The sequence below is a fragment of the Saccopteryx leptura genome, chromosome 8, assembly GCF_036850995.1.
Source record: "Saccopteryx leptura isolate mSacLep1 chromosome 8, mSacLep1_pri_phased_curated, whole genome shotgun sequence".
Taxonomy (NCBI): domain Eukaryota; kingdom Metazoa; phylum Chordata; class Mammalia; order Chiroptera; family Emballonuridae; genus Saccopteryx; species Saccopteryx leptura.
Window position 1 is genome coordinate 6,525,361 of NC_089510.1, and position 62,243 is coordinate 6,587,603.

The following is a 62,243-nucleotide window of genomic DNA, read 5'->3' on the forward strand; positions in this document are numbered from 1 at the left end:
TTTGTTGTTGTTGTTTTGTTTTGTTTTTTACTTATGAGAAAACCAGCTTTCCTATATCCTTGCAAAAATTGAATTCTGCTGTTAGCATCTTCTTTCTTTAACATTTGCTAATTTTGTAGGTAAAATACTGGACCTTGTTTTAAATTACGATTTTATCAGAGAACAGTAGACTTTTTTTTCCCACATCTACGAGGCATTGCAGTTCTTTGGCATGCATGCCCTGTCAAATTTTTGCTCCAGGCTAATGTATAGAGTTGGATCTTTCGTATGGGATCTAGACCAGTGGTGTCCAAACTTTCTACCCTTGGGGACCGTGACCTAGCTTGCTGGAAATGGAAACACGCAACAAATAAAACTTTATCTTTCTGCACGTCACAGTGCAACACGGTACACACTGGTGCTTGATTTCCGAACTCCACAGGTGCGATGCGGTGATGACTGCGTAAGTTCGTTCAAACGCTTTCTGTCTACTGCATGGGACAGTAAACGCTCTACACAGTGCTGAAGGGTGTTCCCACAAGCCGACAAGTCCCAAAGATCCCGAAGACAACCTGAACGGTATTTTCAAAGATGATCCAGGCTGATAAGCCACAATCACCTTGAGCATAAGCGAATTCGACTAACACCATTGTATAAACATCAGGGCGCTTAATTAACTCTTTTGCAGACCGGCTGGAAATTTCTGGTGGGCCGGCACCAGTCCGCCCACCGCGGTTGAAAAACAACGATCTGGACTCCGACAGGAACCGAGCCCAAGCGAGGCACGCTGCCTCACCTCATCTAGCGTTTCAGTGCCCGCTGTCCTGTGGCTCCTGTCCCCTCTTCCGCTGCACGGCGACACCCCACTCTGACCCGGCCTTATCTGGCACAACCAGCGAGGAAAGGAAGAACGAAGACTTAACTCACATCCAAATTTCATATTTTAAATAGTGGTACCAAATGAAATAATCAGAACGATAGTAATAATTTTCTCTCTCTTTTTTAATTTACAGATTTTTAGAAAGAGAGGGAGAGAGACAGAGACAGAGAGAGAAACATCAGTCTGCAGTTCCACTTATTCGTGCCGTCATGAGTTGACATCCTGCATGTGTCCTGCCCGGGGATCGAACCCACACAACCTCGGCATGTTGGGACGACTAACCAACTGAGCTACCCTGCCAGGACTTATCCCTTTTTATTTTTAAAGCATCAAAAGCTAACCCACCCTCAACCAGCATGCTTCTCACTGAACATGACTGCCATTTATTAAAGCACTTACTATGTGCCAGACACAGTATCCGAAGCCCTTGTACACTCTTTCCCTTTAACCCTAACAAAAGTTTAGGGAACGCCACTATCTTCTATAATTGAAACGTCCACGTCTGAGGGGGAAGCTGGCGTCTGTGTGCAGGGTCACCGCGCGGCAGAGCTGGGCTTTCCCTGAAGGGGGAAGTGTTCGTTCTTCACCGTGATAATGATGCCTTTCCTTTCCTGGAAACTGCTTCTTCCCGTCTGCTGGTTTCTGATGATATCACATCCCCAGGAGCCAACCCCGCCCTGTCGAGAGCTTTCACCCAAAGCAGCTCATTCTCAAAGAAACTCCCAGTCCTCAAAAGTATGCTCATCCCTTCAACTAAGTTAGAATTTAGTCCAGGCATGACACGATTCGGGATTTACACCCCTCGATCTTCAACAATAATCCAAAAATGGAGCGTTTCCGAAGTTTGCTCACAGGTGCTGGAATCTGGTTGTCACCTACTTTTGACTTTTCCTCGAAGGCCATCCTCTCTCTCTCTCTCTCTCTCTCTCTCTCTCTCTATCTCTCTGTGTGTGTGTGTGTGTGTGTGTGTGTGTGTGTGTCATTGTTGCCAGTGGGACATCTGTGCAGAGTCCTGCGATAAATAACCCTGGTCCGCCGCCTGTCCTAACGAGCTCAGGACATCTTCCCCCGCCCCTCAGCCCCGCCCCCACCCACTTATTTTTGTCAGTCTTCTCTGTTCTGCCTTGGCATGGCTCCTAGTCTTTTTTTTTTTTTTTCTTAAGTGAGAAGCAAGGAGGCCTAGAGACAGACTCCCCAACGAGCCCAACAGGGATCCACTCAGCAAGACTCCTACCAGGAGATGATGCTCTGCCTATCTGGGGCCATTGCTCTGTTGCTTGGCAACCCAGCTTTTTTTTTTTTTTTTTTTTTTTTTTTTTTTTTTAGTGCCTCAGGCAAGGCCATGGAACTCTCTTCAATACTCCTGGACCAATTTGCTCCAACTGAGCCATGGCTTCTGGAAGGGAAGAAAGAGATAGAGAGAGAGAAGGAAGAGGGGGAAGGGTAGAGAAGCAGATGGGCGCTTCTCCTGTGTGCCCTAACTGGGAATCAAACCAGGGGCATCCACACGCCGCCGGGCTGACACTCTACCACGAACCCAACCGGCCAAGGGCAGTTCCTAGTCTTCATGTAGTGCGGGGCCTTGTCACTGCTCCGCTGGCCACCATTATCTTCGCTTCCTCTGTCTGTATGAGCTGACCCATCCTTCACGGCGCATTCCTTCTCAAACACTGCAGTCATCCTGCAGCCGCCTGATTACACTCAACCCCTCTATAGTCTCCAAACCCCACATTCGGGGTTCTTCCCACTACTGCTCCCTCCGAGCACTGTGGACGCATACGCTCCTATGCCAGAGACCCTGGGATCTTGGCTCGGTCCCTTCCTTACAAGTCACTTGACCGTCTGCAACTTGTTTAACTTCTCTGTACCTACTGCAGGCTTCTCAACCGTAAATGGGTATATAGCAATGTACCTATCAAGGGGTTTTCTGTGCTCATTAATTAGGATAATAGACCTGAAGAGCCTAACAGGTGTCCGATGTACAGTAAGTATCCAGTACGTGATAGCTGTTGCCATTAGCATGCATCTGCTCTACAGAATTCTAGCAATTCTCTTTCCCATACCAATCATAATGTTTTGTCAAAGTACTTTTATATATATATAAAAGCTGTTCCCTCGGTTCCTAGTTTTAACATTCTATCCTTCAAGATGCATCTCAAACAACACTGTTGCCAAGATATATCGCTCATCTGGGCTCAAAGTCAGTCTTGTACGTTGTCGGCATTTGCGGGCATTCTTACTGTGTGTGCCAGGCATGTGGGCACACAGTGAACCCAAGCAGGGCCCCGCCCCAGAGGCACATCTAGGGGGCAAGGAGGATGGATCTCCCTCCGTGGTTGGCACGCGTCTTCTTCAGCTTTGCAGTCCCACCGAGTCTTTCTGCAGAAACTCACACTTGCTACATATTTGATTACATTGTAGACAAGTTGGTATTTTTTACTTTGTGAAAGTTTTTTTAAAAATATGTTATCATATGGTCACTCTATGCTAAACATTTTAAGCAGAGCGTTTTCCAAAGTGGCTGCACCATTATACCTACATTCCTACCAATAATGTCTGAGGGCGCCAACTTCTCCATCTCCTTGCCAATACTTGCTATTGTCTGACTCTTTGATTACAGCTACCCTCGTAGGTGTGAAGTGATATTTCATTATGGTTTTGGTTTGCATTTCCCTGATTACTGATGATGTGCTTTTTTTTTTTTTTTTTTTTTTTACTTGCTTATTGGCCATTTGTCCATTTTCTTTGGAGAAATGTCTATTCTGAACCTTTGCCCATTTTTAAATTGCATTACTCTTGTTTTTATTATTGATTGTAAAGTGTTCTTGATATGTTCTGAATACAAGTTCTTATCAAATACACGATTTGCAGATGTTCTCTTTAATTCTGTGAGTTGTCTTTGAACTTTGTTCATGTTGTCCTTTGTAACATAGTTTTTAACATTGATGAGTCCAATTTCTCTATTTTTATTGTGTTGCTTAAGTTTTTGGTGTCATATCTAAGAACACTTTGCATAATCCAAGGGTACAAAGATTTACTCCCATGCTTATTGGTTGTTGTTGGTTTTTTTTTCATTTTACCTCTTACATTTAGGTCTATGATCTGTTTCTTTATGATCCATTTTTGAGTTTTTGTTTATTTATGGTATCATAGGAGGCCGAACTTCATTCTTTTGCATGTGAATATCCAGTCTAGTATTATTAGATCATTTATTCCCATTGAATTGTCTTGGTGCTCTTGTCAAAAAACAATTGATCATAATGTACTGGTTTAATTTCTGGACTCAATTCTATTCCATTGAGCTATATACCTATCTTTATGCCAGTGACACACTATCTTGGTTATTATAGCTTTAGAGTAAATTTTGAAATCAGGAATTGTGACTTTTCCAATTTTGTTCTTCTCTTTCGGGATAATTTTGGTTATTCTAGGTCCTTTGCATTTCCATGTGAATTTTAAAATTACCTTGTTGGTTTCTTTAAAAATAGCTTGTTGGGATTATGATAGGGATTGTGTCTCATCTGTGTATGATGATATGGAGATTATTGCTCTTTTAATTACATTAAGTCTTCCAGTCTGTGAACATGGAATGTCATCTCATTCATTTAGATCTAATTTAGTATCTTTCAACAATGTTTTCTGGTTTTCAGTGTACAAGTTTTACACCTTTTTCATTAAATTGATTCCTAAGGATTTTATTCTTTTGACCTATGGTAAGTGTGGTTTTTTTCTTAAGTTCATTTTTGGATTGTTCATTGCTAGTGCAAAGAAATACAACTGATTTTATCTGAAAGCCATGCTGAACTTGCTCATTAGTTGAAAGAGCTTTGAAATTGATTCCTTAGGATTTTCTATACACAAGATTACATCATCTACAAACAGAAATACTTTCACTTTCTCCCTAATCTGGATGCCTCTTTTTTTTTTTTTTTCTTTGTCCAATTGCCCTGGCAAGAACCTCTAGTACAACGTTGAATAGAAGTTTAGAGAGCTGACATCTTTGCCTTATTCCTGATTTCAGACGCACAACCAGTGTCTTTCATCATTAAGTGTGATGTTCGTTAAGTTTTTCATAGACTTTACAGTTTGAGGAAGTTCCTTTCTATACCTAGTTTGCTAAATGTTTTTATTTTTATTATGAAAGGGTGTTGGATTTTGTCAAATATTTGTTCTTGCTCATTAAGGTGATCCTGTGTTTTTTTGTCTTCAGTTCTATTGAAGTGGTATATTACAACAATTGATTTTTGGTCAAAGAATTTTGCATTCCTATGATAAATCTCACTGGGTCACTGTATATAATTCTCTTTATGTGATTGGATAGATTTGCTGTCATTTCGTTGAAGATTCTCATCTATATTCACAAGAAACATTTGCTATAGTCCTCTTCTCTCCTGACACCTGGCTTGGGCGTCAGGGCAACACTGGACTGACAGCATGAGTTGGAAAAGATACTTCTTCTCTTTTTCTGAAAGAGTTTGTGAGGAATTTATATTAGTGCTTCCTTAACTATTCGGTCACATTTTGTTAACTTTTTCTGCTTTTATAGTTTAAAAAAAAAGAATGCAATGCTGATTGCACGACCAATGGGACAGAGAAAAATGCCCCCTTTTCACTCTTAACTCTGAAATTAATCTGTGGGATGGATCTGAGATCCACGGGGGGTGACGCCAAAGTTTGAGTTACAGGAAAAAGAAAGAAATTTCCTAACTCAGCCTTAAAACTTCTACAAGTTAAAAAAAAAAAAAAAAAAAAAGTTGAAGAGGAACAATAATCTCAGCGTGAACGGCTTGCCCTTGAACCCCCAGCTCGCGGCCTCTCCTCGGCCGGTCCGGGAGGCGGGTCCGAGCCAGGTGGCCACGGCTCCCATAGGTGACCCGGGCCGGCTGCGCCGTTATCCCGCCTCCGGCAGCATCTGGAGAGCAAGGGGGTTGGGCGGAGAGGGTCTCCCGGGGCGGGGCGGAGGCGGAGGGAATGCAAAACAGAGCCTCGCCCCCGGAGCGCGGCGCCGCGACGCCCAGCCCTATAAAGTCGGGGCTGCCTCTCCGCGGACGGTTCCAGCGCTTGTCCGCCGGCCCCAGCGTGGCCCCGAGCCTGAGCCCGCGCGCCGCGCGCAGCGCCACCCGGTCCGTGGCGGTCACCGTGCTGAGCGGCCCGCCGGACCCCGGAGCGCCAGCTGGACCCGGATCAGCGCCGCAGCTCGCGGCCCGACGTGCGTGCGGCGCCCAGGCGCGGTGAGTGGGTGCGGGCGGCTGGGCGCGGGGCGCGGTGAGCGGGTGCGGGCGGCTGGGCGCGGGGCGCGGTGGGTGGTGCGAGCTCGGGGCGCGGTGAGTGGGTGCGGGCGGCTGGGCGCGGGGCGCGGTGAGTGGGTGCGGGCGGCGGGGCGCGGTGAGCGGGTGCGGGCGGCTGGGCGCGGGGCGCGGTGGGTGGTGCGAGCTCGGGGCGCGGTGAGTGGGTACGCGCCGCGGGCGTGGGTGCGGGCGCGGGGTGCGGTGAGTGGAGCGCGGTGAGTGACTGCGGGCGGCGTGCGCAGAGTGTCGAGCCGGTTCGTGCCGAACCACTGAACCGCGGGAGTGCGGAGGCTGCGGCGACCACCCCGAGCCGGCACCCTTCCCCAGGTCGGGCGAGGGGCGCGTCCGAGTCTGGAGGGTACAGTGTGAACGTGTTTGTCGCGTATCCCCCAGTATTTCATCCCGATTTGACCAGATCCTTTGGAATAGAAAGCACGATGTCTGTTAAAACGGGATGAAACCAAGTAAACTTTCTTCTGGCGGCTTTTTAACTAACTCTGTCTTTTAACCGCGAGCTGAGTGGACGCCGGTACGACTCTGCCGGGCGTCCGTGTATTTCAAAGTTGTACCACTTCAAAGGCGACGTGACAGGGGCCCCCAGGCCCCACACCCCCCTGCTTCCCAGGAGGTGCCCTGACCCGCTCACCCCCCGCCCCCTCCCCGCACACCCCCCTCCCCTCCCCTCACACCCCCCTCCCCTCCCCGCACACCCCCCTCCCCTCCCCGCACACCCCTCCCGCGGGTCCTTGGCCCCGGACGCCGCCCCCCCCCCCCCTGAGGCAGACTCGCCCACCGCCAGGTGTTCCGGGCGCCTGTCGTTCCACAAACCGGAGAAGGGGGAGCCCGGGCATCTCCACACCGTGACCCCCACAGCCTAGCCCCGGGCGAGTCTGTAACGGAGTCGGGACTGGAGACGCAGCCCTTGGGGCGCCTTCCCTCCGCCACCTCTTCATCCCGCACCCGGCTCTCCAGGTCTCTGCAACACCCAGCCGGGCCGTCCCACGCTGCCAGCCTGCGAAAGGCTGCGGGAGCCCTCAGCGCGTCCTGCCCCCAGTGCCTCCCGCACCTTTGTCCTTGCGCAGCTTAGAGACCTGGCTATGGAACCCACGTGGGACTTCCTTCCCAAACCTTGGTTCGCTGGTGGCCTCCTAAGTATCAAACCCCAAGACCACACTCAGGCGCCCTGTCTTCTTGACGCAAGTCTGGGCGCTCTCTTTCCCTCGGGATCACGTTTGGGACTTGGCTACCTTTGTTTCTAGGGTCATTCCAGGTGGAGAAAGTAACAGTGAGGGAGGCCAGAAATCAGGCCGGTGGCTGTTCCCTGTTTACCCACAGAACCTCTGGAATCTCCTCCAGAAGGTGCCGTATTCCCAACGTGCTTCTCCTGGTGTTTGTTGCCATCCCGGGGACCCGGGTCCCAGGCGGTTGTTCCCCTTAGCAGAAGCTATAACCCCCTTGTAAGTCTCTCTAAAAAAAAAACCAGGAACCGCCTGTTTCCCTCCTGTCCTGTGGCATCTCCCTGCCCCCCATCATGGCTAATCTCCCCTTCCAAGGGTGGACGCCACCACCACCATGCTGGGCGGACCAGGCAGGGGCCCAGAAGAGACCCACTTAACTGTGTCCTGTAAGAGCTCTGAACCTCACATTCCCTGTCCATAAGTGTCTCTCCAATAGTAGAATTCTTGGATTCCTTTTTCTTATTTCTCACTTGTTAATAAGTCTAAAATAATTACCCTTTTTGCCCATGTTTGGCATTTTAGAAACTGCCAGAATAGCCCTCCTGCTCTGGACAATCAGTCGCTTTCCCAGTGCTGGGCTCCAAGTGTCCCTCCCACAACTTAGGGCCAGCAGCTCCTGTAACTGGACTTGAGGCTCAGGGAGTGGACGCACCTGGCCAGGTCTCCACCTGGGTTCAAGTTCATGGTGATTAGTGTCCAGTTGGCTGTCTACGTGTCTTCCCCTTCTCGTCCTGACATCGCTGGTCTCTGTCCATCACGAGGCTTCCATTTCTGGTCTGATTCCTCTTTGACCTTAAAACGAATTAACTGCTCCCTCCTGGAACTCAGAAGAAAATGGGTTTCCTTCTCCTGGTTCCACTGACACCAGAGAGGTCTCATCTTTGAGGCGTAGGAACTGTCTTTCCACCACTTTGCTTCGGCAGTGCTCTGTGTCCCAAAGCTCCAAGCCTAAACCTTTCCTGTCACGCGTGAGCCCTGAGTCAGTGTTTTCAAAACCAGACAAGAACTGTGGCTTGTTCGGTTTTTCTTACTTGGGGTGTTTTTCTAGTCTGAGGTAAGGATTGTATGTATAGATACCATCTCTTGGTTTTGTTGCTGTGGCTTATCCAGCTGTAGCAATTACTGTGACTAATTAATTGCCCTCTGCTGGGGAGAAACTAAGGGAAGAAAATTTAACCTGCTGCTGACCCAAAAGCCAGGTGAAATACCCTATGGAACTGAGCTTAAAGGCATGATGCGTGTCCCCGGTCGTGTTATCTGTGCTGTCACGGGGTGGTCCTTTCCAAGCAGCGGCTTGAGAGTCGCTGCGTTTTCCTTTCCACTTTGTTCTCGGGGACCGGGACTAGGTCCCATCACTTAAGTGCGTGGGCTGCCCAGCAAGCGACAGCTCCCGGGCTCTGTTCCCACGCTCATCCCTGTCCCTCGTCCTCGTCCCACCCAGCCATGACGAGGGGAATGCCAGAGCCTCCCACGTAGGTTGGCAAACTAAGGGTTTTATTTAGAAGGTTGAAGTATATCCAAGTGTTGGGAAGGTTAAGAAGCCGTCTTGAAGACTCGCTGGGGCGGTAGATGCATGCAGAGCTAGAGCTTCAAACCGTGAGGAAGAGGAAGCGCCCGGGGCCAGGTCAGGGACACTGTCTCCCTGTCGTCTCCCACAGGGCACAGCTCAAGGTCTCAACCCACCGCCTTGGGAAAGTGCTTGTCACTGTTCTTCAAAATAGGCTTCTCTCTCTCAGAACGGTCTGACGTCATTGGATGACAGGGTTCATTCTTTTCACGTAGGTGCTTATGAAAGGTCCACTAAAATTCCCCCTAAGCAAAAGTAAATTTCATTTGATTTCCCGTCTAAATGTAGCTATCACATTACGTTTTCTATTTTGTTTGTGATATGAATAATTTCTACTGGGAATCAACTTCTCAGTGGCTTAATATGCAAAACCATCTTAAATCAGGGAGTATTCTAGAGGGAGTTAAGGTAATGTTGAACTGATTTGGCAAATGACTGTCATTATCCTATTAAAGTTCTAAATTATGTCTCAATCACAGCAAAAAAGAAAGAAAGAGAAAAAGCTAAAGAGCTATAAAGTTGCCAGATGTATCATTAGTGATTACTTTAATGACAAATTTGACAATTGGAAATAAAAACTAAAGTATATATTTAGAATAATTATGCAAATGACAAGTGCATCTTGCTCTCAGCTCTGGTTGTGTTCACATTAAAGTTATGCTATTTGATTTAGATTCTTGTCATAGTAGATGGCCACAGGGGGGAAAAATTCTCCTGAGTATAAAAACCAAAATTGTCTTTCAACATATTTCACTAACAAAGAATTCCCTATGTACTATATAATTGTTGGCGTGGCTGCTTTATTTTACGTTATTCTTATAGCTCAATTTAAGAGATTTTTGTTTGTTTCGTTTCTAAAATAGGTACATCATCTAAATGTCTTACGTAGAAATAAACGTCTAGAATTGTCCAGTTATTGTTGGAGTTTCCTTCTTATACCCAAGAATAGTTGAAATTGTGTTGCTAGTCTCACGTTTCAATCTCTAACGTTAACAGGTTTGGAAAACGGGTAAGAAGTGAGTATGCTTTGTTTCTCATAGCCTCATCGTGCCTTCCTACTCCAAGTCCCAGTTCTAGATGTCCTTAAAATTCTAAATCATCAAATTCATAATTACTCCGTTTGAGTCAACTTTTATGTGATTCCTTGTTCATTCTATCCATATATAAGCTGTTTTGTTCTTCACCAACTGATGGTAAAGAACAAAATTTGATCTTATTTAGATCAATGGGTTTAATTAGTGTGAATGGTTTACTTCAGAGTAAGAATATTGGAGAATTACACATATGGCCTGCCCCCTTAAAGAGAGTTGATGATTGCTAATTTGCTCTCTAAAGTTTTCTTTAGCTCTTTTCCATTTTCTATTAACCACAGTCCTGTTATCTGCCTTGGAAAAAGAAGAATGATATCTGTGAAACGTACCAACTAGAGCAGGGGTCCCCAAACTTTTTACACAGGGGGCCAGTTCACTGTCCCTCAGACTATTGGAGGGCCGTACTATAAAAAAAACTATGAACAAATCTCTATGCACACTGCACATATCTTATTTTAACGTAAAAAAACAAAACGGGAACAAATACAATATTTAAAATAAAGAACAAGGAAATTTAAATCAACAGACTGACCAGTATTTCAATGGGAACTATGCTCCTCTCACTGACCACCAATGAAAGAGGTGCCCCTTCCAGAAGTGCAGCGGGGGCCAGATAAATGGCCTCAGGGGGCCGCATGCGGCCCGCGGGCCATAGTTTAGGGACCCCTGAACTAGAGTATCAACCGTAGTAGAAGATACCTACAAAGGGAATACGGTGGATCTAAGTGATATTTAGCCCCGAGGACCCACCAGAGTAGAAAAAACGATCTTTGTCCTAGAGAAATGTTGGTCAAGCTAAGTATATACTTAGATATGGGTTTCTCTAATGAACCTCAGTGCCGCTGGGGTGGGAAGCCCTGTAAACTCAACCCTGCTCCTGTCCACCTGTCCGGCAGGTGGCCTGTCTGACGTGGTCACACTGTTGGACTCAGCGGCTGCCGCAGTAGCCCGCACAGCCTTGCCCTCCGTCTGGGAGCGCGACTCCTCCCTGGCATGGACCACGCCCCGTGGGGCCTCGCGCTGAGTTACCACGCGCTCCCCAAGTCGTTGCTTTGTTTTTCTTTGTTTTCTGCTAAAGCTCTGGGAGATGTTCAATCCGTTTCCAGATCCTTGCTGTTTTAGAAGAGAGATGTTAGGCACCATTTTTGTAATCTCATTTAAGTCTATTATCTTACGTACAATGGTGGAGTACAATGACTTAAAACGGATGTGTTAGTCTTACTGACCGGGGAACTAAAGTATTAACACCATTTTTCAGCCTGAAGCTGGAAGGGCAAGGAGCCACACTCCAGGGAAGAGTAAGAAAAGAGAAATGAAAGTGAATAGAAGGTTGACGTGCCAAGTCAGTGGTTCTCCAGGTGTTCAGGAACAAAAAGGCAAGGCTATGACAGTTGCCCAGGGAGCATTTTAAAGTCTAACACCTGTTGTCCGCACTCTCCTTTCTGCCCCTTCTCCCACTTCCTCTTTGAGAACCACTATATCACAAATTGGGAGCAGCCATCCGCGATGACCTCAGGTGTCCAAGGCTCACAGACCAGCCTCATGGACATCACCAAAGGGGCTGGTTAAAGATACAGCTTCTCAGAGGCCACCTGGGCCCATTGAATAAGAATCTGCATTTTAACAAGATCCTCAGGTGATTCAAACGCCCAGTAAAGTCAGAGAAGCACAACACCCTGTTCGGCCTTCAAAGTTATTACCTGGAGGTTATTTTCTTGCCTTTTAAATAAATGTTTTAAATACAGCCAGCAGCACCTGTAGTGTGCCCAACACAGTGTTCAGCCTTTAAACATGTCTCACCTAATCCTCACAACATCTCTATGAAATACTCATGAAATACTATGAATACTGCTGGCCCTGGCCGGTTGGCTCAATGGATGGAGCGGCGGCCCAGTATGAGAATGTCCCAGGTTCGACCCCCAGTCAGGGCACACGGGAGAAGCGACCCTCTGCCTCTCTCCCTCTCCCCCTCCCCCTTCTCTCCCTCTCCCCCTCCCCCTTCTCTCTCTTTCCCTCTCGCAGCCATTGGCTCCATTGGTTTGGTTGTCAGGTGGATCCCTGTTGAGGCATGTGAGGAAATCTGTCTCTCTATATCCCCTCCTCTCACTTACAAAAATAAAATAAAACAGTTGCTGCTACACCCTCACTTTGTGGCTCAGGACGCTGAGGAATAAGGCGAGTAGCCCACTCAGATGCAGTAACGGGTAGAGTCCAGATTCAAACACAGGGAGTCTGGTTCCTGAGCCCTTAGCGGCCACCCGACTGTCTGCCCTACCCTACGCTGCTTGCTTTTTAAGGCCAACTAATTATTTGAGAACTTATTTACAGTTATCATTTGAAATCCAATTCTGTTTCCCTCATGAGAAAAAAAAAAGATCGCTTTCTGTTTAGTTATAACACTTGCCTGCCATCTTCCCTTTAAGTGCAATACTGAAGTATTCTAGAAACTCTTTCTTGAGTTGGGAAGTAAAACCGTGGCAGCCCATTAGTTACAACTTAAGGTTTGATAGCTTTGTTTTTTCCTATAACTTAACTGAAGTTGACTGTTTTTACGTTTTGGCCTTTTGAGGGTATAAAAAATGTTCTCTCTCGAGTTGAATTGAAATCACTCTTTTAACTTTTAATATAAATACTGATACACAAGCAGTTGTTTGCCAAAGCTGTGGTTGAGTATAGTCTGCAAGCAAGTGGTAACCTACTTTAAGCCGGTGAGTCCGCAGACACTCCAGCGTCCGAGTGATTTCTCCCAGGGCCCGTAGATCCTCCGACAGCTGTCAGTGGGACCCAACCGAATGTCCACTGTTTTGACGGGAGCTCACTGATGTTGCTCAGAGGACAGGTGACTCTGGGTTCCTTGTGATCGTAGGTGAGAGGACTGAGCAGAGACGGTGTTCTCAGGAACAAAGGGCCACCTCCTCGGGAGACAGGCTTTCTCTCGCTGCTTGGATCTAGAACTTTAGATGTACGGGCGGCACTAACAGTAAACCATCCACCTTGTGAGTTACCCGTTAGGTCAACTCAAGGGGGCAGGAGTGTCCAGGAGACACCCTGCTCGTAGCCGGCAGTGGTTCTTGGTGCTGATAAAGGCTGCAACGTCAGTGGTCCTCCATGACCCTTTTATAGTCCTGCTGGTCTCACTGAGCACAACGATGTGTGATGGTGGCTGCATGTCCTAATACTATGCTGACGGGTTTTTTTCTAAATAAATTGAAAAAAAAAAAATCTCACAGCATTTCTTCTAGTAAAAGCCATATACTTTTTTAGTTTATCTTCACGTATACCTTCTTCACTTTTTGACCCCGATTCTTCTTGTCATCCAATCCAAATACAGTTTACAAGCTCCTGAGTCTACGTGGTAAGCCCCTAGAACCAGAACGTTCCATGAGCCCAGCTTTAGTAATCTAACTCTTTCTAGTCCAATGATGTCATTTCTCGTATGTGCCATGATGTGCCAATATATTGTGCCATGATGACTCCCAGCTCTTATCCTGCACACCATTAATTACTGACACTTTATCAGGAATGGAAAAGAATCTGATATGATTATGACATAATTTCTTGTATGTGTTCTGCCATTTGATCTACTACTAGGTTAACAGGATGGATTTGTGAAGAGAAACACAAATCAATTTATTGATTCTTTTTTTAAGTTCCCATTAATTTAAGCCATATGATGGAACATTCTGTAGCCATAGTGTTTTATATATTTATGTATATATATATATATTTAATAATCTATTTAAAAATATTTGGTGACAAAGAAAGTGAACAGGAATCATGAATGGAATACACTGTGTGTGTGTTTGATAGTCTTGTCAAGGTCGCCATTGAGTTTGTACTTGGATCATTAATGTTCCAATGAACGTAATTTAGGTATATTAGTACTGATTTGTGAGTTGAATGACCGATATATATTTTTAAATGCCTACATGTTTGTAGACCAGATAACAAAGACTAGGAAAAATATATTAACAAATCTTAAAAGCTTTTGAGGGTTGTTCAGATCAAGACTAAGATCAAAGATGATATTTTTCTTCTTTTTTTTTTTTATATATGTTTTCAAAATTTCCAATAATGAATCTCTGTGACTTTATGCTTCTTACTCTCTGGTGTCTCAGAATTTCTATTACATGGTACTTTCCTTAACCTGCTCTTGATTTCAGATCTTAAGTAATGGCTCTTAGCTCTCTGGAGAATAACCCCTGTCTCTACTTTGCCCTAAAGTACACTGAGCCTTACAGATTCCACAGAATTTACACCATAGTGGTACTTCATAGGCAAGATCATTTTATGGGAAACTTCTTTTGTTGTTACAACAAAGCCACCAAGAAACAGGGATAGAAATAGGTCTTTCTAATGCCAAAATTCTTCTATACAGCAGTGCTTTCATAACGCTGATGTGTGTTGTTTTGAAAAAAAGTAACCTATAATCAACCAGTGAATGCATAAATAAAGGAAACAACCAATCGATGTTTCTTCCTCTGTCTCTCTCCCTTCCTCTCTATAATCAATAAATTTTAAAAAAAAGGTAATACAATCTTCCCGATTAACTCTTCAGCTTTAAAAAAATTTCTTACACAAAATAACCTCAACTCCATAATGAAAAACATTGATAAAGTTGGCTACGTAAAAAATAATGTATTTTAATGTATATGTATTAAAAAAACAACACCATAAACAAAGTAAAAAGATAAACAGGAACTTGGGAAAGCAGTTTGCCACACTTTACATATAAAATGCCAGTTTCCTTAACATAACACGAGCTCTTTAAAATAAAAAACAGTGAGCAACCAATTTGAAAAATGAGCAAAAACCATGACTGGGCAAGCTTGTAACTACATAAAATAACTACATAAAATAAGAAAGCAAAGAAGCCCAGGCTCACTGATAACTAAAGAAGTGCAAATCAAAGCAAATGCGCTCTTTTTATTCCTCCAACTGAGAAAAAAAATTAAGAGTTGAGAAAAGCCAAATTTTGGGTATCATAAATCAGTGTAACTTTTATAGAAGACATTTTGTTGAGTATCATTCAAAAACTGAAGAGTATTCAAACGCTGAGCTTCATTAATTATGTTTGGAAATTATTTTACTGATAAAGTCAAATAAGTACAAAAATGCGTATGCATAAATATGATCATTGCGACAGTCTTTTAAGCAGCCAAAAGGGGAAACTGAAAAGAAAAACTAAAAACAAAAACACCATAAGATCCATTCATAGTGGGCTGGTTGAGTAAGTTCTCATGTGTCAGTCAATTAACATAATTCAGTACAGTCATTGAAATGAATGAGGTAGATGAACATATACTGGTGTAGAAAGTTCTGCTAACCATATTATTAAGTTAAAAAGTGTTAAAGCAAAGAGCAGAGTAGTCTAACGTTAAGTGAGAAAACATGGCAATACGCATACACTTAGATGATATAAAAACATTTTTTACAAGTCCTAGAAGGGTGTATAAGAAGCTATTGGTAGGAAGTAGCTCTGGAAAGTGGATCCAGAGAGACAATGAGAGAGGGCTAGGAGACATGTACTTTTTTTCCCCATTAATTTGAGAGGGGGGGGGAAGAGAACGAGAAAGGGAGAGAGAGAAGCATCAACTCGCTGTTCCACTTAGCTGTTCCATTTAGTTGTGTACTCGCCACCTCCCTCTTAGCCCTGACCTCCCTCATGGTCGTGGATCGAACCCACGACCTCAGCGTGCCAGAATGGCACTCTATCCACTGCACCACCCAGCCAGGGCCCACACATGTCCTTGTATGTTATACTCGTTGGCAACTTGACATCTGTATCACCTGCGGGTATTGCTCCTATGAAATACAAAACAAATTATTTTAAATTATTTTTTAATTATCGTTTATCATTGTATAAGTTTTATATTAAAAAGAATTGTTTATCAGAGCTAAACTGGATTCACAAGTAAAAATCGATTTCTTATATTTAGTAGTCATGTCTGCAGATGGGTCTGAGGATAAAATTGCACTACTTTACCCTTTCAAAATGTTCTGTTCTTCTCTAATGTGCGTCACCTTGGGTGTGGGGGCGGAAGTTGATGAGAAGCAGAGAGGGACAGGGTCCACGCCCACTCAGCCATTTAGTGCCACCTAACTCGGTATCAGGAAGATACATGTCCGTGGGGGGCGGGGGACCAGAGGATTTCATTCCCTACAAGAGCAGCTATACCATGTGAGGTCCATGCTTACCCTGTAAATTAAAAGCTAAAAATCCGGCCATATCCAGTGACTTGCACTGATCTTTTTCTTTCCAGGTTTGATGCATCACGAATTGGTCTCCAGTGGCTGGAGTTTGCATCTGAGTGAGTGACGGAAGCCGCCCAGAAGCCCTGCACCCAGGTAAATACCTTGCAGCTAATGCGCTGCATCTGTTGGTAGTTTTCTGTCATGCGTCAACAGCAGGGGTCACCCAAAAGCCACATGTATCCTCGCCCTGTGACATAAACAGAGGAAGCAGAGAAGAAGGAAATTCCAGTCTTACCCCAGCCCTTCCAATAAACAGCTTAAGAACACATGTATATTGGCCTTGACCAGTGGCTCAGTGGATCGAGTGTCAGCCTGGCATGTGAACATCCCAGGTTCAATTCCTGGTCAGGACACACAGGAGAAACAACCATCTGCTTCTCTTCCCATTCCTCTTCCCTATCTCTTTCTCTTCCCCTCCTGCAGCCAATGGCTCAATTGGTTCAAGCAGGGCCCCGAGTGCTAGGATAGCTCCATTAGAGCGCATCAGCCTCAGGCACTAAAAATAGTTCAGTATTCAAGCATCAGCCACAGATGGGGTTGCCAGGTGAATCCCATTTAGGGCACATGTGGGAGTCTGCCTCACTATCTCCTCCCCTCTCACCTAAAAATGAATAAATAAATAAAAATAAGAACACGTGTGTATTTGTAGAAGTTTACATGTAAACAGTGTCTGAATTGCCAAGACACTCAGGTTTGAATCGACGTTACACCACATGAGAGACAACATACAGTCCCTGTGACAAGGATCTCCCTGTGGCGTGGGTGATGGCTTTGAGCAGTGCTCTGTGTGCAGCACCGCCCGGGGCCTTGGGAGAGCCAGGAGGGGCACGATGTGCTCCTTCGGCCACACGATGGCAGATGGGACCTTTGAGACGCCCAGCGCTTACTTCCCAGGAGCACAGAAACTCGGGAATAAAACTTGACCTGCTCACCTCCTGAAAACCCACACGCCTCCCTCTCCTTCTCACAGACATCTCCCTGACCCCACAGAGATAGAGGGGAAAAGACCCTCTGAAACCAGAGATGGGGACACCCACTCACCCCCATGTAGTCCAACCCCTGGAAGGTCTGAGCCTGGGCAGTCACCCGGGATGCTGTCTACCTCCAACTCCTGTCACGTGGGCTTTAAAATTTAAAATTTAAAAAAAATAAAAATAACTCCTGCATTTACCTCGCTCACAAGATTTATTTATATTTTTTCCTATAGCTCAGAAAACAAACCCTCAGCTTCCCCAATCAATAAGGAGAAACTCCAGGGAGAAAGAAAAGAGTAGCTTCCCCCTTCTGAATGCGTGTGATTACATTTTATCCGAGTAGAAGACAGGCTACCAGGCTGGGTGGTGGGTGGGGAGACCCCGTGGAGGTGAGTTTTATTATTTGCTCAGCTGTCACATCAGGGAAAGCTCTGCTGGAGGGGAACCCTACCGCGGTGTCAGAAAACTATTTAGGACTGCTTTAATCTTGGAGATAAAAATAGTAACATTCCACGGAGTTCTGTCACTGGAAGGTCTTCAGGGTTCTTTTTTTTTTTTTTTCTTTGAGGTGTAGTTAAGCCTAGGAATCTGGCCTGCACCTTTTCAGCAGAAATCCAACTCTGGAAAAGGTGCTTAAAATAGACGTCCTAGTTAGGAAGACAGGACGCTTTCCTCTGCCTCCGAAGGGCGCTGAGGAAGAGGAGGAGCTCTCAGTCTCGTCCTGCCCACCAGCCTGACCGTGGGGAAAGAGGGCTTCCGGCTGGAATGAGTCTCGAACCAGCTGCCCTTCTCCATTTGGGAAGCCCTTTGTTTCTGACCGACAGTCACACACCTTCGAGCAAGACCCCCCCCAGATAACTGTGACAGTTGGCCCACAAATAGCAAAACACTGAAGAAGGCATCATGGGACGTTTTAAACCTTTTCAAACTTTTCTCGGTTTCAGATGAACAAGCCAAAAAACGTGCTTCGTTCGGTTTTTTGTTTAAGAACTTGACGCTATATGAATTCTGCCACTAAGTAGCCAGGATGCCTTCGGCTTCCTGTAAGATCATCTCCAAGGCTCAGTTCCAGTCCGTGGACGTGATCCGGGAAACACAGACAGGGCTTTCAGAAGGACCTTCTGAACTTTGTAATGTCGCTTTAACCAGCTTACAACGACAGAACTCTGATCTCTTATTGATTTAAAGCAGGAATGTGTAAACAGCATTTCAAACCTTGTTTTATAGAACCAAAAAGTCTCAGGTTGAAATCTACTTAGGAAAACGGAAAAGAGTCCAGACCCTCTTTGGGGGCTTAAAAACCTATAGACCTGCGCCGTCCACCAAGGGCGCCCTGTGCCCCATCTGGCTATTTTAATTTAAATACGAATGAATTAACAATGAAGTGAAATTTAAAATTCAGCCCCTCAGCCTGTAGCAGCCACCTTTCCCGTGCTCAGTAGACACTGGTCGTTGGTGGCCACAGATTAGACAGCCCAGGGAGAGAGCATTTTCATCGTCATAGCAAGTTCTGTGGGACAGTGCTGCCACAGACAAACTTATTAATGAAGGAGCCGACTGCTGTTGGTAAGAAGGGTGCCTGCTCTCTTAAACTTATTTGGAAACTAGTTTTTAAATTCCAGTGTTCTCAGAGGTAGGGTGTCTGGTACCCTGTTCTCACAGGGCCCCTTGTCTTTTTCCTGTTTTCTTGGCATATTAATATATGAAATTAAGTATTCTCATGCAGTGTCACCTGTGGGTCCTCAGTATCCCAAGGCAGTCAGTGACCATGGCACTGACGTATATCGGTGGACCCAGGTGGGCGCCTTCCAAAGCAGAATCCAATTCAGCGCTGAACACCCTCCAGCAATCCGAACTTCCTATATGTTCAGCAAACAGTAACATTCTGAGAATATAACCTAGATTCTGTAGCTCCGTAGACCGGCTCTAAAAATAGCTGGTAAGTTTCACAACTGTTTTTACAAATAATTCTTTCTGAGAAGGACTGAGAGTTGTTTGCTTTTTTAAATTTGGCTTATCCAAAACAGTCACCCTCAGTAATTAAGAAACTGCTCCATATGTTTTAAGTGTTTTTAGAAACATAAAGCAATATCATTTAAGAGGAAAATATAACTGTCTAAATATTCAAGAGCAAAACTGTCATCGTGTGAACATTTTTTTCTAGAGGTTTTTGAAACAAACCATTTAGAATAGAGCCGTTCCTTGGAAAATGGAGTCCCCTAGGAATGACTGTTTTCAGTCTAATGATATCGAGAACCATCTAATTTTAATGCCGAGTCATTTTGGGGTTTACCTTCCTACAAACTCCCGATTATAGAGAAGAGAAGTCACCGCTACGGCAGCGACTTGCCCAGAACCAAGCAGGCAAGTGCACACACCTTTGAGGTCATCCTGTGCTTCTAGGATGTGATTGCAAACTTGGCTATCCAGGGACATCATCCAAGGAGCTTCTACCCTGGTCTGTGATTTATTTATTTGGAGGCCTAGCCTGTACTCTGAAACTGGTCTCTTTCCCCATTGATTTGAAACAAAGGGGGGGGGGTGTGGAAGGGGATGGGGAGGGAGAGAGAGAAGCATCAACTTGTTATTCCACTTAGTTGCTCCATTTAGTTGCACACAACTCATTGGCCGCTTGTCCTCGGTGCCCTGACCTGGGATCGAACCTATGACTTCAGCACGCCGGGACAACACTCTAGCCACTGAGCCACCCTGGGCTCTAAAACTTATAAAATACTCCCAGGGGATTCTAGTATACAGACATGTTAGGGAACTTGTCAGATAGAACTTAGCAGTTAAGGGCCCTGGCCGGTTGGCTCAGCGGTAGAGCGTCGGCATAGCGTGCGGAGGACCCGGGTTCAATTCCCGGCCAGGGCACATAGGAGAAGCGCCCATTTGCTTCTCCACCCCTCCGCCGCGCTTTCCTCTCTGTCTCTCTCTTCCCCTCCCGCAGCCAAGGCTCCATTGGAGCAAAGATGGCCCAGGCGCTGGGGATGGCTCTGTGGCCTCTGCCTCAGGCGCTAGAGTGGCTCTGGTCGCAACATGGCGACGCCCAGGATGGGCAGAGCATCGCCCCCTGGTGGGCAGAGCGTCGCCCCCTGGTGGGCGTGCCGGGTGGATCCCGGTCGGGCGCATGCGGGAGTCTGTCTGACTGTCTCTCCCTGTTTCCAGCTTCAGAAAAATTAAAAAAAAAAAAAAAAAAAAAAGAACTTAGCAGTTAGAAGAATTTCAGCCTGGTCGGTTCCTGTCTACCTTTTAAATCAGTGATGATATTCATTTTGGTGAATGTCATGTTTGGCTGCTTCCAGTTGATAACAGCCTGTTCCTAAAGCTTTCTAGCTTACTATATCTAATCCACGATGGGCTTTTTTTTTTTTTTAAAGACATCTACTAACTAAACCTTTAAAAACTGGATATAAAATAAAACTATCTCTGTGCTCAGTGAGAATCGGGGTCCGTCGTCGGCGAATGCTTCGGGGTGGTGTTCGCTTCTCAGAACGCTTCGTCTGGTACCGCCCCTCGGGGAAGCAGTTTGGCAGTTTCTTTTAAACTCAGAGAAATGCTCATTACCCCACCTACCTACCCTACTTCCACGCGTTTACCTAGGAAGCATGAAAATACATGTTCACACAAGGACCCGAGCGTGACTGCTCGTCGCAGCTTCTTTCTTAGTTACCAAAAACTAGACGACGCCATCCAAACGTCCACCGCCAGGAAAATGGGAAGAGACACGGTGCTGTGTCTCCCACGGTCAAATGCCACTCGGCAGTGACAGGAGCAGGCAGGACACGCTCTGCGCTGCGTGGTTCCAATCATGTGACCATCTGGAAAAGGCAATACAATTGGGACAGAAATCAGTCAGTGGTTGCCAAGGCCGGGGGTCGGTGGAAGGGGTGCCGGGAGATGTTGGGGGGAGGGGTGATTCAATATCCTATAGAACGACTATAGTGCTCATTACACAGAAGGATGCGTTTTTCAAAACTCATCAAGCTGTGCACCTGAAAAGGGTGGATTTTACTGTATAGAGTACATAAATATGACTTTAAAAAATAGTGGCCCTGGCCCTGGCCGGTTGGCTCAGCGGTAGAGCATCGGCCTGGCGTGCAGGGAACCTGGGTTCGATTCCCGGCCAGGGCACATAGGAGAGGCACCCATTTGCTTCTCCACCCCGCCCCCCTCCTTCCTCTCTGTCTCTCTCTTCCCCTCCCGCAGCCAAGGCTCCATTGGAGCAAAGATGGCCCAGGCGCTGGGGATGGCTCCTTGGCCTCTGTCCCAGGTGCTAGAGTGGCTCTGGTCGCGGCAGAGCGATGCCCCGGAGGGGCAGAGCATCGCCCCCTGGTGGGCAGAGCATCGCCCCTGGTGGGCGTGCCAGGTGGATCCCGGTTGGGCGCATGCGGGAGTCTGTCTGACTGTCTCTCCCCGTTTCCAACTTCAGAAAAATACAAAAAAAAAAAAAAACTTATAGAGTCTTCTAAAGTCAGAAGTTCTTGTCTTCTCAGAAATTGTGAAAAGACTACACACAGTTATGGCTGTTATCTTTTCTTACCTTGACCCTGGATGTCTCAGAGGAAGACACACTAGAAAAGATGGAAGGTCATTTTCAAAGGCCACTATTTATCTTTCTTAACTGTTTATGTCCTTTAAGATTTTCTTTTTCTGCAATTCTAGATAGGTCTCAGTCATAGTGGCTAAAGCGAACTTATGTTTTTTAAGCAATCAAAAGAGCAAAGCACAATAAATCTCAGACCACTCATTTCTTCTCCTTTTTCTTTCTTTTATGGAAATGTTCTCGATACTAGAAGTCTTCACTTTTATTTCCGAATTATAGATAGGTCCTAGAGAGCAGTAGTTTGTTTTGAATTTTAATGAGTGCAATCCCACCCTTCTAGTATATCCTTAGACATCCCAGTCCCCGTGGTCCACTGCAGTGATCCCGTTATCAGAATGCCAGTCTCGGTGACGTTGCAGTCACTTACAGCCCCTCGTTCAATTACATTTGGCTCTGGGACTAATGGTGGCGTGTTACACAGGGCAAGACAATTAAAACACATTTATTTGCCTTTGAGTCATTCAAGCATCAAGCATTTGAAATAGCCACATAACTGGCCGTGAGAAGGGGCAGATAAATATTCAGTCAATAATTTTATTTGCACATGTAAAAGTACCCTTTTTCGGTGAACTCCTAAGTAGTAGGAGTTGGAACCCAATTTGTAACTGTCAAATATGAATCCGAGAGTCTTGCCAACGAAACAAGGCAAAATAAACATGAGCAATCTGTGGAATGTTTTTTCAACAAACAAAATCATGAGAGGTTTTTTTTTTTCTATAGGTTGTCCTCCCAATAACCTAGCCTTCGATGGAAACATTGTTCCTAGGTTTGAATAATATAGGTGGATGTGCTTAGCACAGAACTAGCTATGTAGGAGACGAATTTAAATTATGTCGCTGTTAATGTTTTCACGATTAAGAGAGCTCAGAGCATCAGCCTTCAAGCCGAGAGGCCGTTTTGTTGGCAGAGAGAGCTTTTGACTCGTCTCAGTGTTGTCTTCCTCTCTCTTCCCCTAAGTCGTCATTCTCCTTAAGATCTTGAAGAGAAGTAGACAGTTAGAAGTCTTTTTTGCTTTTTAATTCCAGAAAGGTCTAGGAACTCTTAGAAAGGGAATGATATACTGCCTACCTGGAAAAAGGTAAGCAGTTATCTGGAACTAGTTCTTTGGCACCTTCCCAGAATTGAAACAAACGCCAGACTCACCCAGAGGGGGCCCCGGGGACAACAGGAACCGTGTCGCACCGTGAGCAGAACGCCCCGTCAGGAGCAGCCTCCCTCCTCCTCCTCTCATCCCGGCAAAGCCAGAACCCTTTGGCACACAGTGTGGGCCCCGTAGAAAACAAACAGCCGCTGCAGATAAAAACCAGGCTGTCGGGAAGGGCTGTCTCTTGACCTCGATCGAGCCTGAGCCTGGGCTCCTCAGTGAGGACGCTCCCGGGTCACAGAGGAAGAAGCATGTGGGTGTTTGGCTGCCGCCTGGTCCCCCTCGTGGGGTCGGGGTGCAGAGCAGGAAGACGAAGCTGCGGAGTGTCCCCCTCAGCAGTGCACTCCCAGAACTCCAGCCTGCTTCAGCAGCATGAAAGCAATGCGAACCAGGTCGTGGGCGACCACAGCTTCTCACGGGACATCTGTTACACTAAGGGACGAGCCATCGTTTTTCCAACTCGAAGCCGTTAATGAGCACGTCTCTCTGTACACAACTGAACAAACGGGGAGCGCTGGCAGTGGCCCCGTGAGAAGCTTTAGCCCACAGTGCATCAGCCTGGTTTGGGGTAACTGGGGGGATAGTGGTGGGCGCCTTCTGCATTTCTGCCAGGATGTAGAGTTAATCAGATGGATAAATTAGATGGAACACACCATCCGGATTAAAGAATGAGAAATAGAGGCCCTGGCCAGTTGGCTCAGCATTAGAGTATGGGCCTGGCATGTGGAAGTCCCAAGTTTGATTCTTGGTCAGGGCACACAGGAGAAGCGCCCATCTGCTTCTCCACCCTTCCCCCTATCCTTTCTCTCTATCTCTCTCTTCTTCTCCCTCAGCCAAGGCTACACTGGAACAAAGTTGGCCTGGCTGCTGAGGACGGTTTCATGGCTTCCGTCTCAGGAGCTAGAATGGCTCCAGTTGCAACAGAGCAACACCCCAGATGGGCAGAGCATCACCCCCTGTTGGGCGTGCTGGGTGGAACCTGGTCAGGCACATGTGGGAGTCTGTCTCTCTGCCTCCCCACTTCTCACTTCAGAAAATACAAAAATAAAAAATAAAAAAAAAGAATGAGAAGTAGAATATGTACCAACCAAGTGAAAGTAAAGTTAGACTGTGAATCAAACAGTAAATGTCAGTAAAAATTTATTCTAGCTTCCTCAAGAGACGACACATTTAAGACCTAATTTGAAGTCTTGCAATGAAGAGATCTATAGAACCACTTTTGTGATTTTTTTATCTTCTTAGGAGGGTGTTTGGATATCTTTAACTTTTGTATTTAACCAGTTATTATTTTGGGGGGGTATCTGTGGTGTCCTCATCCAATCAGTCCGTCTTGGTTGGATTTATATCTACGTGTATATGGATAGCCAGACGTCCCAGGAGAATATAATTCTGTCGTCCTCCTCAGCAATTCATTCTAACAATTAAGAACCCTTAAGCTAAATAGAATAATTCATTTCATGGGGAACTTTATTCAATATGTATAATTAGTTTTAGTTAACTTTATTAATGAAATGTTGCAAATCAATTAGGTTTGCAATAATCTGATGCCGAGGACCCAGGAGGGGCCATCTCTCTCACAAGAGGGGAAGGTGATAGACAATTTAGTTGGGAAGCAAATGTAATTAGATTTGATCAGTTGAGCATCTCCATCCTGACATGGCGTCAGGCGCACACCCAGGCCCGAGAGGGGAGAAGAGATAGAGAAAACCCTGGGACTTAGGAAATGTTTTTCATGGTCCTGTTGGCCACACGCTGACAGCTAATGTGGGCCCTGGAAACCACAGGTAGACAGGTTTCTTCCAGGCAGGCGTGTGGCTTAAATTTTGTTTTTAATCCTAACGCTTTTAGGTAGGGTTATATGTGAGCTTCCTATTTATCGCAGACCCCACCACTCCCTAACGCCCTTTATGGAGTGCTTCACACATTTATTTAACTGCCCAAATCCTTATGACATTTCAGTTTGCGACTTGCGTGACCTAGCACTTTGTTATGAAAGGGTGTGGGGTAATCCTAGTGTGTGTTTTTTTTTCCTCTTACTCTAAAGTAAGAATATCAAAGAAATGTCTAATGAGAGTTAAGATTCCTGAATAAGAATTACACTGCTCACAAAAATTGGGAGATCAGGGAACGTGCAGATACTTCAGTACTTTCAGCCTTTTGTACGGTGCGTTTTCACCAATGAAAGAAAAGTTGGTTTTGCATCTCATTTGCATAATCGAACAACTTTCTTTGACTTGTCATTTGCTTTTCTGGTGTTCTTGGTTAATTAAAAAAATCAAATGCTTTTTTTTATCGCTTCATATTCATTCTGAAATATTCACTAATTTTTGTGACTATTTTATATTCATTGTGAAATATCCACTAATATTTAGTTATATTAATTAAATACACATTATTTCTAGGTAGGGCCACAGTTTACAACAAATGCTGCTGTGATACATCCAGCATTTTTTTTTTTTTTTTGTATTTTTCTGAAGTGAAAAATGGGGAGTCAGAGAGACAGACTTCCGCATGTGCCCAACCGGGATCCACCCGGCATGCCCACCAGGAGGCGATGCTCTGCCCATCTGGGGTGTTGCTTCATTGCAACTGGAGCCATTCTAGCACCTGAGGCAGAGGCCACAGAGGCCACAGGGCCATCCTCAACGCCCGGGCCAACTTTGCTCCAATGGAGCCTCGGCTGCGGGAGGGGAAGAGAGAGACAGAGAGGAAGGAGAGGGGGAGGGGTGGAGAAGCAGATGGGCGCTTCTCCTGTGTGCCCTGGCCGGGAATCGAACCCGGGACTTCTGTACGCCAGGCCGATGCTCTACCACTGAGCCAACCAGCCAGAACCCATCCAGCTTTTTTGTTAAACACCTACATACTAGTCCTCGGGCCCAGCCCTGAGGACAAAATGTGAGCAAAGCAGACGGGAAAACCTGACCTCAGAATTTACATTCTACTGCGCGCATGCAGAGAAACAATCAGGTAAATATGAGCAGTACAGGATACCAGATGACTGGATAATGGGACTAGAGTGTGGAGGCAGGGAGAGGGGACAGGGGCAGGTTTAACCAGGTGTGTGGAGAAAGCCTCCTTCCACAGGAAAGAGAGTACTATACAGACTCTGAGGGAAGATGGCTTGAGGCAGAGCGAGGAGCACATGCAAAGGCCCTGTGGTGCTATGCTATGATAGCAGAATAGTCAAGTCACAGCAAATAATGGATCAGAATGAGAGATCGGGTAGGGAAGGGGAAGAACTAACAGGGAGAAACCAGACACATTTAGAATGGATGCTGGAAGATGGGGAAACACGTGGAATTTTAAAGCCTAAATGGTTTAAAGACATAAAATGCTTTGAACTATAATTTCTACCATTGGAAATGTTAAAGTCGGGTCTATGATTCAATCCGCGGTAGCCGGTTTGGTGGCTGTAACTCAAACTCGAATCATCAGGAACCTGGATGTGAGGTCATTCCTCCTGGGCAGCCAGTTGCTCTGTTTAGTGCCTTTGGGATATTTTTAAAACACTCTGCCTATCACCGACCTGTAACCCCATGCCTCTGGGCCTTCAAATTAAAAACAAACAAACAAACAAAAAAAAAAAAACAAAAAACCAACTCCTCAGTAATAGAGAGTTACTGGTGCCCAACATTGCCATTAGATTACTTTTTTTTTTAATCATAATTCTTTTTCTTAGATCAATATGCCAATGAACTTAAGTCTCAGGGACACCACCACATGTAAAATGATTTCATATACTGCTAATTCCATGTACATTATTTCACCTTCAAGTCTAACAAAAAGAGAATTCTCAGCAGAGAGACCTAGTTGGGGTTGTGCGTGTGGCTTTCCTGTGCGTAAAACGAGGAATAACACTATTTAAGGGAAAACGTCCAGCTCAGCCGTCTCCGAGCCTGTGGGACACTCCGGGTGAGAAGGAACGCTCCGGGCGTTGTGGTCTTTTTCAGTTTTCTCCTATTTCCCCAAGCCCCTCCACCCACACACGTCCCCCATGCTGCTCTTCTTCAACATTTCCTAATGAGGATTAGGGAGCAGGCATTCTAACTATTTGTATGTGCAGGTTGGAAACAAGAAAATGAAGACTAATTATTTTTGTCCTGGTCATTTGATTTTCTAAGCTCCTCTCCTACCAGCTTAGGCCAAGGCCATCGTTACTATTTCTAGCAAATGAAAAGGCCACCGCGGGTGATGTCATACTTCCCCCAAATGGGGAATTGGTTTTTTTTACCTGCTTTGCAGGCCTCCGTGAGGGACTTCTCCATGAGTAAGAAATGAGAGGTTGATCACGGACAGAACGAGGGGAGAAGAACGCAGCTTTCTTTAGTCTAAGGAAAACAGTACAAGGGCTGGTCAGCAAGGCCGTGGTAAACATGTTTCATCCATCTGTCTCTTTTGCCCGTGGGCAGAGTTTCAGGGTACGGACTTGGAAGCGGAAATGCCCCAAAGGGGCAGTGACGTCAGGAGGTTCCTGGAAACCGGGCTGTGTGGAGCTGACGGAAAGACACGGGGTTCAACCCTTCCCCACCAGCGTGTGGCCAGCTTTCAAACTGAAGCATGACCCCAGAAGAACTTCTGGTGTCCTTCCAGGTCCGCAGGCTAGTTAATGATACAAACAGTCACTTATCTAAAACCAGACAGGAATTCGTGTCCCTGTTCCCTTCATGTCACTGACGTCCCTTTCAGTCAGCCTGGCCAGAAGCTGGAGCGATTTGAGCAGGGGTGGGACTCGAATCATGTAACATCCGGTGTTCTGCCCTCGTGACCGTTTTAAGTATAAAAAGAAAACTGATATGCTGAAAGGTAGTTTAGTATTTCAGGCATTGAATGCTTAAATAAGAACAATAAAAGAGGTACACAAAACTAGATTGTGTTATAAGGGTTTTAAAATATTCATGAAAAAATATTAAGTACCTGTAATACCTGACAAAACAATCAGACTGTTATTTAAGGTATTTCCATATTGCTTCTTGATTGGCGTCCTCGCTTGCAATTTTTTTCCACCTCTGGGCGGAATGACCGTGACTACGGGCGCTTAGAACACGCCGTGGCGCAGATGAACGTTCAAGAAGAGTGAGGAATGGCGATTTCTGACTTCCACACTGGGCGGCTGCCCAGGCGCCCGCCTGAGAGAGAGCCCTGGTGACAAGGGCCATTTTAACAACTCTTCGCCAAACTCAACATAAAAACTAGGTTATCGGTTCTGCCGAACCAGCGCGAACCCACTGAATCCCACCGCTGGTTTTGAGAAACTTAAGTTCCTGTGGAACCCCCCGGGCACCCCTGGACGCTGCGGCACGGAGGACAGACTGCCACGCCCAGTCCTCCTCCCAGCCCCCGGGCACCCCTGGACGCTGCGGCACGGAGGCCAGACGGCCACGCCCAGTCCTCCTCCCAGCCCCGGGCACCCCTGGACGCTGCGGCACGGAGGCCAGACTGCCACGCCCAGTCCTCCTCCCAGAAGAACCTCTGCAGTTAGTTGTATGTCAGCGGCTGGCCTTCGTTCTCTTTGGTGCTCGTGGCAGAGAACACAGCCATTCTAATACTCAGTCTCTCCGTCAGTTAGTTAAAATAATGGCTGGAATTGAATCAGTTTTCGGTCCCCAGTAAAAAAAAAAGCGAGTCGCAGCTTCCTTCAGACCCTTCTCTTGCGGAAATCTCTGTGGAAAGAGACACACTAGCCAGGGAAAACAATGGCTAGGGGTAATGAAAGGGTCTGACAATAGCAGTTGAAGCACAATCATGTTATTTCTGTCAATTCCCTGAGATTGAACAGACCCTGAACTTCGGGTTTGTTGTGTCTCGCTTTGTTTCTGACTGCGCTGGAAATAATTTCCCTCTAGTTGACTCTGATTTCCACGCGATAGCTTACCTTCTTCATCTGGTTGAGTGGCACAGTTTAAGTCGTTTCATTGAGATGGGAAAGAAAGAAGTGAGCCTGGAAGGAATCTAAACGGCAAATCGTCTCACGCAGAAATAAATAAGTAATAAGCTCAAATCCGGGGAGGTGTCATCCTTGAAGCTCTCCCAGCTTCCGGCCTGGTTCTGCGGATAAGAACTTGGGGGACGAGTTTGGGAAGCAGTCCGTGCTGGGTTCTGCTTCATACCTATAATCATATTTACTCCTCATGACAACACTTAGAGGCAGCTGTGAGTATTGCCGCTGTGTGATGTGGCTATCTTATAGGTGTGGACACAAAGGATCAGAGAAAATCATGGTTAACATCTACTTTTTGCATTTGGGGGGGGGGGGAGAGACAGAGAGAGGGACAAAAGGGGACAGACAGGAAGGGAGAGAGATGAGAAGCATCAATTCTTCGATGTGGTGCCCTAGTTGTTCATTGATTGCTTTCTCATATGTGCCTTGACGGGGGGGGGAGGGCTACAACTGAGTGAGTGACCTCTTGCTCAAGCCAGTGACCTTGGGCTTCAAGCCAGCAACCTTTGGGCTCAAGCCAGCTACCCTGGGGTCATATCTATGACCCCACACTCAAGCCAGCAACCCCACGCTCAAGCCAGTGACCTTGGGGTTTTGAACCTGGGTCCTCTGCATCCCATGTCGATACTCTGTCCACTGTGTCACCGCCTGGTCAGGCCATAGTTAACATCTATTAAATGGTCACTTATCAGGTCAGGCACTGGGTCAGTCACTTTATCTGCTTCTTTTTACTTAATTCAGCAAAACAAAATAATAAAAAAAGCCTAGGTTCTCTTATTGGCTTCAGTTTTCCACAGACACGGAGCCCAAGGGGCCGCATTGCTAACCAGTGCCCTGACCGGAACCAGAGTCCGGGACGAACTCCAACCCGCTCGCTGTGAGCCTTTCTCCCCCAGATGCAACCCAGCAAATTGTCCCGAGCCTGAGATCTTCCTGCGGCTGTTCTTAATTAAGTGCTGTGCTATCCGTGTTATTTTTTTTAACGTACATATATATATACAAGTGAACACTTAGTATTTAGCTCTAGGTTTATACTGATGTTGGGCGCACGTATAAGCTAGACTCATTCTGAATTATAGAAGCGTCGGGAACTCTGGAAGATATTTCAGGATTTCTATCTATTGCGTTTCAGTGAGAAAATCATTCATTTCATATGCCACCGGCCACATGCAGAAACGCAACAGGAAATGAGGAAAAACTTAACTACTTTAAATAATGTGGTCGGTAGTACAAACGCTTGCACTGGGGATACATTTCCTTCTGCTGTGGAATTGAGCGTTTGGGTAACATGGACAAGCAGAGTAAGGCATTACTAATATCTTCTTGAATCCTAGATGTGCGATCCGTATAAAACACTAGGTAGTTTGCCTGTGAATACGTCAAGAACACTTCTTTAAACAGATTGAGGGTGGGTTGTTTTCTCCTCTGTTAAATATTAGCTTTTGAAATGGACCCAGCTGATCTGCTAAATAGCGCTTGGAAATTGCTGTGGTCCAATAAAGTGACAGAGCGAGAGAGAAGCTACCCCAGGGCCGCTTATGTTTCCGACGCGCGGCCTTGGGGCCAGGAACATTCTGCCATCACGCCTTTTAAAAGGAGGGAGCTGGGCCCCTTCGCTCAGACCTTGCCTGGCAACAAATGTAGCCATTTACTCTAAATGCAGGGGTCTTTAGAATCTATGAAAATCCAGCGTCAGAATCCCAGTCCCCTGGTACAATACTCAGTAAATCACAGCTTTTACGTCTGTAATATTTTCAACCATTGCCTTTAAATACGTGAGTTTATGTGCGCAGTGTGTTAGGAGTCCCGCTCCACAGAGCTATGAAGAGAAAGATTCCATCAGTATTAATCGGGTGTCCTGGAAACGGGACAACCCGTGTTTAGATTTCTGGAGGGTTCCCAGCCTGCACGGCCGCTAGCAGAGGGCCAACCCAAATGGGCTACTCTAGTGAGGCCCCCCCGGGCTGAACACGGAACACAGGGGAACCGTGGGAGGCCCAGGTTCGGAGGGGTACCACCAGCAACCATCATTACTGTCATAGTTTTAACCAGGCATGCCCAGGCCCACGCATGGGTTTATAAAATTCCAGTAATTACAAAGTAAGCCCGAGAGAACATTTTTTTCATGGAGCCTTGGATAACCGATAAAAGAAAAAAAAAATCTTTATTTAAAATCACTCATAAAAGTTGTAAAATGGGTGCTTTCAATGAACGAAACCGAGAATTAATTAAATGACTGGACCGTTTTGTTCGCAGTAGGAAAAGACATGCTTTAACATTTTAAGTTAAAACACGGAGGTCTTAAACGACGCGGCAGGAAACTATTTTGCAGCAAATGCATTTTGTTCCTCTGATGGTGACTGACCGGCCACAGAGATCTGAGTCTCAGGGTTCCGTGAAGCCACGCCCGGCGGCTGTCCGGCAGGAGTGGTCCCAGCGCGGTCTCCTTCCGCGGATGGAAGGGTTCCTCTTCGTTTTTCTCCCTTCGTCTCCTAAATTGTTGTGGTTTTTATTCTGGGTGTTGTGTCTTTAAGAGATTTTAAATCTTAAAACATAGAAATAGGTGTTGAAACTGAGAGCAGCGGAAACTCGCAGCCAGTTGGGTCTGATGTTTTAAAGTGGGTAACAGAGACCTCTAGTGGTCGGACAGTTTGAAAGCCGCTGCAAGGAAAGGAAATGGCCAGGCCAGTGCCTGTGTTTTAAGAACCGCAACAACAACAACAAAAGAAACAGTTCTTAGTTTAGATGACATGGCAGAATTCAGGTTTCATACAAACAAACAAACAAAAAAGGTAGGGGCGAGCCTCAAGGAAGGGTGGGCTTCCCATTCTTTTTAATGCCCCTGGATTTTTTAGGCAGGATATTCCCACCCAGATCCCAGCAAGAAATCTGCACCTGTGTTGCGTCCCCTCTAGAAGGTGAACGTGACATTCGTTTATTGTGTGAGTGGAGCCACAGCTGTTTCTGTTATGGGAAATAGATTTTGTTTTCCACGGTTCACAGCTGGCCTCACTGGGACGCTTCCTTCCACGTGCTCCAGGGGCTCTCCCACGGCCACCCACCACGGCCTGGCTGCCCTGACCCCAGGTCTCTACCTGGACAGCCCCACTCCGCTGGAGTGGGCTCAGCAGGTGGGGGAGGGGTGTCTCTCTAGCCCACATGAGGGACAGACTCGGGGATCCCTGTGCAAGCCAGAGTGATTCCTCAATGTCCCTCTCTCCACTAAAGCATCGCCAGCGCCCCAGCTCAAGTGGGTACGCAGACCACCGGCGTGTCTTGCTGAAATGCGGGTTCGGACTCAGGCAGTGGTGGGGGTGGGGCCAGACACCGCCTTGCTGATCAGCCCCACAGCGGGCGTAGGGAGGAGACTCCAACATCCGTTCCTTTTTTAAATCATGCTTTTTGTTTTTCCTAGTCACCTGTTTTGTTCTTGTTTTTACTTTCATGGCATCTCTTAACATTGAGTTTTTTAATTTGTTAAGATGTTTAAAGTTCTTTTTCACTTGCCTGGGACCTTTTATTCAAGTTATGGAAAGTTGCTATGATGATTTTGTTTGTCTTGTTTGTTTTTAGCAAGAGAGAGAGAGAGAGGGAGAGAGAGGGACAGATAGGGACAGACAGGCAGGAAGGAAGAGAGATGAGAAGCATCAATTCTTTTTTTTTTTTTTTTTTTTTTTAAAGACTTTATTTATTCATTATAGAGAGAGGAGAGAGAAAGAGAGAAGGGGGGAGGAGCAGGAAGCATCAACTCCCATATGTGCCTTGACCAGGCAAGCCCAGGGTTTTGAACCAGCAACCTCAGTGTTTCCAGGTTGATGCTTTATCCACTGTGCCACCACAGGTCAGGCCGCATCAATTCTTTATTGCAGCACCTCAGTTGTTCATTGACTGCTTTCTCATATGTGCCTTGACCAAGGGGCTACAGCAGAGCAAGTGACCCTTTTTGCTCAAGCCAGCGACCTTGGGGTCATGTCTCTGATCGCACATTCATGCCATCAACCCCTCACTCAAGCTGGTGAGCCCATGCTCAAGCCTCAGTGTTTTGAACCTGGGTCCTCCGCATCCCAGTCCAACATTCTATCCACTGCGCCACCGCCTGGTCAGGCTGTTTTGAACATGGACTTATTGTCATCTGTTTGGATCGGTGAGTTCACAGTGGTCGTGAGCATCTCTCTCAGCAGGTGAGGTCATCAGGCACTGGCAACCACAGTTAAACGTCCCATGAGTGATACCGGGAGAGCATCTAAGGTCAGGTTTTGTGCATGTTGAAAACCTACAAAGGGCCCAAAGAAACATCTACTCCAGGGGTCCCCAAACTACAGCCCGCGGGCCACATGTGCCCCCCTAAGGCCATTTATCCGGCCCCCGCTGCACTTCCGGAAGGGGCACCTCTTTCATTGGTGGTCAGTGAGAGGAGCATATATCACTTGTTACGGCTAGCAGTGACAAATATGGAACTGGATATTGACCATCTCATTAGCCAAAAGCAGGCCCATAGTTCCCATTGAAATACTGGTCAGCTTGTTGATTTAAATTTACTTGTTCTTTATTTTAAATATTGTATTTGTTCCTGTTTTGTGTGTTTTTTTTTTAACTTTAAAATAAGATATGTGCAGTGTGCATAGGGATTTGTTCATAGTTTTTTTTTATAGTCCGGCCCTCCAACGGTCTGAGGGACAGTGAACTGGCCCCCTGTGTAAAAAGTTTGGGGACCCCTGATCTACTCTGTAAAGTCGGGCAGAATGAAAAGCACTAGCTGAAACCGTAAGAATCAGCAGATCAGGGTAAAACGTGGGAAAATATAGTTTTCAGACAAAATCTATTATAATTGCATCATCTAAATAACTTCCTATCGTAACATGTTGCCAACTTAATTCTGAAATACATAATTTTAGAACTTATGTCACAAGGTAGCTTTAAAAGCCTCTTACAAACTTTTAATGTCTAGTTTCAGGTTAAAAATAATATATTAACAAGCCACAGCATGGAGGGAGTGCATAAATTATCATCATTGCCCGGCACAAACAGTAATTTTACAGGTTTGGCTCAGACACAACTTAGATGAAATAATTCACTATGTAGTATGAGAGTAATTAATCCAGCTGCCACATACTGGTTTGGCCTAAAAAAAACACGCAATAAAAAAAGCCATACAACTTTATTATTTTCTCAGTCTGGTTACTACTTTAGTTTAGAATGTTAATATGTCAGAAGATATATACCTTTCCTTTTCAAAACAAAACCCCTACTTTCAAATGTTAATGTACTGGTTATAAGCGAATGTGTTCCATACATTTATAATGATGGGCAGATGTTCTCACTTAGTGGTTCTATGCAGTCTGCTTCACAGGAATTTGGTAAGACTTTCTATTTTAAATAATATATAGGCCCTGGCCAGCTTGCTCAGCAATAGAGCGTCGGCCCAGCGTGTGGAAGTCCCGGGTTTGATTCCTGGTCAGGGCACACAGGAGAAGCACCCATCTGCTTCTCCACCCTTCTCTTTCTCCTTTCTCTCTCTCTCTCTCTTTCTTCCCCTCCCACAGCCAAGGCTCCATTGGAGCAAAGTTGGCCCAGGTGCTGAGGATGGCTCTGTGGCCTCCACCTCAGGTGCTAGAATGGCTCCAGTTGCAGCAGAGCAATGCCCTAGATGGGCAGAGCATCGCCCCCTGGTGGGCTTGCCGGGTGGATCCTGGTCGGGCGCATGCGGGAGTCTGTCTCTCTGCCTCTCCACTTCTCACTTCAGAAAAATACAAAAAATAATTTTAAAAAAGGTTAAATGGGGGTAAAAAATTGATTTTTTTTTTTTTAGCTGCAAATCACATGACTCTGTTTGGTGGTACTTCAGTTGTGTGGTGGTATTGATTTGGCAAAATGTTTCAGGTAAACGCGGTTTGTGCCCCAGGGGTTCTGGGAAAAGACTGGGTGCCTTTTGACCTGCCGTCTCTTGACCAGCAGGTTGCCAAGGTGAGGGGCAGGGTCATCAGTTGGGATCAGGGCAAGGACTGAGAAACAAGTGGGCTGTTTGGGCAGGAGAAAAGGGGCTCAGGTGATTCTTGCTGGGGAGAGAGAGTCACTCCCTCCGGCTTTGCGTGTTCATTTAAATCCACTCTCAGTGTACAAACACTCCTTGGCCTGATCTTATAGACTATGACATCCTCTCCCCTGGACGATTCCATTGACTAATTGTTATATTAACAACCCCATTTCATAAATGGGTGAAGAAGAGGATGAGGCTGAGTAATTCTTCCAAAATCAAATAGCATGCAAAGTGTGTGTGTGTGTTGGGGGGGTCAGGCATCAAACCCAGAGACTTCTGCTTCTGGCCAGCCAGGATGGAGTAACAGGGATTTTTTACCTCCTTACCTAAAATAATAACTATAAAAAGAATGGAGATAAGTGGATATATGAGCAGTGGTAAGGGGGAACCTGAAACAATGGTTTTCTTTTCTTTTTTTTTTTTTTTTTTTTGTATTTTTCTGAAGCTGGAAACGGGGAGAGACAGTCAGACTCCCGCATGCGCCCAACCGGGATCCACCCGGCACGCCCACCAGGGGCGACGCTCTGCCCACCAGGGGGCGATGCTCTGCCCCTCCGGGGCGTTGCTCTGCCGCGACCAGAGCCACTCTAGCGCCTGAGGCAGAGGCCAAGGAGCCATCCCCAGCGCCCGGGCCAACTTTGCTCCAATGGAGCCTTGGCTGCGGGAGGGGAAGAGAGAGACAGAGAGGAAGGAGGGGGGGGTGGAGAAGCAGATGGGCGCTTCTCCTATGTGCCCTGGCCGGGAATTGAACCCGGGTCCCCCGCACACCAGGCCGACGCTCTACTGCTGAGCCAACCGGCCAGGGCCGAAACAATGGTTTTCAAGACAGTGGACATCAGACAACAAAGGACCGTGACTCTCAGGGCAGGGGAGGAGATGAAGAGAGCCCCGTGCTTACCCCAGGTCGCTGCCTGCGGGGCGTGTCCCGCACGGCCCGGGGAAGGAGAATCCGGAAGGAGCTCCAGCATCTCCCTGGGCTGAGAAGATGGAGCTGGGTGTCCCCAGAGCCAAGGAGCCAGCATCCCCGGGGAAGAATCCCAGAGAGCAGAGAGCTTTACAGAGAAAGAGCGCAGAGAGCTGCAGAGGGACCCCTGGTGTTGTGGTGTCTCCAGAGACATGAAGCAGTTCCTGTTCCCACCAGCCAGGATGCAGAAACTTCATGGTTCTTGAGGCATCCGACCGCACACTGGGGAGGGGGGGTTGTCTCGGCAACGGGAAAACAGCAGCCCTGGAGCGAAGGCGGCTCCCGTCCCACCCAGCAAAGCCTGAGAGACAGGTCTGGAGGGATTGCCTGCTTCCCAGAACAAAGCTGGGCGATTGTGACAGGATTACAAAATACATCCAATACCACACGAGGCAGAACTCACAGTGTTGAGCATCCACTCAAAAATTACAGGGCGTATAGAAAGCCAGGACAGTACAGTCCATATAGAAAAAAAAAAAAAAACAATGAATGGAAACAGACCCAGTAATGATACAGATAAGACAATTAGGACACCAGTGGTAGTTATAACTGTATTCTGTGTGTTCAAGAAACTGGAGGAAAGTTTGGACATGTTAAGTAGACATGGAAGAGATAAAAAAAAGAGAGAGAGAGAGAGACAAATTAAATTTCTAGAGATGAAAACTACAGTGTCCGACGTGAAAACTGAAATCAGGGTGCCAAGACCCTGTTCCTTCCACTGACTCCGCAGTATTCCTCCCCGGATGTCGTGTTTCCTCCCAGCAGCCTCATACGTGACACCTGCTAAACTCCAGAAGTCCCAGGTGAGTGAGGGGGTGACAGCAGAGTCCTCGGGCCATCACCTGGGCTGTGGCCATCTCACCTGGATCCAGCGCCCTGGCCTGTCTCGGGCTCCTTGAGCCAATTCCGTCACCTGCCAGGGACCGACACTTCTGCCCTCCGGCATGGAGACCGCGGGGAAAGGAGCTGCCAGGGTCCTCCACGTGGAGACCACGGGGAAAGGAGCCGCCAGAGTCCCCCATGCGGAGACTGCGGGGGGGGAGGAGCCGCCAGGGTTCTCCACGTGGAGACCGTGGGGAGAGGAGCCGCCAGGGTCCCCCACGCGGAGACCGCGGGGAGAGGAGCCGCCAGGGTCCCCCACGGGGAGACCGCGGGGGGAGGAGCCGCCAGGGTCCCCCACGCGGAGACCGCGGGGGGAGGAGCCGCCAGGGTCCCCCACGCGGAGACCGCGGGGGGAGGAGCCGCCAGGGTCCCCCACGCGGAGACCGCGGGGGGAGGAGCCGCCAGGGTCCCCCACGCGGAGACCGCGGGGGGAGGAGCCGCCAGGGTCCCCCACGCAGAGACTGCGGAGACCGCGGGGAGAGGAGCCGCCAGGGTCCCCCACGCGGAGACCGCGGGGGGAGGAGCCGCCAGGGTCCCCCACGCGGAGACCGCGGGGAGAGGAGCCGCCAGGGTCCCCCACGCAGAGACTGCGGAGACCGCGGGGAGAGGAGCCGCCAGAGTCCTCCACGCGGAGACCGCGGGGAGAGGAGCCGCCAGAGTCCTCCACGCGGAGACCGCGGGGAGAGGAGCCGCCAGAGTCCTCCACGTGGCACTTTCTGAGCGACAAGAAAGTGGATGTGACCAGGTCACCATTTTCCGGCTTTGCGTGTTATGCCTCACCGTGGAAACTCCCTGCGGCAGCCTCTTAGCAGCAGCAGGAGACACGTTCCGAGACCCCCGATGCAGATGCCGGGAACAGGGAGTACCGAATCCGGCACAGACTGGGTTTCCTGCACGTACAGATGGTGAAGTTCCATGTATGAACTAGACGCAGAAAGTGAGGAACAAGAACTGGTCATCAAGTAGAAAACAGCGACAGCAGTGGTGTGGATGTGGTGCCTGTCTTCCAAAGCACCTTGCTGTGCTGTGCTGCGCTCACTCTTCTTTTTTTTGTTTGTTTGGTTTTTTTTACTTTTCCGAAGCTGGAAACGGGGAGGCAGTCAGACAGACTCCCGCATGCGCCCGACCGGGATCCACCCGGCACGCCCACCAGGGGGCGATGCTCTGCCCCTCCGGGGCGTCGCTCTGCCGCGACCAGAGCCACTCTAGCGCCTGGGGCAGAGGCCAAGGAGCCATCCCCAGCGCCCAGGCCATCTTTGCTCCAATGGAGCCTTGGCTGCGGGAGGGGAAGAGAGAGACAGAGAGGAAGGAGAGGGGGAGGAGTGGAAAAGCAAATGGGCGCTTCTCCTATGTGCCCTGTGCCCTGGCAGGGAATCGAACCCGGGTCCCCCGCACGCCAGGCCGACGCTCTACCACTGAGCCAACCGGCCAGGGCCCACTCTTCTTGTGAGGACGTGAGATGATACAGCCTGTCCCCAAGGAGATGAGGTCAGGTCAAGGCCGTGGGCGTCGGGACGTAGAGTCAGGCTGCTGTTGACCTTCAGGCGATCCTGGGTCACCATCGAGCCACGGTGATGTCCGTGGTTGAATGGCAGGAGCAGACAAGGTCAGTAGTTGAAGGAATGTAGTATTTTCAGAGGTGATGGAAACCACAGAAAGTGAAACCGTGGATAAAGAGGAACTGCTATAATTTGAAAAGGCATAAAATTGTATCTCTTTATATAAAACTCAAAAGGGCAGTTAGCACTTTCACAGCTCCCCCCTCCCCCTCCAGGTCCTGAGATAAAATCAGGGGCTGTGTTCTTCCAGCCAAACAAGCAGTGAGCCGAAATGTACATGTTGTTTTTTTCTCTTTTTACAGAATTCACAGTATACTCATGAGAATTAAACTGCTTTTCCAGAAAAGCTGAGACGTCCACTCACTTGTCCAGGAAGTTTTCTTAGGCTAGAATCCAAGTGTTACTCTTCATCAGAAACATTCCATATTCATCCAGAATTAATCCTGTCAGACTCCCTCCATCAGTGTATTCCCCTAATCAATAGCAGATATCGTCTCCTTGTTTCTTTTTTTAAAGATTTTATTTATTGACTTTGAAAGAGACAGAGAGAGAAGGGGGAGGAGCGAGAGGCATCAGCTCACAGTTGCTTCTCACATGTGTCTTGACCGGGCGAGCTGAGGGTCTTGAACCGGCAGCCTCAGCGTTCCAGGTCGATGCTTTATCCCCTGCACCAGGCTAGCTATTTCCTTCATGTGTTCCTAAAACTGCAGTGAATGAATTTAAAATATATATATTGATATAAAAACACAGATAGAGCCCTGTGGCACAAATGCACAGATAATTTCATGCGTAGAGCATCACAGTTCGCTTTAGAAACACGGTACCTGATAGTGAAGCTTTCAAAACTAAGTATCTTTTAGCAATTACTAAACATATTAAAAGTTAACTTCAAACTTATTGTTATATGACCAGAAAGAACCCTGGGGTCAGTGTGGCCTCAGTCCTTCTCACTTTAGAAATTCTTTGGGCACTAGATGATATTTATTTTTTTAAATAAAATTTTAAATAAGATGCAAGAATACCCCAATATCACAGATTCTGGGCTATGTTCACTCGGGTGGAAATATTACTTTGGTGAAATACAATGACAGTTCTGAGAGGCATAGTGGTCTCTTTAACAAACGAGGAAGTGAAAAGAGAAAAATAATAATCGCTGGCGGAACCAGGAAGCAGAGAGGTGGCGTTCCAGGTGCCACCTGGTTCTCAGACCCTGCGCTCCACCGGACTCATGCACCCCCCCGGGGGGGCAGCCCAGCTGTAGGAGAGCAGGGTGGGTAACAGCCTCATCCCACCCCACTGCTCTTCTCCCACCGCCTCCGACTCCTCCTCATGGCTTGTCATTCAAACAAGGAGGGACGTCTAACCGAGATACACTCCAGGTGCTCAGGGTAGTGTAAGAGCATTGCAGCACCGGTCTGTAGCAACTGGCCGGAGCTTAGAGCCTCTTTTCTCCATTGTTAAAAAAAATACTGTATTTCCCCAGGTATAAGACGCTCCCGTGTATAAGATGCACCTTAATTTGGGGGCCCGAATTTTGAAAAAAAAATGTATTACATAAAGTTATTGAACTCACGTTTTATTCATCCTCAAATTACATACAACTCCTCATCCCTGTCAAAAACTCCCATCCATGAGCTTCTCCTCATCTGTATCTGATGACGAATCACTGTCTTCAATAATGAGCACAAAAACAAGTGTGAAAAAGTGGGAAATGCAAGTAAAACAATCTACAACCTCTGTATAAGATGCACCCAGTTTTTAGACCCCAAAATTTTCACAAAAGGGTGGGTCTTATTCATGGAGAAATACGGCAGGTGGTTGGCCTACATCCTAAGTTGTCAGCTTGTAGCCCCTTGGACCAGATTTGGTCTGTGGAAGTAAGTTCTGTTTGCTTCAATGCAATGTTGCTTTCTTTTTCACCTGCATGAGTTGGAAACATTTCAACATAAGCAATTTCACATATAATTTGAAATTTTCAGCTGATTTTTTTAAGAAATCAGCCTGTATCTCCCCTGATCATAATTGCCACAGTTGGCTGTCCCATCACCACCATGCCTGTTTCTCCCATCTCAGGCACCCTCAGCCCGTACGAGTCTTTGAGTGTGGGAACCCTGGAGCATGTAATTTCTAGGGGCCATTCCAGCAATGCTGTGCTATGAATCTCTGACATAAGTTGTTTCAATAAAAGCAAAATACTAGAGAGAATAATAGTTCAACTACATTATAGGTTAAAATAGACTTTGCTGGGATAACCTGCAACCAACATACCATTTGCAATACAGTAATTGTGTATGTTTACAGGGAAAAGGGCGTGCGTCTATATTCCCATATTTTGTGGAAGAAAAGCAATAAATTTAACCTATATATTTCCTTCTATAAGCAGAAATTTCTGTGTCTTCCTGATCCACATGGAGATAAAGCTATTCTCCAACCCTGAATTGAAAGCCCATAGTTGCAGAATGACTTTTTATGCGAAGAGAACGCTACAATTTGTTTGTGTAACATAAAGAAACCACGTAATTTATCTGGAGAATACCTTTACATGATCATTGACATGTGTACTCTGCCTACTGAAACAGACTGATTTATGGCCATGTTTTCTCTGAATTGGAACCTCTTCATCTCATGATACTCAAAATTATTAGCATGTTATGTGAATCTCACAAAGTTCTAATGGACGACACAAATCTGCCTGCTCTGTCCTGAGTACAAAATATTTAGCCTAATTTGTTTTTCTGTCATTTTCTTTTATAGCAATAAAGTAATACCAAAAATGTTATTACCAGAAAGTCTAGTGTTATATAATTATTACAAAGTGAATCTCATGAAATCATATTAAAGAACAACCAGTACCACATGTTAGCTCAGCTAATTCAAGGAAGAGACTTACTTGAATAGCACCTTCCTGATGGGGCTGTTAACATCGTTCCAGTCTGTTTCTTGGCCAGGTGTACTAATGTGACAATAACACATACACAAAGCAAAAATTATGGGGTAATTGACTTAGTACTTGTATGAGGACATATGACTATTTATTGAGTGTGTGTGTGTGTGTGTGTGTCTACAAGTAGATACTTGTAATACTAAATATTACATTTATCGATGCTTAATATCTGGCAGTCGTTTCCCCCCATGTTTCATTTAGCCCTCCTGTTAACACTAACGTCTCTAACCCATATTAGAGATGGGGAAGACTCATGCTCAGAGAGGATGAGTAACTTAGCCAGTTACAAGAGGAATTAGAGCTGCAGCCAGCGTCTGGACTGATCTCTATGATCAGGGCTAAATATCATATATACTTCTTGACATAGCGATTAGCCTTCCACTTCAACTATGAATTCAACTTGTTTTATTATATCTGGTCTTATTCGTATGGAATGGGTACAATAGACTATCTTTTAAGGAAACAATTGTAAACATCATTTTACAACACTCTTCCAAGGGCAAGGTGGAGGCTGTGGAGTTTCATTTCCTGTTTGTCCAATCAGAGTTCAAGAAAGGTTTAATGATTTGCCGGAGGTCTCAATTTCTAGAGAGACAAAGAAAAAGCCCAAGTCCTCTGCCCCAAGTTCTCGACCCGAGTTCTAGACTAGTGTTTGTTCTAAGTCACTCCCTTGCATAAATCCCGTGATCCTCCACCCCAAGTTCTAGACTAGTGCTTGTTCTAAGTCATCCCCCCCATAAATCTTGCGATCCTCCACCCCAAGTTCTAGACTAGTGTTTGTTCTAAGTCATCCCCCCCTGCATAAATCCCGCGATCCACTGATTCCTACCCTTTGAATTCTTAGATTATGTTGCTTTCTTGCTCATTGCTCTTTGTTTTCTGTGTGGAGGTTTGACATCAGCATTCGCCGTGTCTTCACTCTTGGATCCGAGTGGTTCCATCTGATGGCTTACTTTTGCATTTGATGGGCTTTTTTCCAGTCTTTCTCTTTCACCCCAATTCTCCAGGAAAGGCTGCCTGCAATCTTTTGAAAGCTCTGATGTCCTCAATGAGAAGACCTTCTCGATGCCCTTGTTTGTCTCCCATAGAGTTGCCTATCACACCTTCAGTGCTGCACTAAAATGTTACCCATTTGGCGTTCATGCGCGGAAGAGGCTGCAGTCTGGGCTCAGCAGTTCAGGGGTGTGGTCCTCATACGAGGAGGGAGTTCTCAACCGGGAAAGGAGGGAGGAGCGTTTCCTCAGCTTGAGCTGCTATTTCAAACAGAGGGCTTTTCTTCTAGAGCTGGTAAGAACATTGTCGGGAAAATATCACAATATATTCAAAAAGCTAAAATTTAGGTCATAGAACAGAACTCTGTCAGCGTTGCTCCTTTAGAGACCTCTTTCCAGATACATTCTTCTCTGGCTACAAAGAAATAAATAATAATGTCTTTGTGGATCAGTAAAGCCGTTGGGTAGAGGAGGGAAGGAACAGAGACTCGATCCAAGTAACCAAAACTCTTTTTACCAAACTTGCAGAAGTACCATTTGTAACCAGACATCTTTATCCTCTTTCTCTCCCTTCTCCAGTGGCGGGATTCAGTTGGTTCGCACCAGTTAGGTACCTAACTTTTTGTTGAGTTTGACGGACCAGCTGTTAAAATGGCATTTGTCATCAGGGTTCTCTCTAAGGTAGGCGCCCAATGTGGAAATCACAAATTTGACATTCCTTACTCTTTTTATACGTTCATCTGAGCAACAGCGTGTTCTAAGCACCCGTAGTCATGTTCATTCCGCCCACAGGTGAGAAAAATTGCCAGTGAGGACGCCAGTCAAGCAGCAACATGGAAATATCATAAAGAACAGTGTTATTGTTTTTTGTCAGATATTAGTTAATATATTATTCATTCATATTTTAAAACTCTTCCTTATCATCTAGTTTTATGTACCTCTTTTATTCTTACTTAAGTATTAAATGACTGAAATAATAAACTACCTTCCAGCATATTGTAGGTTTTTTTTAATACTTAATATGGTCATTCGAGCAGAAAACCGGCTGTTAAATTATTTGAATCCCACCACTGCCCTTGTCCACGTGATTCAGTTCTAACCAGAGCCGTGGTGACAGGCGCCATTTAATGTGTTGTTCCACAGAGGGTGACAAAGGCCTAATGTGAATGCAGAGTTGGACTTACCTTCAGACATTGCGAAGTCGGTCCAGGCCCTAACTGCACTTTAACTCCCTTTGGCCCTGGGTCAGACTCCCAGCAGGCAGCCTGTGGGGGTGGTACCACCAGAGGGCAGGGTCTGACTTCACATGTGGTGGCTTCCTCCCATCAAGGGAATCTTGGGGACCCACTGTTAGAGCCATTGAATCCTCTGAAGACCTTGTAAGCCCACATGCCCTCTTCCAGTGCACTTGTGTGAGATCCTTGCATTCTGGGAACTAGTCAGAGTGGCTAGTCTCTGGAATGACCTAACACAACAGGTGTTTAGTGAACTCACCGTTTCAGAACTCCAGCTAAGTGCTCAACATGACCCAGGAAGGTTTGACGGGGTTTTGTCATTCGAGGGAACTACAGTTTCCCTGGGAAGATATGAATGTAATACATGCCCACAAACATCCCCAATAAAGTAAGAGTATCCGTTAGCTTAGTCTGTAAAAGCTGAGAACGACCGATGATCCAGAATTGGAAAAAAAAAGAAAGTAGGAACTAGAACAAGGTTCTCAACAGCAGAGGCACGGACATGTTAGACTCGACAATTCTTTGTTGGAGGGCCCTGCCCTGTGCTTTGTGAGACGATCAGCAGTGTCCCCCGTTCCTGCCCACCGGACACGGGTGGCATCTCCCCCCACCGCCCGTTGTGAGAACCAGAAATGTCTCCAGACATTGCCAAATGTCCTTCAAAATGACCCTCGACGGAGGACTGCGAGTCATTGAACTATAACCTGAAGAAATGACCTAACCAGAAAAAGGAAAGAAATGACGCTGAGCCTTGAAACTTGAGCATGTCCACAATGTAAGGGCCTGTTCTCCAAGCCCGTCTCCGTCTCTGAGGCCAGGCCTCGCACTGGTCTGGGTGGGCTGCCGTGAGGAAGTTCCAGAGACCTGGTGGCTGGGGTCACAGACACGCGCTTCCCCACAGTCCGGGAAGGCAGAGGTTCAAGCTCAGGGTGCTGGTGGGCGGGGTCGGGCTCTGAGGCCCCTCCCCCTCACTCTGCGGACGGCCCCTCCCACTGCGTCCCCACCGCGTTTCCTCTGCCAGCACGTTCCTGGGGCCCGTCCCCCTCTCAGAACGACGCCAATCATGTTGGATAAAGGCTCCAACCCTATGACCTCATCATTTACCCTTAATTACCCCTTTAAAGGCCCGGTTACCAAAACCAGTCACACGAGGGATGAAGGCGTCAGCCTTTGAGTTCTTGGGGACACGGTCCGTAACAATGGGGCTCTTATAAAGAGAAGAGCAACGATCACCAGTCTGGGCACCTGGCAAGCGTTCAGTGTGTCACATGTCACTAATGGGCCTATTCAGCCACGACTCAAAGTCGTCCTCGTGAGTCAGATACCCGCGGACACACAGGAGAGGAGAAAACAGCTGCACATAAGCAAGCTGACTTGAACACGCGCTTGTCACTTTCTGCGGAAGTTACAAGTAGCTGGAATTGGCAAACGGACATTTCCCGCGCCGACGTTGCTCACGGTTTCGAGAATGCTGTCTCCTCTGTCTGAGACAGAGGGCCTCGCCCCTGCAGCCCCCGCATATCTGATGAGTTCCTGGTGACCCAGACATCAACTTTGAAGGTGCTTTCTGTGGGTGAAGAAATTCTACGCAACTCTTTCTCCACGAGGAGGCTTGACAAGAACAATGCACACTCACCCTCCTTATTTGTACGTTTTACCTAAGAAGGAGGACAAGCTGGCAAGAAAAAATAAGTTGCAAACAGCCGTGGCTTCCAGCTGGAACCAAGAGCGGTAGAGATTTTGAAATTGCACAAGAACTTGAGCCTTCTTCAGCCAAAAATATTTGTTCTTAAAAATAAAAATAAAAAAAAAGAGCGTGTTAGATATTTCTATCACACCAGCTCATCATTTGAAATTTCCGCTGGCCCAAGTGAAAGCGTGGCTGTCCTATGTCCTCCTGCGAGGGCGCCTGGCGAAGCACTGTTGCTTTCGGATGGGAGTCCGTGGCCCAGGCCGAGAACGGCCAGCTCCTCTGCAGGAGCAGCACTAGGAGGACTCTAACCTCACGAGGAAGTGAGGCCCTAATCTGTTAGGTGCCACAGCAAGCTCCGGGAGCCAGCGTCCAGTTGAACAGTTTTGTTGCGAGTAATAAGGGCAGAAATCGCTCCCTGCGAGGGAAGGTGTGAAAGGAGAAATTGCTATAGCAAAGTTAAAAACAAAGAGGAGACGGCCGGACCAGGCGGTGGCGCGGTGGATAGAGCGTCCACCTGGGATGCTGAGGACCCAGGTTCAAAACCCCAAGGCTTGAGCGCAGGGTCACCAGCTTGAGTGAGGCGTCGCCAGCTTGAGCGAGGGGTCGCCAGCTTGAGCGTGGGTTCATAGACTACGGGGGTTTGAGCCCAAAGGTCGCTGGCTTAAACTCAAGGTCGCTGGTTAGAACCCAAGGTCGCTGGCATGAGCAAGGGGTCACTGGCTCAGCTGGAGCGCCCCTGTCAGGGCACCTGTGAGAAAGCAATCAATGAACAACTGAAATGCTGCAACTTCGAGTGGGTGCTTCCATCTCTGTCCCTTCCTGTCTCTCTGTCTCTGTTCTGTCTGTCTGTCTCTCTCCTTCGCTAAATCAATTAATTAATAATAACTATGGCCTGACCTGTGGTGGCGCAGTGGATAAAGCATTGACCTGGAAATGCTGAGGTCACCGGTTCGAAACCCTGGGCTTGCCTGGTCAAGGCACATATGGGAGTTGATGCTTCCAGCTCCTCCCCACCTTCTCTCTCTGTCTCTCCTCTCTCTCTCTCCCTCTCTGTCTCTCTCTCTCCCTTTCTCCCTCCTCTCTAAAATGAATTTAAAAAAATTAAAAAATAATAATAACTATGGAAACAAGGAGAGATGGCGATCTTGGTGTGGCAGAGAATATTATTCCCCTGATCTTTCCAGAGTCGCTGCTGTCTGACAACGTGCCACCTCACGACGCAGCCCGGGCCTCTGTGCCAAAAGGCTCGGTGTCCGCTCCCCAAACCAAGGGCTACATTTTACTTTGCATTTGGAGGAGCAACAGCAATCAGAGGCAGAAGTGGTGCGTTCTCTTATGTAGCTCCCCTGGAAAGAGCGTATTCTTCCTCTTGCTCAGACTGCACGCCAGTACTGGGGATATATTCTAATTTCAGATCAGATGTGTGACATCTGGAAAGTCACTTACTGCTGATGCAGTTTGCACAGGCAGCAGGCAGTCACCGCTTTCTCGTTGTAGTTTTCAGTCGGCCAAGTGCTGTCTGCCTTGCGTTAGCCCAGCAGCCACGTCTCCTAGCATCGCTGTTTAATTAGAAGACAAAGGAGCTCCGCATAGGAAACGGAGAGCTAAATAATAGGAGATAGTCTGGTCTAAACTTTATATTAGAATCAGTGGTGCAGTACCACTGTATTTTAATTTTTTAAATTGTATAGGCAGACCCTGGCCAGTTGGCTCAGTGGTAGAACGTTGGCCCTGGTTAGTGGCAGTCCTAGTTTCGATTCCCAGTCAGGGCACACAGAAGAGACACCCATCTGCTTCTCTCCTGTCCCCCTCTCGTGTCTCTCTCTCTCTATCTCTCTCTGTCTTCTCCTCCTTCAGCCATGACTCTATTGGAGCAAGTTGGCCCCGGGTGCTGAGGATGGCTCCATGGCCTCCACCTCAGGCACTTAGAATAGCTCAGCTGCTGAACAACAGAGTAACACCCCAGATGGGCAGAGCATCACTCTGTAGCGGGCTTGCCGGGTGGATCAGAGGCACATGTGGGAGTCTGTCTCTCTGCCTCCCCTCCTCTCAATGAATAAATAAAGTAAAATAAAATTATATAGGCATTCAGGAGGATGATTAGAGCTGGCAAAAGGGTCCAGTCCAAGTAGCTTCTCAGCAGTGCCTGTCAGCCCCTCCCCTCGGAGCCTCTCCACCTCTTTCCGGTCCTTTCATTCCTTCCACTTCCAGCACCACATGCAGTTTCCCAATCCCTTTCTACCCAGGTTGGCTGGCAGCTGGAAAATTAGCCATTCACACTGTAGTGTGAATTTAATAGCCCCAGCAAAAGTCTCAGAGCTATGGGATCTCGTAACATCTTCACACACATGACCTCATGTGACATTTCCCCACAGGGTGATGAGCCAGAACGGACATATTGATACATTTTTTACTTTGTCATTATCACGAAGTTCATTAGCATTACCATCATTTCCCGACGAAGAAAACGAGTCACCGGTTAAGCGATAAAGCTGAGGACCTCATTGCTCACGAGAGCTCAGTCGTGCCCAGGCACAGCTGGTTTTCTCGGACTTCACAGGTGTGGCTTATCTTCTACGGACTGAAGGCAAGAGCCGCCACCGGCGGTAGGACGGCCTGTTTTAGTGTGAGACTTGCTGTGTCGCCGGGGTCTGGAGCCGAACCCGCCACAGCTCTGGGGTACGTCTGCACCTGGTCCGGACCTCTGGGTTCCCGTGGCCACGCTCTTCTGCTGCTCCAGCCTGGCTCTCCCCTGAGTCAAGGCGACTCCTCCCGCTCCCAGGTGGGTCTTCCTCCTAACGGGTGCGCGGAGGCGAGCATCGCCTACCCCACTTTACTTAGAGAAGTTCCAGACCTCCTTGAGCAGGAAAGCGCAGCATGGTGGGGATCAGGGAATTCAGAGGATTAAAATTCCAAAAGCTGTAAATACCTCTGGACCAAAGAAAAGACATCTGTTGGCCAGAGTTAGTCTGAGGGCCCCCAAACATGTGGTGTCGTCAGTGGTAAATGTAGCAGCTATTCGATAGTTGTTACCATTTTACCTTCCTTTCGGCCTTCATCAGCCGCCTCATCATCACTGTGAAACAGAAGCCTTAGATTACAATCAGGAAAATATGTCTGCTGTTCATAAACACAGAGAAGAGATTGGCGGTCGCTAGAGGGGATGCAGGGGGGGAGGAGGGTAACGGAAAAAGTGGGCAAATCAAAAGAAATAAGGATTCAAAAGGCACGAACTTTCAGTTATAAAGTGAGAGAGTCCAGGGGTGTCCTGTATAGCGGGATGGCTCTAGTTAAGAGTATGGTATTGCACATTTGAGTATTGCTAAGAAAGAAGATCCTAAAGTTTTCACCCTAAGAAAATACTCTTAACTACGTATGCTGATGGATGTTAGCTAGACTTAGGGTGGTGGTCGTTTCATAACATACACAACTATCGGATCATTATGCTGTCCTCCTGACACGAATGACAGGTTGTATGTCAGTTAAACCCCACTTTTTTTTTTTTTTTTAATTTCTGAATTTTTGAGTGAAAAAAATGTATGAGTCTTTGGAAGTTCTGGGTTTTCTCTTACTAAATTCATTTTATTTATCCTTGCATTGTAGAAAGGTTATCTTTTCAAAGTGCTTTTATGCATATCAAAGACCTCTTTAACAATCTGTGAAACAGAGGTAAGAACAGGCGTTGGAATTCTCATTCTAAATATATATATATATATATTTTTTTTTTAATATTTGAAGGATAACAAAGTAAGAGATTAAGTTGCGTGCATCCGATTGTGTGGCGGGTAACAGAGCGGACATATCAGCAGGATGCCGGGCCCGCGCATTCTCTGTCTGCTCTTTCTGTTTTTACGGCATTTAAATGTACAACACACAAAAGCAAAGCAGTATAATACGTACAAAACTGTGCTTGGAAAAAAAAATGTAACTATAAATAAATCAAAAAGATTACCTTTATAGGATTCATTTTCTTAGGACAAAAGTCCATTTATAAAGCTCTTCAAAACATTGACTTAATATAGCACTTCAAAATAGTATTCTAAATAATGTTACTGTAAGGTTCCCTTACAATTCTCTACCTTCGTGTCTTATGTTTTTATCTGGAAAACAATCACCTTAACTAAGTTTTTTAAAAGTTGTATTTCCCTACAAAGAATCTGAGAGTAGGTTCATTTTTGTAGGAGTTATTTTAATAATAACACATTGTGCCAACTTTTTCGTTGGATGATGTAATCTTTTTTTTTAAGTGAAAGAAAAACAGGCAGAGAGACTGACTCCCACATGTGCCCTGACCGGGATGCACCTGGCAAGCCCCCTAGGGGGCAATGTTCTGCCCATATGGGCACTGCTCCGTTGCTCAGCAACCGAGCTATTTGACCACCAGAGGCAAGGCCATGGAGCCATCCTCAGCACTCAAGGTCAACTTGCTCATACCATTTGAGCCATGGCTGCGGGAGGAGAGGGAGAGAGACATAGAGGAAAAAGAGAAAGAGGAGGGGTTGGAGAAGTAGATGGCCACTTCTCCTGTGTGCCCTGACCAGGAATCAAACCCAGAATTTCTACACATGGGCCTATACTCTACCACTGAGCCAAATGGCCAGGGCTGGGATGATATAATCTTGATTGACTATAGTGCATGCTTTTAATTTTGATTTGCAGCCATGAGAAAGACATCTGTCTTGACTCTTTCACCTGGTATTGCCAGTGAGCAGCACAGGGGGCGTCTAAGGGGCTCACAGTCCTTGGCTATAAATGGATTTAGAGCAGCTGATCTAGATAGGGTCCAAACCTGTAACCTTGACCTTATTAACGAAGGGTCACAAGCAGCTATCCAAATGCTGTGTCAGGGAGTCTATTCCTTTGAGAAAACAGTTAATGTAGGAAATGGCCCCGGGCGTGGGGGGGGGGGGGAGGCGGACACCGTCACTATAATTATCTGAAGTAAAGTTCATTTATGTTCATTAAAAAGTAAAACTCTTTTCATTTTGTTTTTAATAAAAGGAGTTCTTATATTTAATTAGGGAATGTTATTAATAATACTTACATTGATCATAGACAGATAATTGCTTAATTTTATGATTTATCAGGTCATTTCTACTTGTCAAGCCATTAATTGCCTTTGTCTGCCAAAGACGTGTGCCTATTCATAAAGAAAGGTGATAAAATGTCGGTCTCTGGGGGACTTCTTTAACCAGCTCCTTAGGGATACGGAGATCTAGAGGAGGTACATGACTGGTTCAAGGTCACCTAGCAGTGAACGAGAGAGCCAAAATTGGAGCTAGTAGGAATGCCTCGTTCATTGCCGGGTGGGGGGTGGGGCCCACAGGAGCAGAAGCAGCTGCTTCCTGAATTCTGAACTGTAAAACCGGAGCAATCGAGAGACCGACTTTTGAAAGGGACGTTTACGGCGCTGTCCAGTACTATCAGCAAGCGACTTACAAACACTGACCCACGCTTGGTGGCTTTGAGAGAGATACTTGGATAGAAGATGATTCAAAAATAAAATGACTTGGTCTTTTAATCCCCTCTTTATTATCATCAGAGACTATGCGGTATTGTTTCTGTTGGTTTGTGTGTTTTTTTCTTCTTTAGATTGCAAACTCATTTAAAAAGGAGCTGGTAATGAACAATTTAATTAGATTGGTTTTGGCTTTGCCTAGAACTCAAGAAGGTATTAATATTCTCATCAAATAGACTTAGAATTTTTTTTAAAAGTATGTATCTTTTTTCTTATGCTGGTTTTGAAAAGCGAGAGACACTGTCCAGGAATCCGAGGTAACTCCTACACAAGCAAGCAGGTGACCGTGCGGCAGCCACCACGAGCCAAGTTTGTGTCAGCAGCACGCTGGCCATTCCCACCTGACTCACGGCAAGTTGATTCAGCTGCTGAGGATTATCTTTTACTCATACTTTAAAAGAACAACAACTCGGTATTTTTAGCCTTCTAATGGCAGGAGAAAGAGCTTATCAATAATAAACCCCCTTTTAAAAAAAATAAATAAAATCTCTCATGCTTTTTTGATCCATGGCTGAGTCAGCGTTTGCCCTGTATTCAAAAACTAACAGCAACAATTCCAATGCAACCGCTTTATTACCCACTATTTGAAAGACATGCCCAGTGGTTTCACGTTCTCTCATTTAATGCCTACCACAAATTGTGTGCGACGGAATCATTGATCTTATCTCTTAGAGATGAGGAGAAGGAGGCTCATGTTCAGAGAAGTGGGGGGACCTGCCCAGAGCCGCACCAACTTGTAAGCGGCAAAGGGAGATTCCACTACAAGCACTTTGACTCCAGATCCCCCATCTTCCTTCCTCCAAGACAAAAGGGTGCTACAGGATCCTTGCGACCCCAGAGCGTGCCTGGGAGAAAGCTGTGGCGAGACTCGGGAAAGAGGGATCCTTGTCAGCGTCCTCCCTGCCTGCCTGCCCTGTCCCATGCCGGGAGAGGAGACGGGATGACACAGAAGTGTCGCTGCTTTCTAGGGCTCAACGTCCGTCCGTGGTTCCCCGGAGGACACGTCTCTGCCTCCTTCGGCTGGTCACAACCGCAGCCCTCCTTCCCCGGCTTCAAAGAGAAGAGACGCCCACGCCTCCCTACTCGCTCGCCATCACCCTACGCGGCTGCCAGTCACCACGTCCGTTTCCCCCTCTTCCCTGAGAACCGCCCCTTAGGGAAGCCAATCCGTGAGCGAAATAGGTGAAGGGGGCCAAAAGGTGAGAGAAAAGGCCCAATCATGACACAGGCTGATACTATAAAAATAAAATTTTTAAAAAGCTGTATAATTTTATTAATATCATCCCAATAAATTTAATTTAAAAAAAAAAATGTAAGTCACCACACACATGCACAAACGGTGCAGACCAGAAAAGGGTATTTCTTGTTTCTTACACACCAGTCAGTGACTGATGTCACTTCGCTCCCAGGGCACATCAGACCTCACGCCCCTGCCCAGAGGACTGTGCAGTATCTGAAGGTCGACGAGAGCAGCTCAAGAGAGAACACAGTCACCAGTCCACCTGGGCTGGCCAGCTGGTTGCCTCTATGGTCTAACCACTCTGCTTGCCGTACACCCTCCAGAGTCTGAGGGCCGCCTTCTCCGGGAAGCACCCCTGATTTCTCCCCCACGCCCCGCCACCGGGTTGGGTCAATGGCGAACACAGAACGTCTCACAGGCCTCTTCTGTGGTGAAGTATTCAACGCACCAGAGAGAATTCTGTCTTGGAGGCATGTCTGCCTCCAGCTAGACTCGAATGAAGGAGAAGGACTGTGTGGCTTTATTCACTTGACACCCCTGTCCCCGGCACATAGTAGGTGTTCAGTGACTGTGGGATGTTGGATGGATAACCGCCCACAGAACACTCGACTGGCATTTCTGTTTCCCTGCGAGTCTTCCCGCCATTTTCCATCATCCAAAATGCCTCTCCCTCTCACCTCCACCCTCAAGCATGAGAACACTTGTTCTCTTACTAGGTAGAAAATCTTGGTCATTGCTCACATTAAAAAATATATATATGTAAATATGCCTCTAGTGTATTCAATGCCATGTCCAGAGTGTCTCATGAGATGAACTTATTAAAATAATGAATACCTCACTGAAATGTCCAGGGATGCCCCCTCGCTGTTCAGAACACCCTTTCGCCTATAAAGCATTTGTCCGCCTGGATTGATGGAAACTGAAGGTGAAGCTGACGTCAGATGGTGAAGAATTGGGGTCCAAGGCTCGGTTTATAAATTGGTCCTCTCCAACACAGACCTTCTCCCACAGAGATTCTTTTATAGGTGATGGTGACGGTTACAGCCGCGTCAATAACTTTCCACGCACTCTAGAGACAGAACTGATGAGCCCCGCCTCAGTCGTGTGCCCTCAAAGCAGGGTCAGGAGAGGAAAGGGGAGCATTGCCTCCCTGCACCCAAGCGCCGGGCGCCCACGGACACCTGAGGCATTGAGCTGATGCCTTCCTATCTTTTAGTGCCTTTGTACCCACGCTGCAAAAAATCCTTCCTTCTGCCCTAGTTTTCAGATATGGAGTTCACCCAGGCTGCTTTGAATCTTTGAATTTCTTTGACATTTTCCATTTTTTCTTCCTAGGCAAAATTCAGCTGCACCTCAGCTAGATGTGAGGAGAGCAAATAAGTAAATTAATCCACATTAGGGTACACATGAGGGCTAGCCCATAAACCTTTAATGTGGCATTTAATTTTTAATAGAGAATATTTGTTTACCTAAATGAATGCATACTTCTAATACAGAGTAATTTCAGTAGTGATGATAAAGAGAACTGGAAAGAAAAAAAAAAACAAAATGTAGGGAAATCCTTCTGAATGAGGAGAAAATAGGTCACCCCACACCCCTCCCGAGAGCCTGGCCCTGGTTTCTATGAAATTAGTCCTTCTTTTCACCTTTTGTTTGGTAAACTACGGATTTCTAAAAGTGCTAAGGGCTTTTGTTTTGGTTCGGTTAGGATTTGGTTTGGATTCCTAATCCAAGGTGAGGCCCAGGTGGACTTGGAGTATTTCCTCTGAGATTCTTTGAGAAGCAGAATGTAAATATGGATTTCATTAACCCCCTAGAAATTAGTCTCAGTGCTCTAAGCTGTTAGCTTTGAGGTTATATGCTCGCCATTCACTCATTCATTCATTCATCCACTCACTCTCGCCTTCATCAGACACTGACCACATCCCTCCTGACATGTGCCAGGCCGTAGGCTGGCAAACAGGCCCCACCCTCAGGTGGCTGGAAGACCAGAGGAGAGGACAGACAGACAGGTCAGCAGACCATTGTGATAAGAGTGACAAAACCCACCTCCGGAACCCCAGAGCTGCTCTGCAGGTGGGACAGCCACTGGATGTGACACTCGCCTCTTTGGGAATGGTACTGACCCCATGTAGGAAAAGAGAGGAAAGGGATGGAGATTATGAAGGGCAGCTGAGTACAAAAAAAAGGAGAAGTTAATGAGGACATGGAACCAAGTACTGAGTAGAGAGAACACACACCTCCTTGGGGGAGGCAGCGTAGCCCCCGGAGCGCCTGTCCACCCAGCCTCAGCTCTGGAAGTCTGCCTCCATCCACCCGCCTCTCTCACGGCCACGCTCTGCACCGAGTGGGCGCTGCCCTCACGGCCACGCTCTGCACCGAGTGGGCGCTGCCCTCACGGCCACGCTCTGCACCGAGTGGGCGCTGCCCTCACGGCCACGCTCTGCACCGAGTGGACGCTGCCCTCACGGCCACGCTCTGCACCGAGTGGGCGCTGCCCTCACGGCCACGCTCTGCACCGAGTGGACACTGCCCTCACGGCCACGCTCTGCACCGAGTGGGCGCTGCCCTCACGGCCACGCTCTGCACCGAGTGGACACTGCCCTCACGGCCACGCTCTGCACCGAGTGGACACTGCCCTCACGGCCACGCTCTGCACCGAGTGGACACTGCCCTCACGGCCACGCTCTGCACCGAGTGGACACTGCCCTCACGGCCACGCTCTGCACCGAGTGGACGCTGCCCTCACGGCCACGCTCTGCATCGAATGGACGCTGCCCTCACGGCCACGCTCTGCACCGAGTGGGCGCTGCCCTCACGGCCACGCTCTGCACCGAGTGGACGCTGCCCTCACGGCCACGCTCTGCACCGAGTGGACACTGCCCTCACGGCCACGCTCTGCACCGAGTGGACGCTGCCCTCACGGCCACGCTCTGCACCGAGTGGACGTTGCCCTCACGGCCACGCTCTGCACCGAGTGGACGTTGCCCTTACGGCCACGCTCTGCACCGAGTGGACGTTGCCCTCACGGCCACGCTCTGCACCGAGTGGACGCTGCCCTCACGGCCACGCTCTGCACCGCTCTGCACTGAGTGGACACTGCCCTCACGGCCACGCTCTGCACCGCTCTGCACTGAGTGGACACTGCCCTCACGGCCACGCTCTGCACCGAGTGGACACTGCCCTCACGGCCACGCTCTGCACCGAGTGGACACTGCCCTCACGGCCACGCTCTGCACCGAGTGGACACTGCCCTCACGGCCACGCTCTGCACCGAGTGGACGCTGCCCTCACGGCCACGCTCTGCACCGAGTGGACGCTGCCCTCACGGCCACGCTCTGCACCGAGTGGACGCTGCCCTCACGGCCACGCTCTGCACCGAGTGGACGCTGCCCTCACGGCCACGCTCTGCACCGAGTGGACACTGCCCTCACGGCCACGCTCTGCACCGAGTGGACAATGCCCTCACGGCCACGCTCTGCACCGAGTGGACGCTGCCCTCACGGCCACGCTCAGCACCGAGTGGACACTGCCCTCACGGCCACGCTCTGCACCGAGTGGACACTGCCTCCCTCCGACCCCGGTGTTCCTTCAGCCTGCCAGCTGCCACGCACAGCTGCCCTGGGCAGGCCGGCTGCGTCTCATTCCTGTCCCTCTTCTTGCCGGGACACTTGGCTCCGAGGGGAAGGCGCAGGCATGCTCCCCTAGGGGCCTGCCCCTGCTGTAGCAACAGGGTCCCCTCCCAGCAGTACCCCTGCGCTGTGGGCCAGTCCAGCCTGTGCCCGAGGCCGACCTTTGCCACCCAGCACGCCTGTGCCACCTCCTGAGAGGTCACCCTTGCGCCCTCAGTCAGCCTCCCTCCCGAGGGTTTCCCGGCGTGCTCTTTTCTGGGGCAGAAACTGGGAATTTCGTAAATCACATAAATGAAGAGCTTCATTGCCGGTTACGTAAAATGTTGGAGCAAATATTTGCAGAAGTCTCGACGGGAGCTCTGTGTGGTGGATCTGATTCTTCCCCAAAGTCCCGGAGCACAGCTCCTGCCCCACACCCCCACATGCTCCCCCCCCAGGAAAAGACGGGTCTGCAATCCTGATCGACTCGATGCATTTGATATCCTTGCTGTATGATGGTGAATCTTCAAGTTAACTCCAGAATCGGCTGGTAGGCACCCAGGGTGGAAGATTCAGACCCTTTCGCTAGACTGAGTTGGAGGTAAAAGAATGTGGTCGCCCCGGAGCAGCCTGGATGAAGACCATGGGGAGACTGCTGTGCCCCGAAGTCTGGGGCCCTCCCCCCTCATCCCTCCCCAAGTCAGTTCCCACGGACACCAGTCCCTCAGGAACCTAGATACAGCTCTTCTGACCACCTAGCGGAGGTGCTAGTCATGTCTATACCTAAGTGAGGTGGTGAGAGGAAGGAAAGAAAAGGAAGATGGTACATGTGTGTCACACTTTTGAGATTAAAGGCGAATTAATTGGCCTTGCTCCCCTTAGGAATAACTCAGGTCTTTCCTAAACAACTAGTTTAATTCAGTAGTGGTTTTTGGGTTTTTTTTGAGATTTAGATTACGTTTTTTTTAAATCAACCTGAAAGCTATAATTTTCTTCTAGAAACACACACACGCGCGCGCGCACACACACACACACACACACACGACCTCTAGGTCTTTTTACCTCTCTATAAAATTACCTATAATTTTTATTCACATAGGATCCTACTTTTCTGCTTTTTCGGAGGATATTATCACTTCCCCGAAAAAGCAATATGCTCTAAAAATTCATTTAAATCTGTAATCTAGAATTGATTAGCTCACTGTTTTTCTCCAGAAAATACGATCTAGTTGTTATTGGTTTGTTGTTGTTGTGTTTTTTTTTCCTGAAACTAAAGTTGAGTTACTGTTGCTTATTATGATGGAGAAATAAACTTATCCGTGTTTAGAAATGAAAGTTAACTTTTCTTCCCTTCTTTTTCTTTTTAACCTTCCCGTCTTTATTTCCCCCAGGTGCGCTTGGCGTTTCGTGTCCCAGGCTGACTCACCACCCAGGAGCTCGAGATGCTCTCCAACTCCTCCGGGGACGATGGCATTCAAAGGATCCGGGACACCTGCCCCAAAGCCGGGAGGCACAGCTACATCTTCATCATGATCCCGACGCTGTACAGCATCATCTTCGTGGTGGGGATGTTCGGCAACAGCCTGGTGGTGATCGTCATTTACTTCTACATGAAGCTGAAGACCGTGGCCAGTGTCTTCCTGCTGAACTTGGCCCTGGCCGACCTCTGCTTCCTGCTGACGCTGCCCCTGTGGGCCGTCTACACGGCGATGGAGTACCGGTGGCCCTTCGGCAACTACCTGTGCAAGATCGCCTCGGCCAGCGTCAGCTTCAACCTCTACGCCAGCGTCTTCCTCCTCACCTGTCTCAGCATCGACCGCTACCTGGCCATCGTCCACCCCATGAAGTCCCGTCTCCGCCGCACCATGCTGGTGGCCAAAGTCACCTGCATCGTCATCTGGCTCCTGGCGGCCTTGGCCAGCCTGCCCACCGTCATCCACCGCAACGTCTTCTTCATCGAGAACACCAACGTCACCGTCTGCGCCTTCCATTACGAGTTCCAGAACTCCACCCTCCCCGTCGGCCTGGGCCTCACCAAGAACATCCTGGGCTTCCTGCTGCCCTTCCTCATCATCCTCACCAGCTACACGCTCATCTGGAAGGCCCTGAAGAAGGCCTACGAGATCCAGAAGAACAAGCCGAGGAATGACGACATCTTTAAGATCATCCTGGCCATCGTGCTGTTCTTCTTCTTCTCCTGGGTGCCCCATCAGATCTTCACCTTCCTGGACGTCCTGATCCAGCTGGGGTTCATCCAGGACTGTCACGTGGCCGACGTGGTAGACACCGCCATGCCCATCACCATCTGCATCGCTTACTTCAACAACTGCCTCAACCCTCTCTTCTATGGCTTCCTGGGGAAGAAATTTAAGAAGTATTTTCTCCAGCTGCTGAAATACATCCCCCCCAAGGCCAAGTCCCACTCGAGCCTGTCGACGAAAATGAGCACGCTCTCCTACCGCCCCTCGGAGCACGGCAACTCGTCCACCAAGAAGCCCGCGCCGTGCGCCGAGGTGGAGTGACGCCCCGGGAACCCTGTCCGCGAGGTCATCGGTGACGGGACGGGATGGAGAGAAACATTCCTCGGCAGGACTTCCCTGCCCGGTCAGCGCTGGCTCTTTCTCAGACAATGAAGGGAATCAGGGGTCGGGCAGACCGACCTGGCATTTCTGAAGCTCTGAACAAAAACCTGTCCCTTCGCCGCCAAACAGAGCCAACCCACGTCGGGCCACATCTTGCATCAGGTTAGATGACGGCGGCGCAAAGAACAGTGTCACAAAGAGGGTGACTGCGCTGATTTGGAAAATTCTGGCTGGCGGCCATGCCATCTCCCCGGTCCGCTCCTGTCCTGTTCCGTCTGATGTCCGTGTAAACGTGTTTAGAATAGTTTAAACCTTCGGACGGGCAACAGGAGATCGGAGCTCAGGGTGGCTCTCCCAGTTTCCAGAGAGCGGTAGTAACGCGTTTGTGCCTGTTTAGCACCTGGCCACTGCGGTCCACTTGTACCTGCTCCTACACTTCACATTTCGTTTCGTGCAGAGACTTGCTACGCAGAGGTCGTCAGGTTTCAGCAACTTGTGAGATCCAGCCAGCGTCTTACCGGTTCACGCTGCCAAACCGTGCCGCGGAATGGCTTTCTGTGCAATGATGTCACCGGTGTCACGGGTGAAAGTTCAACTGCTTGTCAAGGTGTCAACTCGAGTTCCAGGTCATCGTGTTTTCCTGGTCACTAGTTTTATTCCATATCTGAGACGTATATATATTTTATGGTAAAGAGATTATATATCGTAAAGTATGCCTTACCATTTTCAAAGGTATATATTCTACCTATATATGTGTATGTATATCTATATCTCTAAATTGTTGTTACTTGATTAAAATCTGGTATAAAGTTATATTTGCATTAAAATAAAAATAACTGTATCATACTATATTTTATCTGAATTACTTCAAAGAGAGGCTGATATATGTTTAAAACAAGACAATTGTGAATACGTCCAAACATATTTCCATTTAAATTTTGATACAACTGAGGGGTCAGCACTGTTGGTTGTAGATGTTCTCTCCTGCCATTGCAATGATAAAGAATACATTGTATTCCACTGCGCAACATGGAATAAACACCTCATTTTGAATTTCCAAAGCTTTTCATGCAACAAAGAGAAAGAGTCCTTACAACACTAAGATAATACATAATTTTACATTTTTTAATAATAGGATTTTTCTAATTACACAGATGATCACTGTAGGAAATTTATAAGATACAGGAAAGCATAAAAATAAGTCGTGTGGCTCTTTCACTCAAAAAATTACTGTTTTTAACACGTGGGTGCTTTTGCTTTTTTGTATTCATTGTATACGCACACACATATCAGTCATGATAGCAGAGTCATAATGTGAATAGTATTTTTACACGGGCTTTTCACTTAGTGTCATCGCATAGTAGATTGCTACATCGTTAAATATTTTTTATTGATTGATTTTTCAGAAAGAGAAGAAAGGAGAGAAACACTGATTTGTCCTTCTACTTATTTATGCATTGATTGGTTGTTTCTTGTATATGCCCTGACCGGGGATCGAACACACAACCTTGACGTATCAGAATGATTCTCAATTCAACTGCTCAACCTGGCCAGGGACAATATTTTTTCTAAAACATTTAAATAATTGCATCACGTTACAGAGATACCGCCACACACTAATATAGTTAGCTAATCCCCAAATCGGGTCAGTGAGCTTCCTTTTCTGATTTTTTTTTTTTTCAGTTTCATAAATTGCACTGTGATGACCATTCAAGGAGAGGAATCTGATAAAGTGCTCACAACGCACTCCAAGAAGTGGTACGACTGAGTGCACGGATAGAAACAGCTTGGATGTCTCTAATACGTATTGCCAAAGATTTTGCGGGAGACTTGAAACCATTTCCAATACCAGTGCCAGCAACAAGGCACAAATACATCTCCCCTCAGACTCGGCGGCAGGGACTGTTGATGACATTGACGCAGAAAGGGAAATGTGACCTGACCTCTCTGGGTGCCACTGCAGGGGTGAGGCTGCCCTGCAGAAAGGGCCGGGTATCTCTGCTGCCCGTGGGCAGTGGCCTCACTCTTCTCCCTCGAGCCCTGTGTGCTTGTGGGGTCCACACAGACCTGGCCGAGGTGCCCATTGGGCTCCACGCACAGTGGTCAAGGAGGGGGTGGTGAAGAAAGTAGCTGGTGGGGGTGTGGTGATGGGCCCATTCACAGAGGCCCGGGCGGGTTGGGCAGAAACTCCACAGAACAGCCTGTCACATTCCCACTCCCAAGGGCAGAGTTATTCTGTGAGTGAATGTGGTTGCACATGCCCCCTCTCACTGTCCTATGACATATTTCTTCCGTTTCCCTCACCTAATGCCAGCCGCTGACCCCCAGGGTCCTCCGTAGCACCGGACCGAAGGCTTTGGTGAGACTGAAAGATAAACTGACCATTCTGCTGTACACCCGAAACTAATACCAAACCATGCTGAAGGCAAACTGTAATCAAAAATAATACAAAATCATGCTCAGAATTAATCAATTTAAAAGAATCAGGAAAGGGAAGAGATGGGATATTGGAGCTCATGATCAGAGAGTCAGATTTTCCAAATTTAAAACTTTGATCGAATCAGTTAAAATGTGACCTGGGATTTATTGTGCGGCGGACACTCACAGAGTGATCTGGGCAGTGTCCCCTATCGTGAGACTCTCCCGCCTCTCACCCAAAGGCGGGACCGCCATTTTCCTACAGAACCTTAAACCCAGGACACAGCTCATCGGTCCAGGCTTGAAGTGCACCAATCCCAGTCTTTCCCTACGGATTTTTCAAACAGGCCCTTGTGAGAGCGAAGTTAACACTGAAGGCAAGCAAACCCTAGCGATGTTTGAGTCATTCCTTTTACTTGCTCTGATGCCCGGCTGTATCCCTGCCCACCTCCTACTTTGAAACCTACACCCGTGTCTCTAATCAAGGGACAGACGATAAGGAACTATTGCTGAGATCTGTATGGATTTCCTCCTGCTCGACCCATAAGAATTTCCCTTCTGAAGGGGCCAGCCCATCACCCACGGGCTGTCGGCAGGAGTGATACCAGCCTAGGTCCCAAAATATCTTCTTGGTCTCTCTCTTCATAAGAAGTCATGAGGACTGTTCCTCTTTGGTGTGTCATATTATAAGAGGGTGATGCCAAGACATCTAGTGTCGTGTGTGTCAGAGGGGAAGAGGTGTGACGTTAGGAAAGACCCGTAGCTGGATGGGACTAAGAGTGGGGACCTCAGTACACCCTACTGTAAGTTATTGTCAACTGAGACTTTCCCCCAAAGGTGGCACACGGGTAAAACACTCTTGTCTGAAAAATTATAACACACAGGATTGGACCATGAAATATTAACTAAAGAGGGGAGATGAGCTCCCCACGCCACCCAAGAGCTCAAATATATATGGCCTAGCTGCCTAAACTTTTCCTTGTCTCGATGTATGTGACAACAGAGCATCCTCCCCTTTAGGAGGTCTAGACACCCATAGAAGATTTGAGCAGCTTCCGGGGAAGAGTCCATTCTACAGGGTAATGTGAGAGAACCCAGAAAGACGGTCAGCAGAAAGGAGGGGGCAGAGCCACGGAGGACGCAGGCTGAGGGTTGTGGCAGCCAGGCTGAGAGGACCCACCCCACAGCATCTCCAGCTCTGCTGCTCAGAGCAAGGGCAGGCCAGCAGCCACACGAAGCTGTCTTCTTGACCCTCGATTCCTAAGGGAATTTCTCACGCAGGACTGTGGGTGGAAGTGTAGAGTCGCCGGACGGATCTTTCTGACGCAAGGTATCTCTTTTAGGTCTGACTCTTGTCTGGCTGTTTGACTGTAGTAGATAGAGCTCTTCTGTCTACGCCAAGCACATCCCACCCCCAGTTCAGCGACGGTGGGGATGTGAAGGTGTCCGGTCCTCTGATGGGAGGGTAACCCGGTGGGGTACTTGATAAGAGCGGTGATGTGTTTGTGATGCCAGTGTGGACCTCTGGTCCCTGGAAACCTAAATGGGATTGACTCAGGCTCCCTGAGAAAGTCCCAGACCTCTAGAATTTTCTGTAGAAACCTGAGA

General features: G+C 47.5%; 1 protein-coding gene across 5 annotated transcripts; it reads left to right on the forward strand.

The window, feature by feature from the left end:
• Window positions 1–5,863: 5,863 nt before the first annotated feature.
• Window positions 5,864–59,063, forward strand: AGTR1 (angiotensin II receptor type 1). Of its 5 annotated transcripts, none has more exons than XR_010746800.1 (3): window positions 5,864–6,090; window positions 16,307–16,391; window positions 53,937–54,319. XR_010746800.1 is itself a non-coding variant. In XM_066347341.1 (3 exons), exon 3 carries the CDS (start codon window positions 57,078–57,080, stop codon window positions 58,155–58,157), a length of 1,080 nt encoding a protein of 359 aa, XP_066203438.1. In that variant the 5' UTR covers window positions 5,900–6,090; window positions 16,307–16,391; window positions 57,027–57,077; the 3' UTR covers window positions 58,158–59,063. The 5 variants fall into 5 exon arrangements, 1 of the variants encoding a protein (XP_066203438.1); XR_010746798.1 differs by lacking the exon at window positions 53,937–54,319 and adding an exon at window positions 51,589–52,009; XR_010746799.1 differs by lacking the exon at window positions 53,937–54,319 and adding an exon at window positions 17,092–17,262.
• Window positions 59,064–62,243: the final 3,180 nt, after the last annotated feature.

Coding starts and splice junctions, on each gene's coding strand:
- AGTR1 (XM_066347341.1), top strand. CDS start 57,078: ATGCTCTCCAACTCCTCCGGGGACGATGGCATTCAAAGGATCCGGGAC.